The sequence below is a fragment of the Triticum aestivum genome, chromosome 1B, assembly GCF_018294505.1.
Source record: "Triticum aestivum cultivar Chinese Spring chromosome 1B, IWGSC CS RefSeq v2.1, whole genome shotgun sequence".
Lineage (NCBI taxonomy): Eukaryota > Viridiplantae > Streptophyta > Magnoliopsida > Poales > Poaceae > Triticum > Triticum aestivum.
The window spans coordinates 136,083,438-136,154,834 of NC_057795.1; the positions used below are offsets into that span (position 1 = coordinate 136,083,438).

The 71,397-nt window shown below is 47.7% G+C and overlaps 4 protein-coding genes and 1 pseudogene across 4 annotated transcripts; 4 read left to right on the forward strand and 1 right to left on the reverse strand.

Annotated features, from left to right (window-relative positions):
- The first annotated feature begins 19,374 nt into the window (after positions 1-19,374).
- On the forward strand, positions 19,375-21,225 carry LOC123112011 (pentatricopeptide repeat-containing protein At1g11900). Its single transcript, XM_044532911.1, has one exon. It carries the CDS (start codon positions 19,452-19,454, stop codon positions 20,532-20,534), a length of 1,083 nt encoding a protein of 360 aa, XP_044388846.1. The 5' UTR covers positions 19,375-19,451; the 3' UTR covers positions 20,535-21,225.
- Positions 21,226-21,578: 353 nt separating this feature from the next.
- On the forward strand, positions 21,579-24,264 carry LOC123112002 (putative pentatricopeptide repeat-containing protein At3g23330; annotated as a pseudogene).
- A 1,053-nt stretch (positions 24,265-25,317) lies between these two features.
- Positions 25,318-28,628, forward strand: LOC123077745 (uncharacterized). The gene is made up of 3 exons (XM_044500069.1): positions 25,318-25,656; positions 25,740-28,115; positions 28,273-28,628. The coding sequence occupies exons 1-2, from the start codon at positions 25,318-25,320 to the stop codon at positions 27,147-27,149; spliced, it is 1,749 nt and encodes a 582-aa protein (XP_044356004.1). The 3' UTR covers positions 27,150-28,115; positions 28,273-28,628.
- Positions 28,629-30,623: 1,995 nt separating this feature from the next.
- On the forward strand, positions 30,624-32,192 carry LOC123112018 (BTB/POZ and MATH domain-containing protein 1). Its single transcript, XM_044532920.1, has one exon. It carries the CDS (start codon positions 30,957-30,959, stop codon positions 32,001-32,003), a length of 1,047 nt encoding a protein of 348 aa, XP_044388855.1. The 5' UTR covers positions 30,624-30,956; the 3' UTR covers positions 32,004-32,192.
- Positions 32,193-36,963: 4,771 nt separating this feature from the next.
- On the reverse strand, positions 36,964-43,312 carry LOC123077752 (putative disease resistance protein At3g14460). The gene is made up of 10 exons (XM_044500072.1): positions 42,811-43,312; positions 40,420-42,302; positions 40,141-40,253; positions 39,712-39,825; positions 38,839-39,579; positions 38,603-38,753; positions 38,402-38,504; positions 37,719-38,284; positions 37,317-37,432; positions 36,964-37,165 (listed from the first exon to the last, which is right to left on the reverse strand). Exons 1-2 carry the CDS (start codon positions 43,310-43,312, stop codon positions 40,426-40,428), a joined length of 2,379 nt encoding a protein of 792 aa, XP_044356007.1. The 3' UTR covers positions 36,964-37,165; positions 37,317-37,432; positions 37,719-38,284; positions 38,402-38,504; positions 38,603-38,753; positions 38,839-39,579; positions 39,712-39,825; positions 40,141-40,253; positions 40,420-40,425.
- Positions 43,313-71,397: the final 28,085 nt, after the last annotated feature.

The window sequence follows — 71,397 nt, forward strand, 5'->3', positions numbered from 1 at the left end:
AGTCCGTGACTTTCCGGATGTCTTTCCAGAGGAACTGCCAGGTGTTCCACCTGACAGAGAGGTAGAGTTCGTCATAGATCTTATCCCAGGAACAGCTCCAATCTCCCGGAGACCTTACAAGATGGCACCCCTAGAACTAGCCGAGCTTAAGAAACAACTCGATGAGTCCTTGCAAAAGGGTTTCATCCGTCCTAGTTCTTCTCCTTGGGCTTGCCCCGTCCTCTTCGTCAAGAAGAAAGACGGTACGGACCGGATGGTTGTAGATTATCGTCCCGTTAATTTGGTCACGATAAAGAACAAATATCCGCTCCCCAGGATCAACGACCTGTATGATCAGCTCGCTGGATCCTCAGTCTTCTCCAAGATGGATTTAAGGTTAGGCTACCATCAAATCAAGATCAGGAATGGGGACATTCCCAAGACAGCTTTTGTCACTCGTTATGGCCAGTACGAGTACACGGTCATGTCCTTTGGTCTAACCAACGCTCCAGCTACATTCTCCCGCTTGATGAACTCGATCTTCATGGAGTACTTAGATAAGTTCGTCGTGGTCTACCTCAATGATATTCTTATTTACTCGAATAACGAGGAAGAGCATGCCGAACATCTTAGACTTGTTTTAGAAAAACTCAGAGAGCACCGCCTTTATGCCAAGTTCTCCAAGTGTGAATTTTGGTTGTCGGAAGTGACCTACTTAGGCCACGTAATCTCTGGTAAGGGCATTGCTGTCAATCCCGAGAGAGTTCAAGCCGTTCTCGATTGGACTCCACCTGAGACCGTGAAACAAGTTAGGAGCTTCCTTGGTCTAGCCAGCTATTGTCACCGCTTTGTTGAAAACTTCTCCAAAGTAGCCAAACCCCTCACGGAACTTCTCAAGAAAGATAAAAAGTTCGAGTGGTCCCCATAGTGCGAGTACAGTTTTCAGGAACTGAAAAGACGCCTGACTTCTGCTCCCATACTTGTGCCACCGGATTTCACTAAAGACTTTATTATCTACTGCGACGCCTCACGACAGGGACTAGGTTGCATTCTTATGCAGGATCGTCATGTGATTGCCTATGCATCTCGACAGTTGCATCCACATGAGGAGAATTACCCTACACATGATCTAGAACTTGCAGCCGTAGTCTATGCACTCAAGACCTGGCAACATTACCTCCTTGGTAAACGTTGCGAGATCTACACCGATCACCAGAGTCTCAAGTATATCTTCACCCAACCGGATCTGAACCTTAGGCAAAGACGTTGGTTGGAGTTAATCACAGATTATGATCTAGGGATTACCTACACCCCAGGCAAAGCCAATGTCATGGCTGATGCTCTAAGCCGTAAATCCTATTGCAACAATCTCATGTTGCAGCAAGGCCAACCACTTCTCCATGAGGAATTCTGTAAGCTTAACCTTCACATTGCTCCTCGCGGATTCCTTTCTACCTTGGTGGCGAAACCTACCCTTGAGGATCAGATCATCTCTGACCAGAAGTTTGATAGGGGGGTTATCCGCATTAAGAGAAACATTAAGAAGGGAGTTGGTGGATGTTTCTCTATGGATGATCGTGGTGTTGTTTTCTTTGAGAATCGCTTGGTGGTTCCCAAGAATCAACATCTGCGACAATTGATTCTTAAGGAGGCGCATGAATCTCCCCTCACCATTCATCCCGGTAGTACTAAGATGTATCAGGACCTACGCTAGAGGTTCTGGTGGACTAGGATGAAGAGAGAAATCGCTGAGTTCATTGCTAAATGTGACATTTGTCGTCGCGTTAAGGCAGAGCATCAAAGACCTGCTGGCACCCTTCAGCCTTTAGCTATTCCTGAATGGAAATGGGATAAAGTTGGTATGGACTTCATCACCGGCTTTCCCAGGACCAAGAGAGGGAATAACGCTATCTTCGTAGTCGTTGATCGTCTTTCCAAAGTGGCTCACTTCCTCCCTGTTCGAGAAAATATCACTGCTAGTCAGCTTGCTGACTTATATATTTCTCGAATAGTGTCACTTCATGGTGTTCCACTAGAGATCAATTCAGACCGTGGCAGTCTTTTCACTTCTCATTTCTGGGAGAGTTTCCAAACTGCCATGGGAACCCATCTTTCCTTCAGTACCGCTTTCCACCCTCAGTCGAGTGGTCAGGTGGAACGGGTCAATCAAATTCTTGAAGACATGCTCAGAGCTTGCGTTATCTCATTCGGTATGGATTGGGAGAAATGTCTTCCTTTCGCCGAGTTTGCTTATAACAATAGCTATCAATCCAGCCTCAAGAAAGCTCCTTTTGAGGTTCTCTATGGACGAAGATGTCGAACACCTTTGAACTGGTCAGAAACCGGGGAAAGACAATTCTTTGGACCGGATATGATCCAGGAGGCAGAAGAGCAAGTTCGCATCATTCGTGAGAATTTGAAAACAGCCCAGTCTCGTCAGAAAAGTCAGTACGATCGTCATCATAAGGGTATGACTTATGAAATTGGCGACCAAGCTTACCTTCGGGTTACTCCTTTGAAGGGTACCCATCGTTTCGGTATCAAGGGCAAGTTGGCTCCTCGTTACATTGGTCCTTTTCGTATTCTCGCTAAACGAGGAGAGGTTGCCTACCAGTTGGAACTACCCCCACATCTTTCTCGAGTTCATGATGTCTTCCACGTCTCTCAACTCAGGCGTTGCTTCTCGGATCCCATCCGCGGAGTGGACCACGAAACGCTTGATCTCCAAGATAACCTCACATACCGAGAGTACCCGGTTCGCATTCTTGATCAAGCAGAGCGTGTTACCCGACGTCAGAACGTCAAGTTTCTCAAAGTTCAGTGGTCTCATCATTCCGAGAGAGAAGCTACTTGGGAGCGCGAAGATCGTCTTCGACTGGAGTACCCCACTTTCTTTCCGTCGACCCCTGAATCTCGAGACGAGATTCTTTCAAGTGGGGGCGAGTTGTCACATCCCTAGTCTGGTATGACCTAGACTAGCTAGTCATTTGTGCATCATATTTAAATTTCATTTAAATTTGAAATGAGGATTGGTGGAACCCTCAGAATCATTTTTGGAAATGACCCAAATAAAAATTTCTCCAAAAGGGTCCAAGAAAATGCTCATGTTGCCCTCTGAAAATATTGGACAGAGATAAAAAAATCAAACCAATATTTTCAGGACCTCATAAGTATTTTATTTTGGACATTTGGAATTAATACAATAATTATTTGCTTGGATATATAAATGTTATATATATTTTATATGTCCAAAATTGTGCCATTTGTTGAGGAGCTCTGGAATAATACCATTAGCCCCTACAAAAATTGGCATAATAAAATAAAATGGTTTAGTATTTTTATTAAACCAAACAAATGTCAGAAAATTAGAAAAGAAAACAGAAAAGGGGAGAGAGACTTACCTGGGCCACTTACCCGATCGGCCCAGTAGCTCGACCCAGCTGACTGGCCGACGCCAGTCGTCCCCCTCCTCGCGCCAGAGGGACAGGGCGCGTGGTCGCCGCACACCGCGCGCATGCGCGCCACGGTAGCTGCCTGCGTGCCCTCCCCCTCGACGCCCTGGCCTCGCCAGAAGCGCCCAGCACCGCCCCGGATCTCTCCCTCGCTCTCTCGTTTCTCTCCCTCCCCTGCATCTCTCCCTCTCCCCGCGCCCGAAGCGCTGCCGTCGCCGCCGCACGCTGTGGCCATAGCCACCGCCTCCCCCTCGCCTCCCCGTCGTGCCCAGGAGCTCCGCCTCGTCGCCAGCTACCTCCTCGCCGAGCCACGCAAGCCGGGGTGCCCCGAGGAGCCGCCATCGCCGTCATCTTCGTCGTCGGCCGCCCGAGATCGTCGGCGCCCGTCCGTAGTCTCCGACTCTTCCCCGAGCAAGCCGACCAGCCCATCGACCTCCCCGTGAGCCTCTGCTTCGAACCCCTCTCCCCCTCCTCGCGATTACGCCGTCTAGGCCTCAATTCCGCCATGGCCGAAGCTCGCCTCCGCTCGAGCTTGTCGCCGGCGTTGCTCCGGCGACCCTTTGGCCACGCCAGTGCGCCTAGCACTCTCGCCGCACCTCGTAGTGCTCCGCTAGCGTTTTAGTTCGCGCATTTGCACGCTGCAGCCGCGCCCCCGAACACAGCCGAACTCCGGCGGCCGCAAACGTGGTCACCGACGTCGTTCTCGGCCACCCCAGCTCCGGCCGAGGGCACTACTCGACGTGCCGCATCGCCAGCTCTTCGAAGAGCCTAAACACGCCTCGAACGGAGCCCTGTGGATGATTCCCGCGGCGTTCCGCCGTCTCGGGCCTCGCCGGCGGCTAAACGCCGGCGAGTTGACCGGGTTTGACCCCCCAGGGTCGCTGACTAGTGGGGTCAGGCCCTGCTAATCCTAGTTAAAAAGAAATAAACTAAACCTAACTAGCCACTAACACTGACCAGTGGGCCCGACCCCCCCGCTAACCTTTTAATTAAACTAAATTAACCCCTGTTAACCCCCTGTCACTGACGTGTGGGTCCCACACATCAGGTTTGACCCGGACCAGCCCAGTTGACCGCTGACGTCGTGATGACGTCATGCTGACGCAATTATATATTTTCTGGAATTAAAATAATTCAGAAAATCCAGAAAATGATTTAAACTTCAAAAATTCATAACAATTCAACTGTAGCTCAGATTTAAATAATTTATATATGAAAAATTATCAGAAAAATGCAATCTTTCCATCTGTACTAGTTTCATGCATGAAAAACCAACTTATACATGCTGAATATGGGAACACACATTATGGCATATATAAGAGACTTAATTTAGAAATGCATTTGAACCTTTGGTTCAAATGGACTTCAAACCAATTGAACACTAGTTGCATTAGCTCAACAGCATCACATCTACATGCCATGTTCATGCATCATATTGTTGCATATAATTGTGTATTGATTGCCGGCACCATTCCTTCTCGATAGGTCCTACTCCGGAGACGTTCCAGAGTACCTGTCTGTGAAGCAGTGCCTCCCTTGTTGTTTTACCAGGCAAGCAAACCCCCTTGTTCATTTCGATAAAACCCTACTCTCTTGCTCCTGCTCTCACTTATTGCATTAGGACAACAACGATTCATCTGCTACTTTGTGCTGCGGTAGTTGAACCCATTCCTCTGCATGACCTGTCATTGCCACAGTAAATAGTTGAAACCCACTAGCATGTGTAGGAGTTGATTGAAGCCATTGTTGTGTTCCTACCATGCTATGCCTGCTATTGCTTAGAGTTGTGTCAGGTCTGGTTCATTGGGAATGAATTGGAGTGTTACGATATGTTCTGATGCTGAGAGTGAAGTGTGTGAACACGATTTGGTAAAGGTAGCGGTGAGAGGCCATGTAGGAGTACATGGTGGGTTGTCTCATTGGAACCGTCCCTAAGCACTGAGTTCTATGTATGTTGTCCAATGACTCGATACTACCACACATTGGAATGCTTAAGTGCCCCTCTCGACTTATTAACCGACCTGATCTCTGTCCAGGAGTCGCAACTAGTTTCTGGTGTTTGTAGGTTGTGCTATTTTTCTACCAAGTGGCACCCGGCAGGGTGGGCTTGGGACAGACTAGGCACACGTGGCCCAGTGTACCGAGTGGCACCCGGTTGGTGGGCTCGGGAACCCTGCTCACATCTTTTGGGGCCGTGAGCGACACCCCGGCCGGATCTCCTTGCGGATGGAACCCGAATAGGCGATAACCCTGGACTAGAGTCTTGTGTGGTTAGTCAGGTTGTGGCCGACACCCTCGCCAGGCTTCCGCTTGAAGGTTGCCGAGATACATGACGTGTACATGGCGGTAAGTGGCAAGAGCGTGTGTGAAGAAGTACACCCCTGCAGGGTTAACATGATCTATTCGAATAGCCGGGTCCGCGGTTATGGACTTCTTGGATGCTTACATGGTACATAGACAACTTGAAGTGGATACTCTAAAATGCTCAAGACATGTGTGAGTGCTATGGATGGCCTTCTCGTAGGGAGACGAGGATGAATCCATAGTAGTGTATTGTGTGGTGATTAGTGGACTCGTGTACGTTGTTTCACCTCAAGAGTTTCTGGTAGTCGTAGAACAGGATAGCCACAGAGTCAAAGCTGGCTTGCTGCAACTAAACCCCACATTACCCTCTTGATACAAATGCATGTACGATAGGATCTGATGTAAGTCTTGCTGAGTACCTTTGTACTCATGTTGCTTTATTTATGTTTTTGCAGCTGAGACTTCGGTCTTACTAGTGTTCTCGTGGACTTCGACTAGTAGCTAGTACCTGAGCTACGATCTTGATCGGACGTTGTAGATAGTCAGGCGTTCAGCCTTTTTCATTTATAGATGTCTGTACTCAGACATGTAATGCTTCCGCTTGTTGCTTGATTGCTCTGACTGTTGGGTTATGCGACCCCTGTTTGTAATAATGCAGTGATGGCTCTTCTGAGTCTTTATCTATTTGAGTTGTTGAGTTATGCTGTGATGCCATGTTGTACATCACATACTTGCATATTATGCGTACGTGTAATGTGTACTGCTATGTGTGGGATCTGACTATCTAGTTGTTTATCCCTAGTAGACTCTCTTACCGGGAAATGTCTCCTAGTGCTTCCACTGAGCCCTGGTAGCTTGCTACTGCTCCGGAACACTTAGGTTGGCCGGCATGTGTCCTTCTTCGATCTTGTGTCTGTCCCTTCGGGGAAATGTCACGCGATGAATACCGGAGTCCTACTAGCCCGCTACAGCCCGGTTCGCCGGAGTCCTGTTAGCCCAGTGCTACAGCCTGGATTCACTCGTTGATGACCGACACGTTCGATGCTGGGTCATGGATGCCTGTCCCTGTAAGTTAGTGCCACTTTGGGTTTACGACTAGCCATGTCAGCCCGGGCTCTTTATCATATGGATGCTAGCGACACCATCATATACGTGTGCCAAAATGCGCAAACGGTCCCGGGCAAAGGTAAGGCGACACCCGTGGGGATACCGTGCGTGAGGCTGCAAAGTGATATGAGGTATTACATGCTAGATCGATGTGGCATTGAGTCGGGGTCCTGACATCTGTGATCTGAGGTTTATCCTCATTGCTGCACAGAAGAATTATCTCCTTGATGCACCGCTAGGTGACAAACCTATTGCAGGAGCAGATGCAGACATTATGAACGTTTGGCTAGCTCAAATGATGACTACTTGATAGTTTAGTGCACCATGCTTAAATGGCTTAGAATCGGGACTTCAAAGATGTTTTGAACATCATGGACCATATGAGATGTTCCAGGAGTTGAAGTTAATATTTTCAACAAATACCCGAGTTGAGAGATATGAAGTCTCCAACAAGTTCTATAGCTAAAAGATGGAGGAGAATCGCTCAACTAGTGAGCATGCGCTCAGATTGTCTGGGTACTTCAATCGCTTGAATCAAGTGGGAGTTAATCTTCCAGATAAGATAGTGATTGTCAGAATTCTCTAGTCACCATCACTAAGTTACTAGAACTTCGTGATGAACTATAGTATGCAAGGGATGACGTAAACGATTCCCGAGCTCTTCGTGATGTTGAAATCGACGAAGGTAGAAATCAAGAAAGAGCATCAAGTGTTGATGATTGACAAAGATCACTAGTTTCAAGAAAAGGGCAAAGGGAAAGAAAGGGAAACTTCAAGTAGAATGGCAAACAAGTTGTCACTCCCATGAAGAAGACCAAAGCTGGACCAAAGCCTGAAACTGAGTGCTTACACTGCAAAACAAATGGTCACTGGAAGCGGAAATGCCCTGAATATTTGGTGGATAAGAAGGATGGCAAAGTGAACAAGGGTATATTTGATATACAGGTGATTGATGTATGCCTTACTAGTGTTTATAGTAGCCCCTGAGTATTTGATACTTGTTCGGTTGCTAATATTAGTAACTCGAAACAGGAGTTATAGAATAAACAGAGACTAGTTGAGGGTGAAGTGACGATGAGTGTTGGAAGTAGTTCCAAGATTGATATGATCATCATCGCACACTCCCTATACTTTCGGGATTAGTGTTAAACCAAAATAAATGTTATTTGGCGTTTGCGTTGAGCATGAATATGATTTGATCATGTTTATTGCGATACAGTTATTTATTTAAAGTTAGAGAATAAATTGTTATTATGTTTACATGAATAAGACCTTCGATGGTCATACACCCAATGAACATAGTTTGTTGGATCTCGATCGTAGTGATACACATATTCATAATATTGATGCCAAAAGATGAAAAGTTAATAATGATAGTGCAACTTATTTGTGGCACTGCCTTTTGGGTCATATCGGTGTAAAGCGCATGAAGAAACTCCATAAATATGGATTTTTGGAATCACTTGGTTATGAATCATTTGATGCTTGCGAACCATGCCTTTTGGGCAAGATGACTAAAACTCCATTCTCCGGAACAACGGAACGAGCTACTGACTTATTGGAAATAATACATACCGATGTATGCGATCCAATGAGTGTTGATGCTCGTGGCAAGTATCGCTATTTTCTGACCTTCACAAGATGATTTGAGCAGATATGGGTATATCTACTAGATGAAACATAAGTCTGAAATAGTTGAAAGGTTCAAAGAATTTCAGAGTGAAGTGGAAAATCATCGTAACAAGAAAAATAAAGTTTCTATGATCTAATCATGGAGACGAATATTTGAGTTACGAGTTTGGTCTTCATTTGAAACAATGTGAACTAGTTTCACAACTCACACCACCTGGAACACCATAATGTAATGGTGTGTCCAAACGTCGTAATCATACTTTATTTGATATGGTGCGATCAATGATGTCACTTACCAATTTACCAATATGATTTTGGGGTTATGAATTAGAGACAGCTGCATTCACTTTAAATAGGGCACCATCTAAATCCGTTGAGACGACACCGTATGAACTATGGTTTAGCAGTAAACCTAAGCTGTCGTTTCTTAAAGTTTGGAGTTGCGATGCTTATATGAAAAAGGTTTTCAACCTGATAAGCTCGAACCCAAATCGGAGAAGTGCGTCTTCATAGAATACCCAAAGGAAACTATTGGATAATCCTTCTATCACAGATCCGAAGGAAAAACATTCGTTGCTAAGAATGGATCCTTTCTAGAGAAGGAGTTTCTCTCGAAAGAAGTGAGTGGGAGGAAAGTAGAACTTGATGAGGTAACTGTACCTTCTCCCGAATTGGAAAATGGTTCATCACTGAAATCAGTTCCAGTGATTCCTACACCAATTAGTGAGGAAGCTAATGATGATGATCATGAAACTTCTGATCAAGTTACTACACAACCTCGTATGTCTTCCAGAGTACGGTCCACACCAGAGTGGTACGGTAATCCTGTTCTGAAAGTCATGTTACTAGACCATGATAAACCTACGAACTATGAGAAAGCGATGATGAGCCCAGATTCCGCAGAATGGCTGGAGGCCATGAAATCTGAGATAGGATCCATGTATGAGAACAGAGTGTGGACTTTGGTGGACTTGCCCGATGATCGGCAAACCATAGAAAAATAAATATATCTTCAAGAGGAAGACAGACGTTGATGGTAGTGTTACTATCTACAAAGCTCGACTTGTCGCAAAAAGGTTTTTGACAAGTTCAAGGTGTTGACTACAATGAGATTTTCTCAACTGTAGCGATGCTTAAGTCTGTCCGAATCATGTTAGCAATTGCCACAATTTATGAAATCTGGCAAATGGATGTCAAAACTACATTCCTTGATGGATTTATTAAAGAAGAGTTGTATATGATACAACCAGAAGGTTATATCAATCCTAAAGGTGCTAACAAAATGTGCAAGCTCCAGCGATCCATCTATGGACTGGTGCAAGCATCTCAGAGTTGGAATATACGCTTTGATAAGTTGATCAAAGCATATAGTTTTATACAGACTTGCGGTGAAGCCTGTATTTACAATAAAGTGAGTGGGAGCACTACCGCATTTCTGATAAGTATATGTGAATGACATATTGTTGATCGGAAATAATGTAGAATTATTCTGCAAAGCATAAAGGAGTGTTTGAAAGGAGTTTTTTTTAAAGAAAGACCTCGGCAAAGCTACTTACATATTGAGCATCAAGATCTATTGAGATAGATCAAGACGCTTGATAAGATTTTCAATGAGTACATACCTTGACAAGATTTTGAAGTAGTTCAAAATGGAACAGTCAAAGAAAGAGTTCTTGCCTGTGTTGCAAAGGTATGAAATTGAGTAAGACTCAAATCCCGACCACAACAGAAAATAGAAAGAGAATGAAAGTCATTCCCTATGCTTCAGTCATAGGTTCTATAAAAGTATGCCATGCTATGGACCAGACCTATTGTATACTCTGCCCTGGTTTGGCAAGGGAGTACAATAGTGATCTAGGAGTAGATCACTAGACATTGGTCAAAATTATCCTTAGTGGAATAAGGATATGTTTCTCAATTATGGAGGTGACAAATGGTTCATCGTAAAGGGTTACGTCGATACAAGTTTTGGCACTGATCCAGATGACTCTAAGTCTCAATCTGGATACATATTGAAAGTGGGAGCAATTAGCTAGAGTAGCTCCGTGCAGAACATTGTAGACATAGAATATTTGCAAAATACATACGGCTCTGAATGTGACAGACCCGTTGACTAAACTTCTCTCACGAGCAAAACATGATCACACCTTAGTACTCTTTGGGTGTTAATCACATAGCGATGTGAACTAGATTATTGACTCTAGTAAACCCTTTGGGTGTTGGTCACATGACGATGTGAACTATGGGTGTTAATCATATACAGATATGAATATTGATGTTAAATCACATGGTGATGTGAACTAGATTATTGACTCTAGTGCAAGTGGGAGACTGAAGGAAATATGCCCTAGAGGCAATAATAAAGTTATTATTTATTTCCTTATTTCATGATAAATGTTTATTATTCATGCTAGAATTGTATTAACCGGAAACATAATACATGTGTGAATACATAGACAAACATAGTGTCACTAGTATGCCTCTACTTGACTAGCTCGTTAATCAAAGATGGTTAAAGTTTCCTAACCATAGACATGAGTTGTCATTTGATTAACGGGATCACATCATTAGGAGAATGATGTGATTGACTTGACCCATTCCGTTAGCTTAGCACTTGATCGTTTAGTATGTTGCTATTGTTTTCTTCATGATTTATACATGTTCCTATGACTATGAGATTATGCAACTCCCGTTTACCAGAGGAACACTTTGTGTGCTACCAAACATCACAACGTAACTGGGTGATTATAAAGGAGCTCTATAGGTGTCTCCGAAGGTACATGTTGGGTTGGCGTATTTCGAGATTAGGATTTGTCACTCCGATTGTCGGGGAGGTATCTCTGGGCCCTCTCAGTAATGCACATCACTATAAGCCTTGCAAGCAATGTGACTAATGAGTTAGTTGCGGGATGATGCATTACGTAACGAGTAAAGAGACTTGCCGGTAACAAGATTGAACTAGGTATTGAGATACCGACGATCGAATCTCGGGCAAGTAACATACCGATGGCAAAGGGAACAACGTATGTTGTTATGCAGTTTGACCGATAAAGATCTTCGTAGAATATGTAGGAGCCAATATGAGCATCCAGGTTCCGCTATTGGTTATTGACCAGAAACGTGTCTCGGTCATGTCTACATAGTTCTCGAACCCGTAGGGTCCGCACGCTTAAGGTTTCGATGACAGTTATATTATGAGTTTATGAGTTTTGATGTACCGAAGGAGTTCGGAGTCCCGGATGAGATCGGGGACATGACGAGGAGTCTCTAAATGGTAGAGACGTAAAGATCGATATATTGGATGACTATATTCGGACTTCGGAAAGGTTCCGAGTGATTCGGGTATTTTCGGGGGTACTAGGGAGTTACAGGAATACGAAGAAGAAGCAATGGGCCTCATGGGCCAAATGGTGGAAGAGAGGAGGCAGGGCGCGCGGCCCCCCTAGCCCAAACCGAATTGGACTAGGGGGCCGGCCCCCCTTTCCTCTTTTTCCTCCATCTCCTTCCTTCTCCTTCTCCTTCCCTTCCTTCCCCTCTCCTAGTTGGACTAGGAAAGGAGGGAGTCCTACTCCAGGTGGGAGTAGGACTCCTCCCTGGCGCGCCCTCCCTTGGCCGGCCGCCCCCTCCCCCTTGCTCCTTTATATACGGGGGCAGGGGGCACCCCATGACACACAAGTTGATCTTCGTGATCGTTCCTTAGCCGTGTGTGGTGCCTCCCTCCACCATATTCCACCTCAGTCATATCGTTGCGGTGCTTAGGCGAAGCCCTGCATCGATAGAACATCATCATCATCACCACGCCATCGTGCTGACGGAACTCATCCCCGACACCCTACTGGATCGGAGTCCGGGGATCGTCATCGAGCTGAACGTGTGCTGAACTCGAAGGTGTCGTACGTTCGATGCTTGGATCGGTCGGATCGTGAAGACGTACGACTACGTCAACCGCGTTGTCATAACGCTTCCGCTTACAGTCTACGAGGGTACGTGGACAACACTCTCCCCTCTTGTTTCTATGCATCACCATGATCTTGCGTGTGCGTAGGAAATTTTTGAAATTACTACGTTCCCCGACAACTATTGGGGAACACAATAATTTCAAAATTTTCCTACGGTCACACGAGATCTATCTACGTGATGCATAGCAATGAGAGGGGAGAGTGTGTTCACGTACCCTCGTAGACTGAAAGCGAAAGCGTTTCAATAATGCGGTTGATGTAGTCGAACTTCTTCGCGATCCAACCGATCAAGTACCGAACGTATGACACCTCCGTGTTCAGCACACACCCAGCTCGATGACGTCCCTCGTGCTCTTGATCCAGTTGAGGGCAAGGGTGAGTTCCGTCAGCATGACGATGTGGTGACGGTGATGATGATGCTACCGGCGCAGGGCTTCGCCTAAGCACTACGATGGTATGATCGAGGTGTGTAACTGTGGAGGGGGCACCACACACGGTTGTGAGAGAAACTTGCATGTCCTAGGGTGCCCCCTTGCCCCATATGTAAAGGAGCAAGGGGAGGCCGGCCGGCCCTCCTAGGGCGCGCCCCACAAGGGGAGTCCTACTAGGACTACTAGTCCTAGTAGGATTCCACCAAGAGGGAGAGAGGGGGAAGGAAGGAGAAGGAGAGGGAGAAGGAAAGGGGGGCGCCGCCCTCCCTTCCCTAGTCCAATTCGGACCCAAGGGGGAGGGGGCGCGGCCTGCCCTGGCCTCCCCTCTCTCTCTCCACCAAGGCCCATGTGGCCCATTAGTTCCCCCGGGGGGTTCCGGTAACCCTCCGGCACTCCGGTTTTACCCTAAACGTTTCTGGAACACTTCTGGTGTCCAAATATAGCCGTACAATATATCAATATTTATGTCTCGAATATTTCGAGACTCCTCTTCATGTCAGTGATCTCATCCGGGACTCCGAACAAACTTTGGTCATCAAAAACACATAACTCATAATACATATCGTCATCGAACGTTAAGCATGTGGACCCTACGGGTTCGAGAACTATGTAGACATGACCGAGACACATCTCCGGTCAATAACCAATAGCGGAACCTGGATGCTCATATTAGCTCCTACATATTGTATGAAGATCTTTATCGGTCAAACCACATAACAACATATGTTGTTCCCTTTGTCATCGGTATGTTACTTGCCCAAGATTCGATCGTCGGTATCATCATACCTAGTTCAATATCGTTACCGGCAATTATCTTTACTCGTTTAGTAATGCTTCATCCTGCAACTAACTCATTAATCACATTGCTTGAAAGGCTTATAGTGATGAGCATTACTGAGAGGGCCCAAAGATACCTCTCCGATGCACGGAGTGACAAATCCTAATCTCGATCTATGCCAACCCAACAAACACCTTCGGAGACACATGTAGAGCATCATTATAATCACCCGGTTACGTTGTGACGTTTGATAGAACACAAGGTGTTCCTTCGGTATTCGGGAGTTGCATAATCTCATAGTCTGAGGAACATGTATAAGTCATGAAGAAAGCAGTAGCAATGAAACTCTAATGATCATAATGCTAAGCTAACGGATGGGTCTTGTCCATCACATCATTCTACTAATGACGTGATCCCGTTCATCAAATGACATCACATGTCTATGGTCAGGAAACATAACCATCTTTGATTAACAAGCTAGTCAAATAGAGGCATACTAGGGACACTATGTTTTGTCTATGTACTCACACAGGTACTAAGTTTCCGGTTAATAAAATTCTAGCATGAATAATAAACATTTATCATGATATAAGGAAATACAACAACTTTATGATTGCCTCTAGGGCATATTTCCTTCATATACCTTGTTCAATCTCGTTACCGGCAAGTCTCTTTACTCGTTCTGTAACACATGATCCCGTGGCTAACTCATTAGTCACATTGAGCTCATTATGATGATGCATTACCGAGTGGGCCCAGAGATACCTATCCGTCATATGGAGTGACAAAACCCAGTCTCGATTCGTGCCAACCCAACAGACACTTTTGGAGATACCTGTAGTGCACCTTTATAGCCACCCAGTTACGTTGTGATGTTTGATACACCCAAAGCATTCCTATGGTATCTGGGAGTTACACAATCTCATGGTCTAAGGAAATGATACTTGACATTAGAAAAGCTCTAGCAAACGAACTACGCGATCTTGTGTTATGCTTAGGATTGGGTCTTGTCCATCACATCATTCTCCTAATGATGTGATCCCGTTATCAACGACATCCAATGTCCATGGTCAGGAAACCACAAGCATCTATTCATCAACGAGCTAGTCAACTAGAGGCTCACTAGGGACATGTTGTAGTCTATGCATTCACACATGTATTACGGTTTTCGGTTAATCAATTATAGCATGAACAATAGACAATTATCATGAACAAGGAAATATAATAATAACTATTTTATTACTGCCTCTAGGGCATATTTCCAACACAAGTAGGATTTGGTCCTACTTGGGGCGCCTCTTGGCCTCTCCCCTCCCCCTCCCACCTATATATATGTGGGGGGGACGCCCCTAGCACACACCAGACAATTGCCTAGCCGTGTGCGGCGCCCCTCTCTACCGTTTACTCCCTCGGTCATATTTTCATAGTGCTTAGGCAAAGCCCTGCAGTGATTACTTCACCATCAGCGTCACCACGCCATCGTGCAGACAGAACTCATCTACCACCTAGGTGTCTTGCTGGATCAAGAAGGCGAGGGACATCATCATCGAGCTGAACGTGTGCAGAACTCAGGGGTGACGTACATTCGGTACTCAATCAGTGGATCGCGAAGAAAGTTCAAGTACATCAACCACGTTGTGAAACGCTTTCGCTTACGGTCTACGAGGGTACGTAGACACACTCTCCCCCTCGGTGCTATGCATCTCCATGGATAGATCATTGCATGTGCGCAGATTTTTTTTTTGTTTTCCAACAGAAAATCATTTGATTTGTGAAAACTTAATAATCTAATCTCTTCATTCATGACTCTTATTCTTTGCACCGACCAACCACAGACTAAACTTTTTTGTTGTCATTTTTCTCTCTTCACATGTACCGGGTGGAAAAAGGTAATGATAGGAACCCCCTTTGCCTCCCCGAGGACCTTGTGATGGCTAAGATTGATATTTTTTAAGTTTGCACTAAATTCTGTGTTTTTACCTAATATATATTAGCACTTTTGCATTGTGTATGGAGGCGCTCCTCCAGTGGTTTCGGTCGGCATTAACACAATTCGAGTCGACGGTGGAGGAGTCTCCTTTGAGCCATTTAGGACCTCCGTATTTTGGCCCCAAATGCCTCCTTTGAGCCATTCTCGGACCTCCCATGCTTCACCGTAACCCAACACCTTCTTCCCACCGCACGATCATGTCACCTCTTCTGGTGCACGACCTCAAGCTGTTCAATGACTTTCTCAGAGGTAAATTTTCCCAACCTTTTCATGTAGATTTAGTTTAGCGGCCCATAGACTTCTGGAGATGACATAGGATTCACATTACGTGTAGATGGATCCAAGGCGGAGCTAATATTGTTTGATGATTTGTCGTCGGGTTCGAGCTCCCAGTCAGTGAGTGAAAACATGGACACCGAAGAAGATGAGGTAATATTGATGGTTGCTGAATGAATAACATTAGCCAGAACAGAGAGGAAACGTCCAGGATCGCAGGTTGGTCGTGCGACATTTTGCCAGAGCAGAATCCAAGGTCACGACCATGTCATGTGCGGTTGTGTCGTGTCCTACCTTCTTACCATACGTGTTTCGACAATGCTTCTACATGAACAAATGATTATTCCGTCGAATTGCCCATGACATGGAAGCCGTGAACCTTTCTTCCAACGATGAAGAAATGTTACCCATTTCCTGAGTTTCCCCCCTTTTAGGAAGGTGATTGTGACACTTCATATGATTACATATGGTTGTCTTTCATATTCATGGGATGACAATCTTCGAATGCTCATCAGCCCTAACATTGAAAATAAATTTTCACAAATCTACTCTTATCCCCGTTAACATTGAGCATCAGCGTGCCAGCGGATTGGCTAGTGTTTTTGGTTGTTTTGTTGGATCCCTACCATTCACCTACCTTGGCCTCCCCATGGAGACGACGAGGCCCAGTGTTTTGGATCTTATGCCGATGGTGCACACCGTTGAGAGGAAAACTTCCACTACACTCTCTCTAATGTCGTCAGGAGCAAAACTAACCTTGGTAAATTCGATAGTGACATCGATGCTGATCTATGCCATGTGCACAATCAAGCTGCATCCGAAGGTGGTTGAACATTTGGATAAACTTCGCCGTTACTGTCTCTGGGCGAAGAATTCCGATGATGGGATCAAAAACACTTCCCTTGCTGCCTGGGAGCTCGTTTGCCGTCCGAAACGGTGTGGTGGCCTTGGTGTTATTGACATCAAGACACAGAATGTAGCCCTGCTTCTAAAACACCTGTTCAAGTTTTATAATCATGCCGATGTGCCCTGGGTGGAGCTGGTTTGGAACACGTACTATTCTAACAAAGTCCCTCACGCTGTTGACACTGTGGGATCTTTCTGGTGGAAAGATGTAATGCAGCTCAATGGGACTTTTCGTAGCATCACCAAGATCGTACCAGGGGATGGAGCTAGTGCATTGTTTTGGAAGGATGTCTGGCTGGGAGGCGACGGTGGTGAGACAATCATGGAGATGTACTCACGGGCCTTTTCCTACTGCCTAAATGAGGATGACTCTATTACTAAAGTCCTCACTGCCACTGACCCGGCCTCGATCTTCAGTCTGCCCCTCTCAATCCAGGCTAGGGAGGAAGTCAGACAAATTCAGCTTGCTCCGAGGCATGTGGGTGTGGACGTCGGCACCCGAGACACCTGGGACTGCACGCTCGGGCGTTACTCTTCGAAGAAGTTATATCAACATTGTTTCAAGGAGATCGTGGCTGATGAGGCCTTCGGCTGGCTCTGGAAAGCCAAGAGCCCCATTAAATTTAAAATGTTTGGGTGGTTGCTTCTAGTTGATCGTCTGAACACCAGAAATATGCTTAAACGCAGGCATTTCACGGTCGCGGGAAACAATTATGCCTGCTTGTTATGTCAAAACCCCCCGAAGAAACCGTTGAACACTTGTTCTTCTTATGTCCCTTTAGTCAATGGTGCTGGAGCAAAGTTGGGGTGTCCTGGCCAGTCGATGGCAATAGACTGAACCTGCTACGCGGGGGGAGAGAAGCCTGGAGACAGCCCCTCTTCATGGACATCTTCCTCATGGCAGCTTGGAGCCTATGGATGGAGCGAAACAATCAACACTTCAGAGGGGTGCAACACTCCTTCGGGGCTTGGCTTGCAAGATTCAAGTACCTCCTTGAGTTGCTGGTTCACAACTGCAAGCAGGAAATTCGCCCTTTCCTTTCCACCTACATTGTAAATTTGGGTCACTAGTGCTGTTGGGTACATAGTAGTTCGTGCGGCTGGGGGGCGCACTAATACCCCCCCCCCCCCGTTGTAACAACTATGTAACCGTCTTTTTGTGAGTAATACAAAAGTCTGTGGGAGCCTCTCCCACTGTCGTTCACCATCAAAAAAAATACAATCTTCGAATGGTCGAAGATACACTCATAAAGTGCATTGGAATGTTTGCTAAAACTATTTTGAGTGTTTATGGAGAGCAGTATCAGTGAGCATCCAATGCCTATGACACAATTAGGCTTCTAGCGATTCATAAAGCAAAAGGCCATTTTGTAATGCTAGGGAGTGTTGAATGTATGCACTAGAAGTGGTAGAACTACCCTGCAGCTTGCTATGACCAATTCACTGGACTAAGGTCCAATAATAATTTTGGAAGTTGTTATGTCCAAAGATTTGTGGATCTCAAATTGCTACTTTGGGTCCCGTGAATCTCACAATGGCATCAATGACCTGATGAGATCTTATCTGTTTGCAAGACTAGCTGGTGGTACTTCTCCACCTTGCAACTTCAGGGTGAATGGCTATCATTATGACCAAGGCTACTATCTAGCCGATGGCATTATCCATCGTGGTCCACATTTTTAAAGATATTTTCAATCCCGGGAGCAGGAAACATAAGCATTTTGTTAAGGTGCAAGAAGCTCAAAGGAGAGACATTGAGAGGGCACTGGAGTGTTGCAAGCAAGGTTTTTCGATTGTTTGATGGCCTCATTTCTAGAATAAGGATGTTTTGACAAATATCATGACATGTTGTGTGATCCTACACAATATGATTATACAGGATGAGAGAGATGTGCCAAGCCCCCATTGATTATGAAGATATTGGCATAATCACCTCACAGGCACACAAGATGCATTCAAGCATCTTTTTATGTGTACCAGAAGATTGAAGACTGGGCCTCCCATCATCAGCTGAAGGAGAATCTCCGTAAGCATCATTGGCAGCTAGCTGAAAGATACTAATGTTTAATTTCATTTTAATTTTACTTGAACAATTTATTTGATTGGATTATTTGTTGCATTTGGATTATTTATTAATTTGAATTATTTGTCATGTGCATATTAATGATTTTTTCAATAATTATGGCATTATTGAATTGTTTGATCTAAATGCTGACAAGTTTGTGTTTTCATTTTTCTTAGTCCATTACAAGAATGTATGATGTATTTTGGTTCTATTATAGATATGGTTCATGTGAATGTAGCAGAAGCCACTCTTGGTGCAAAAAGAATTGTTCTGTTATTGTTAAAAAAGGGTTTTGTGTTGGAAACCTCGATTTTTTTTGATTTTTGCTCCTTATAATGAATAAAAAACATGATTGTTTTTAGGAAAATGTAAAAAAAAAAGTACGGTCCTGGCCAGTGGCTCAGTGCTGCACTGGCAAGTGGTAGACAATGTTGGGCCGTGCGTAGCTCGGTCTCTTTGATACGGAGCAACCAAGCCAGCTTCCCCACAGGCCCATGGATGCAGTAGCTCGCCTCGTCCCCTCTTCGCCCTAACTCGCCGCGTCACCTGCTCCGTCCGCTCCCGCCGCCCCCATGCTCCCCCTAATACGCCGCCTCCCCGCCGCTCCTTCCCGCCTAGCCGTCCTCGCACTCCGCCGACCACACCGTCGAGCTGCGGCGACGACGACAACGACACCTGCGGTATCCTCCTCCCGTCTCGCGGGCTCGCCGCCTGCAGAGAGTCCAGCGGCGGATCAGGGGAGTGAGTTGGAGCCCTGCCCCGAACCCCTCGACCGGGACTGGGACTCGACGCTGTCCCGGGCGGACCTCACAGAGGTTGCCGGGATCCTCCGGCGGTTGCGCGACGAGCAGATCAATCTGGGCCTGGGCACCTTCAATCTGCTGCTGAAGCGAGCCTGCGAAGCAGACGACTTCCTTCTCTTCGCCAAGGTATTCAGACACTTGCTGCTCTCCAAAGCTGCTCCCGACTTGACTTCCTACATGTGTGTCGCCAGGGCCATTGGGGGTTTAGATGACTCTGAACTGTTACTCAAGTTTGTGAGAGAGGTATTGGAGATCACAAATGGCAGAGACCCCACGGTGGTGAATCGCATTGTTTTCGCCGCGGGTAGATACGGGCACCTCGATAAAAGTTTGATCGTGTTTGAGGAGCTGAAGAAAGATAAGAGATGCTTGGATGTTGTCACCTTCAACACTGTCTTGGACATGCTAGGAAAGGTTGGTCGGGTGGACGAAATGCTCCGGGAGGTGAAGCTGATGAAGGAACTTAGCATTTGTCCTGACATTGTGACTTATAATACGGTGATAAACTGCCTGCGTAGGCTTGGAAGATTGGGTCTGTGCAAAAGCTTTGCAAGAGAGATGTTTGAGAGAGGCATCAGTCCTGATTTGAGAACATATACCGCGCTAATTGATTGTTTTGGAAGGGCAGGGCATATTGCTGATGCCCTTGAAGCGTTTGAACAGATGAAGAAGTCGCACCAACCTTCGATTTATGTCTATCGGGCACTGATCAGTGACATGAAAAAGGCTGGGCGGTTTGAGCTAGCAGAAAAGCTCACCGAAGAGATGGATTCAAGTGCGTCTGATTTGTTAGGCCCTGAAGATTTCAGGCAGAGGTCCAAGGGAAGAAGGGTCAGGAACAGCAGCAGGTAAAAAACAGAAAAGTTATCTTCCAGGTCTGTATGATTCCTTCACATGCGATGCAACAGCTGCTGGTACCAAGTTCCAGACTTCCAATGGATACTGGTCCTGCTGGTTGACATCTTCAGAAGATGTATCCTAGGAAAGAAACAGAGAACTACAAAGTTCAGATGACAGCAGCTTGATGATTACAAAGACACCGCAGTGATCCTAGAGCTACAGTCCTGAATGGCATGTCATGACCGCAGGCCGTTGCTGATGCACTTCTCAAGAGATTCAGGAACCGGAGTCAGTAGCAACTGCGGCAATTCCTAGTTAAGAAATATGTGCCGCACCGCTCGATTGTCGCTTGGAAAGTGCCTGTTGCTGGAAAGATCGCTGTTTTGCTCTGAGCTTGTGGGCGTAAAGTTTCGGCATTTTCCGTCACTCTTCAGTGCACCGAAGAATAGTGAAGTCTTGGCATCTGGTTCATTTTGTAGGCTATGCTTGTAAATCATTAGGCATAATAGCAAACAAACTTACATTTTACACGAGTAAGTTGATTCTATCCAAAATTTCTGGGATAATATCATCTTAGCATTCGTGGGATGGTGCACACTCGTGTGTCTGGCAATATGCCCTGACCCCAGAACATGTTGGTGTGATGCAATGTCGTTCCATGTAATGCCCAGTTTGTTATAGATTCTGTCTTAGGGTTGCTGGATCGATGCTGTTTACTGTATGCTATCCTAGCGACTAGTAATTTTCGAGGAACTAATCAAGTGAATGCAGACGGAGGCCGTAATAAATCAAATAACAGTGCTTGTTAACGTGTGGATACGAGATAGTGCGGGGCAGAGAAGAAATCCGGACATTTTGATGGAAAAAGTTTCTGAAACTTACTGTCCTGGAACTTTGCATAGTTCACCGCTGCCTCCGGCGTCCATCATCACATCACTTGCAGAGTATCCATCTCAGGATGAATATCGAGCGCCGTACGTGGTGTGGAAGGTGACCGATACACGTAGGAGTAGTGTGGTCTGCCACGAACCGTTCGGCAATGGAGGAATCTGCTTGCTCCTACACTGCGTCGCCGGAGTGGAATGATTTTTCTCAGGCCTCCTACAGCCAGCCAGTGCGGGGGACTCGTGCCAAGGTCGACACGAAAAGGGAGCTTAACTTCACTCCACCCAGCGTAGCCAACGTCCCCACCGGAAGAAGCGGCCGTAAATTACAGATTTTCAGTTGCAAGCCCCAGCACATTCGTTCAAACTCGCGGCGGCTCCATGCGGCCACTCCCGGCGTTCACCATCTCCCGCCTCGCCGCCGTCCGCGCGGACCCCTGCGGCGTCCCACTCCCCGTCTTCAACTCCCTCCTCTCCAGCCTCGCCACCTCCGACCCCTCCCACGCGCACCTCCCGCTCCACCTCTTCCGCCGCCTGCTCCTCCTCCCCGCCCACCGCCCGGACGCCTTCACGCTCTCCTCCCTCGCCTCCTCCTTCCTCCCCCTCCACCCATCCCACGCCGCCGCCTCCCTCCACGCCTTCTCCCTCCGGCTCGGCCTCCTGCACGCCGACCCCGTCCTCACCAACTCCATCCTGCTCCTCTACCTCCGCTCGCCCCACCGCACCCCCACCACCGGCACGGCGCTCCGCCTGTTCGACGAAATGCCCGCCCGCACCGCCTCCACCTACAACACGCTCATCTCCCACGCCCCCGCGGGCACCGACGTACGGTCCTTGGGCGCGCCGCATGGTCGCGGACGGGCTCAGCCCCGACAGGTTCACCGTCTCGGCGCTCCTGTCCGCGTGCGCGTCCGAGCGCCAGGGCAGGGAGCTGCATTGCTTCGCCGTCAAGCGCGGGATGTGCGGCGACGGCGATTTCCATGTCAGCAGCGGGTTTGTCTCCATGTACTGCAGGGTCTCCCGGCCAGGCCTTGCGCGCCGGGTCTTCGACAGGATGTGTCAGAGGAATGTCGTCTCGTGGACCGCCATGGTGGGAGGGTATGCGGAGAATGGCATGTTTGAGGATGCGGTGAAGGCTTTCCGGGCGATGTGGGCGGTTGATGGTATTCTGCCGAATAGGGTCGCATTGATCAGTGTGCTGTCGGCTGTCGAGGGCCTCATGGGCTTAGCAGAGGGCAAGCAAGTGCATGGTTTCGCTGTCAGGATGGGGCTCTATGGGGAGTTGTCTCTCAACAATGCTTTGATTGATATGTATGCAAAGGCCGGAGCCTTGCGTTATGCAAGGCGTGTTTTCGATGATGCTACTTGGCGCAAAGATGTCATCTCATGGGGTTCAATGGTACTGGGTTATGGCCTTCATGGTATGGGTACAGAAGCAGTTGCCTTGTTTGATCATATGCATGCTTCTGGGGTTAAGCCAGACAGCATAGTTGGTCTGGGTGTGCTCTCTGCGTGCTGCAGGGCAGGATTGGTGTTGAAGGGACTTGAGATATACAACTCCCTTGTTAAGGATCACAAAGTCCATCCAACCGAGGAGATGTCTGCTTGCGTAGTTGATCTACTGGGGCGTTCCGGGTTGATCGACCATGCCTTGGACTTCATAAAGTCAATGAGTGTAGAGCCAGGTCCTAGTGTATGGGGAGCACTTCTGGATGCCTCTGTTATTCACAGTAACAAAGAAACTCAAGATTTAGCTTGCAGGTCTCTTCTTAGATTGGAAGAAGAGAGCCCATCAAATCTTGTCTCGGTATCTAACCTACATGCCTCTTCTGGTAGGTGGAATATTGTTGAACAAGTGAGGGCAAAGATTAAACAGGGAACGTTGAAGAAAACACCTGGTCGCAGTTGGGTAAATGCAGCAACATAGTGACCATCAGTATTCTTCTAGGAATGAATTGTTCATGGCCCATTCAGCGGTTCAAAGCTCTACCAGTGCACATAAACTGGTTATGCTCTGGAATCATTGGCACTGTACAGGACCACATCAACATAAATTGTATCATTGGCAGTTAAAAGACCAGAGCTGCTGTACTTACTCTATGCTCATACATGTATGTTCAGGCGGTGGTTATTAGAGCAAACGAAGTGCCTCTGCAACAACGGTGCGGTTGTCTGCAATGTTCACTCTTCCCATGTACTCTTACACCAGGTAAATATAACTTCTTATAGGTTCACTGTATGATCTAAAATTATTTGATTGCTTCAGAAATTGGTGCTTCCTTATTTTTCACCAGAATTTGGTGAATTTTTTATTATGTCATCACATGAAGTGATTGAGTTCATTTTTCTAGGATAGTAACTGAGTTGCTAGATGAATGATGTGTTGACAGCAGAATCAAGGATGATCCAAAAGAACATTCTAAGCATAAGAATTTCTAAGAACCTAAACTTCCCAAGAGCACTAGACCAAGAGCCACTGACCAGAAAAGATCCAGAAATTTTTGGAGAACATATAGCTTTAGAAAGGGAAGATTCAAGAATGCTCAAATGGTGTGTATAACCATCGACTGAAATGAGCTTGCATTAGTACTCACTTTCTATGCAGCTGGGGCCGAAGCGAAAATCCTCTTTGACTTGAGTTTGGAGGTCTTTGTTTGTCCACAGAACATGTAATTTCTCAGTTTCTCTTGCACATTTGTTCATTTCGACTATAAAATGGATGACAACACAAGACATTACTCTCTACGAACTCATCTTGGGACCGGCTATGCAATTGTAAGTTTTACCTTAAAACATCATAGCCGGAGTTTGAATTTTGAGGAGTAGATTTATAGTGGTGGAACTCTTAGTGGAGTCGAACTCACTGAGAACAGTCTGCCAATGACGAGTGTTTTGGTATCGCCAGGGCATAAACCTTTTCAGAATCCCTCATTTGACAGTGAAACAGTATAACTATTGACGTTCAGACTGGCTGCAGAGAATAAAAGGACAACTGTCGTGGTAATCTCATGTGAGATGCCAGGGGGTGGCTTATCATGGATGGGGCCAGAAGGACGTCGTCGGGTCCTGGAGGTGGGAGTGAGCATGGGCTCGATCGGACATGAGACGTACCCAGGTTCAAGGCTCTCCGGAGAGACGAAATTCTTACTCCTGCTCTGCGGGGTCTCCGCATGATGACTATGATCAAAGTGAGTACAAGGGTGCTCCTATGGCTGTGTTGCTAGAGGAGGAAGTAGGGCAAGGCTAGCTCTCTTCTCCCTAGCTATGGTGTGTGGGTAAACTGAGGTTGGAGCCCTTTGCATGGGTGAGGCATGGGGGATTTTATAGGCCAACCCCCAGGGATACAATGGTAATACGACCGGGTGTAGGACCCGGCCGTCAGCGTCTACGGTCGTTGGCTTCTCCGTCGGCTGCTGGGGCCCGCCTCTGGAGGGCCCTGCCAGCTGCCGAGGATCCGGCTGACAGGTGGGGCCCGCCGCCTGCGGGCCTCGTTGACGGCTCTTCATTGTAGCGCCGCCCGTGCTAACGGAGGCTCTGTCGGGGGCCGCATGGCTACAGTGCCGCGCCGGGCGGGTCAGCAGCCGCCTGGCGGCGCTTACTGTAGCCATGCTTGGCTGGGATTTGGGGGGGAGCATATGGCACTGTTGCCATGCGCAGCTTATCGCTTGGTCGGGCTCAGACTCCAAGGGAGGGGACGTGTCGCCTGCTAGAGGCCGGCCCATACCCAAGCCGCCTTCTAGGAGCGCGCCGTCTTCTGGAGGCCGGCCGCATGGCACCAGCCGGCTCTGGAAGCCGACCGCGAGACCAGTCGGCCTTAGGGGCTCAGCTTACCTCAATGTCTTGAAATCTCTTTGAGTGTGGATGAGGCTACCCGGGGTCTATCCCCCCGACAGTAGTTCTCGGCTCTACGGATGGCAACCAGAGTGCCTCAGCAGTTTCCCCTTCAAGGGATCCTTTGCCTTTGCTCCGTCCGGCTGGGAGAGACCGGGCGCCAGGAGCCGGTCACAGCTGTGGCCGCCTGTTGGAATTCAAATCGGTGTGGCGGGCGCTGGGGAGGCGCCGCCCGCCGCTTGAGCGCCACGCGGCGCCAGCAGGCCAGGCCGGCCTGCCAGCCCACGCGCGCGACGGGACGTCGCCACAGGACTGGGCCCACCACTACAGGTTCTCGGCACGCGCGCGGATCTGTTGCGGCCGAGGTGGGCGGTTGCCCTTCCGTGGCGGCTTTATTGCGCCTTTACGGCGTGAGAATCGTGAGGTATTGCGGGGATTGGGCGCAGTTAATCCCGCCCCTCCCCCACGTCGCCTCGGCTCTGCCGCACCCGCCTATAAGTAGGGGAGGAGGAGGGGCGGCAGAACGCACGTGCGCCTCCTCCATCTTCATCTTCCTCCTCTCCTCCTTTGTTGCTGCTGCTCCTTCGTCGCCGTTGCTGCTGCTGCTGCTCGCCACCGCAACGCCGCCGCGACACCATCTTCCCCGTGCTTCTCCGAGCCGCCACCAAGCCATGGAGAAGAGCGGTTGGGATGGCTCGAATGTGCACGAAGGGCACATCGAGTTCCTCCGCGCGACGCGGAGGCTTCCCCACGCCGACGTCTTGGAGGCGCGCCTTCCCGCCGAGCGGGAGATCTCGCCGGCACCGCGGCCCGGCGAGTTCTCGTCTTCCGCACCCACTTCCTCTGGGGTTTCGCGCTGCCCGTGAGTAACTTCCTCCGCTCCTTCCTCGTTTTCTATGATCTGCAGCCGTACCACCTCACCCCCAACACGGTGGTGCTGTTGTTCGCCTTCGTGACCTTTTGCGAGGGTTACCTTGGCGTCTTGCCCTTGCTTAAGCTGTGGGGCAGTTTTTTCTACCTCAAACTGGGCACATCGGCTAAGGAGGAGCCGGCTCAGTGCAGGGCTTGCGTTGCCGTGCGGCGCTCAGGAGGAGGGACCCGCTTCCCGGCCATCGCTCTGCTGGAGTCGGCGAAACTCTGGCAAAAATCCTATTTCTACGTCCGGAATCTCCACCCGACGAAGGACTACATTAACCTGCCGGCCGTCGAGATCAGGTCGCCTGCTGGGTTGCGGGACAACTGGAGCCAGCAGCCGCCCAAGTGCCTGCCGCATGCTATCACCAACGTCCTCGTCCGGCTCCAGGAGATGACGGACCGGGAGGGGCTCAAGCCGGCCGACTTGTTGGCCGCCTTTGTCCAGCGCCGGGTTTCGCCTCTCCAACTCCGACCGCATATGATCAGCGAGATGAGCGGTCGCCGGGATCCATGTCGGATGTCCACCAAGGAACTGCCGACTGTCGAGGTGGTCCGGCACATGAACTACTTCTCCGGCAGCAAGCTCGATGAGGAAGAATGGCACATCGACAAGGAGCCATACAGCCCTGCCAACCCGCCACTGTCGGTAAGTGTCTGGTCCGCCTTCTTCGCCCATGCCATACTTTACATCCGACTTGACCACCCGGCCTCATGGCAGCGCTTCCCGGGCCAAGGTGTGCCGGCTCCGGACCAGCAGTGGATGCCAGACCATGAAGAGAGCGGCGCGGGCGACCCTGAGCTGGGGGCGGCCGGCTTGGATGACGGGGGCGAGGACGACGCCACCGGAGGAGGCGGCGCGGGAGGAGGCGGCGACGTCTGGTCCTGCCGGGATGACGACGAGGACAACAAGGGCAGCGCGGCTTGGAGGAGTCGCGAGGACATGAGTCGGCCCTTCGACGCCGTCTGCCGCACCCGGCACGCACAAGCGCCGGCTTGAGGGGAAGTTCGGCAGCCGACCGACAAAGAAGACCAAGCAAGCGGCCAGGACCAAGCGATGCGAGGTCGTGAAGGTGGCCGCCATTTGGAGGGCCCCTAAGCCGTTGTCGTACGTGTCTGGGTGAGTGTGCTTGCTGCACCTGCTTCGTACCTTTCTTCTTTCTCTTGGGTTTTTTTCTCATTCTTGTTCCCCTGCTGAGCAGAGCAGCCATCGCCACCATGCGGGCTCCGTCTGCCTCACTGATCGGTTCAGCAGGCGGCTCCGAGGAGGCCTGACGCGTGGATCCGGTCGCCGCCCTTCAGGAGGCGACATCGAGGAACGCTCGGGAGGTGCGCGAGGAGCGGGAGGCCATGGAGAAGGCGTAGGCCGACGCCCAAGAGGCCGAGGCGGCGCAGGCGGAGGCCCAGGCCACGGGGAGGGCGCATGAGGAGGCAGCGAACAGGGCGCGGGCGGAGGCCAGCGCCAAGGCCACGACAGATCCGGCTGGTGGTGGGGTCCTGGAGACCACCAACCTCGAGCAGACGGAGGTGCAGGAGGGGGAGCACCGGGCGCCGCCTGGGACAGTCGGCGCCGGAGCAGGTGGTCGTTGACGCCACCATCCCAAAGGCGGAGGAGGTCCAGCACACGCCGGGTGCTGGAGGGCGAGGAGGCGGCGAGCCCAACTAGCCGGAGGCGCTGCAGACCGTCGCTGGGCAGCCGGCAAGCTAGGCCCTGGTGGTGCACGCTTCCTCGCACCTGCGCCCGACGCGGACGACTTCAGAGCCGATGCTGGTGGAAACCGCGGCCTCGAGCTCGCAGGGGGCCAACGCCGGGGCCATGAGTGCTCCTCCTCCAGGCTAGATGGCGGGGGCCGGATCGGCCGCCCTGAACCTGGCGGTGCAGGACATGCTGGACAAGTTCTTCGTCCACAACGTCACCCTCCATAGGGCGAGGGAGGAGCTGCTGGTGATGTGGACGTCCGTCCAGGTATGTTTGTCTTGCTTTGTTTTTCTCTTGTATCTTCCATGGGGCACGCAAGCGCACCCACTGGGTGTAGCCCCTGAGTTCCAGTCTGGCTGCTGAGCAGACTTGTTGGAACTTAAAGGCGCTCTTCTGATCGTTGAAACGCTACTCTTTGTTGCAGGACTGCCTCTCCGATGATGACTTCTCTGTCCACCTGCGCCCTGGCGGCGAGTTCCTGGTGCACTTGGCGAACCCTAGGGTTCGCGCCCGCGTGGCGGAGCGCCCTGTCCGTGCTCATCGCTTTCGGCTTCTCTCCCAGCCCTGGGGCCGCTCCGCGGGCACCGAGCTGCTCTCCCTTCGCCTCCGCGTCGACATTGAGATCTCCGGGACACACGTGTGTGGCATGAACTCGTGGCAAGTCTAAACATTTTTATGGCAAGTTTAGTAACGTGGTGATGGCAAGTTTAGTTGTCAAGCATGACAACCTTTTTTTGTATGAGAAGTTTTATTTTTATTTTCTGGTTTGCTTTTTCTTTTCGAATGGCAATTTTTGTTGTAAAAAAGTCTAAGCCAGTGTGTTTTGTGTCACATGTGAAACTTATCATTTGAATTGTTTTTCTGGGACATTAAACACTTTTTGCTAATTCTATAAATTTAAATGGATATGTCACTTCAATACTGGAGTATGTTTTTTCTATTCATGTGTTTTGAGAATCCTACGTATTTTTGGTAGAGAAAATGGAGGCTGCCATTGCCGCTAGCTCTGAGCCTCCAGGGCTCTAACCTTAACCCCAAATCTAAGAGCATCTCCAGCCGCGTCGCCAGAACGGTTTTTCTGGGCGATTTTTTTGCGCCGGCACCGAAAAACGGCCCAGTCGCGTCTCAGGAGTCCGTTTTTTGTCGGCTTGGGCCGAAATCAGCATCGGCGGACCCAGGCCAAACCTGACGCGCCGGGGGGCGCCTGGGGCCAGTGTTTTGGCGCGAAACAGTCGCGGGCCCGCCGAGTCAGCGAGACGGCCGCTTCGTCGACCTCATCGCCTCGGTTCCCGCGGGAATCAATGTGAAGGCTGTCGCGCTGCCGTGCCGGTCAACCTCCATTGACGCCTCACGGGCGACGCAGTAAAGACGCCGCCGACGCGCATCCCGCCCGCTCCCGCCACGCGTCCTCCCGCATGTCGCCACCCCGCCTCGTCTATAAAAGGCGGCCACTCCCCCGTCGGTGAGCGTCACAACTTCCCCCTCTCACTCTCGCAAAAGCCTTCTTCCCGCCGGCTAGCTCCCCACCACTCCTCTTCCCGCCGACGAGCAAAAGCATGGCCGAGAGATACCCAGGCGACGGCGCAGCGGCGAACGGCTTCGGCCGCCGACACCTCCAGGAGCCGGAGGCACGTCTTCTGTACGAGGTCGAGTACCCGGCGCCCCCTGACATGCGCGTGTCGGGGGCGTGGAGACTGAGCGCTGGCGGCGTACCGGTGCCGCCGGTCCCCGAAGGGGCGGCACGTGGGGCGGAGATCGCCCGCGTCCGCTCCTCGCTGACGGAGGAGCAGCGGAACGAGCCGAGGTACGCGCCCGACAGCGAAACACTGTGGACGCTGTACTTCGAGCACCGCCGCGAGGAGCAGATCGCCTCCGTCAACGGCATCATCCCCCGTGGCCGCCTCAACTCCGAAGGACGGCGCGAGTGCTGGGGCGTCCCCGGTCGCACACTCGACGCCGTCCTCGACCACATCGAGACCGGCAATGTGCCGCGACTGGAGTACCCGACGCGGCCCTCCTTCTCTCGCCGCCGCGGCAGTTCCTGGATGCCGCGGTGAATGGAGCCGGGGTCGTCCTCGTCGTCGGGCTCCGGCTTGCCGGCCCTCCATCCCGTCAAGCCCGAGCCGGAGGGGACACCGCTCGGGCGTCGCGCTCGCAGCGGCACCCTCGTCATCAACGAGCCCTCGCCCGCGACGACACCGACGAGGTGCTCCCTCCGCCTGGTCCGGCCGAAGCCCGAGCCGGGCTTGCTCCCCGTGAAGCCGGAGCACGCCGGCATGGTGGCCCCCGACGACGAGTCCGCCCTCAAATGGGCGAAGGAGGACTACGTCCGCGAGCTGGTGCGTCGCCAGCGTCGGGCATACCTGGGGACCCAGGCCCGTAGCCGCGCCGAGGCCTGTCGCCGCGCCGAGGAGGGCGGCGTTATCGTCATCGACAGCGACGACGAGGGCGAGGCCGGGCCGTCAAGCGCCCCACCACGTGTCGGCCACCCCGGTGAGGGCTGCAGCAGGGACGCCGCAGGTGAGGCGCGCGACGACGACGACAGCGGCGGCGACAACACCCGCTTCTACAGGCTTCTCGACATGTAGACGACGGCGGGGGCTGCGGCTAGGCTTTTTAGTTTGTTTTTAAGTTATTAGGCAGAGTTTCTGGCATGTTTTTAAGTTCTTGTACAAATTTCGACAAAGTATGACCGAGTTTTTGTAAAAATCGCCGAGTTTGTAAAAAATTGAAATGAACTTCGCCGAACCCGCGGCGACCTTGGGCCTGTGACTGGGAGCGAACCGAACCCGAAAGGCCAATCTGGCCCTGGTTCGCCTGCATCTCTTTTTCGACGCCCGGGGGGCCGAACGGCGGCTGGAGATGCTCTAACTCCTGTCGGCGACCTCCACATCCTTCGCCGCCGTGCCTCCCTCCCCGACCAAGCAGCGGCCAGCGCCTCCGTTCCCCAGCCACGCGCCCGCGAGACTCATCCTCCTCCCCAGCTTAGCCGCGCCCCCATCCCCTACTGGCCTGCTTGATCCCTTGAGATCACTTTTCCCCACCTGAAACCCTCGCCGCCGCCGCCATTAATTTCTCCGCGCAAGCTCCAATTTCAGGAGGCCCAGAATGAGGACGGCGTCGATGTGCACCGCATCTACTGTGCGGGGCACGCACACGTTCAAGATCGCCGGCTTCAGCCTTCACAGGGGCCTCGGCGTCGGCAACTTCATCCCGTCTGCCACCTTCGACATCGGCGGCTACCTCTGGCGCGTACTGTTCTACCCCGATGGGGAGATGGAGATGGAGAATGGGGATCACGCCTCCGTTTTCCTCGACCTTGTTAGCAAGGCCACCGAGGTGAGGGCGTTATTCGAGGTCAGGTTGGTCGACCAGACTAACAAGCTGCCACCTTCGGTGGTGCTCTCCCAGAAGACGCCGTATGTGTTCAACAACACTGAACATAGCAACTCTGTGGGCGACGACTTCTTGCAACCATTGGGGTACCTGCTTGACGACAGCCTTGTGCTTGAGTGCGATGTCACGGTTCTGACGGAATCCAAGGTGACCCTGACTGCGACCACCTTCGACATCCAAGTGCCTCCCTCAGACTTGGGGGAGCATTTCAGGGAATTGCTAGAGAAGGAGGAGGAAGCAGATGTCCTTTTTGATGTTGAAGGGGTGGTTTTTCCCGCGCACAAAATTGTGGTTGCAGGGCGCTCACCGGTCTTCAAAGCGCAGCTCTTTGGACCAATGAGCGACAGGACAAGGCGGCACATAACCATTGAAGATATGCAGCCCGCTGTTTTCAGGGCGTTGCTTCACTTCATCTACACAGATTCGTTGCCTTCGATGGAAAAACTTGATGGAGATGAGGGCAAAGAAATGATTAAGCACTTGCTTGTGGCTGCGGATAGGTATGCGATGGAAAGGATGAAGGTTATGTGTGAGAGCATCCTTTGCAAAAGTCTTGATGTTGAGAATGCCACTGCTACATTGGCTCTAGCTGACCAGCATCACTGCAGCAACCTCAGAGATGCTTGCCTTGAGTTTATCACTTCTCCGGATAGAATGGATGATGTCATGGCAAGCCAAGGGTATACTCACCTCAAAAGATCCTGCCCTTCTATTGTCATAGATGTCTTCGAGGGGGCAAAAAGGTCCCGCAAAATCTAGTATGTTCATCCTTCTTTAGCTTATGAATAGTTGAATAGTTTGTTTAGTTGACGCATAGCCTCGTAAGATGAAGTTGGGCTCTCACTTATTAGTTTCCAGTGATCTTTTGGAGAAGGGTGAGCTTTTGTAAAATTATCTCTGCATGTGATGTAAAATTATCTCTGCATGTGATGGAGGCTCCTCTTGCTATATCTTGTATGTGATGACGATTGACGATTCATCTTATTTATGAATTTGTGGCAGCTTGCTAGCGTTCTTGAAAATGCCCTGATCCTCTGGCTAAACAATTTGGTTACTGTTAAAACTTCCCTTTTATCTGCTTCCTTAATTTCTCAATGCTGTTTGTTTGCCATTCTCATTATTGGAAAGAGCTGGTATGGCCAGGTCCATGGCGAGCTATGAAGAAACATTAGCAAACAGCAACATTATGCTAGCAAGTTATTGAGCAGCATGATAAGTGCAGTATTTTGAGATTGCATTGTTCCAACTATGTTCAATTTTGGATTGGCACACCACATCTTTTACACTATGAGTTATTTTTGGAGGCAGAGGCATTTGGATCCTCTGTAGTCCGTAGAGAAAAAAAAACCATTTTTTTAAACCAACTATACAGTTTAGCTCTAAATACCAATTGATAAAGTATTGACTTCGTAACTACACATTAAAATTTTACTTGGTGATAAGCAAAGCTGAAATGATTAGTTTACTTTCCTTAATTGACCAAGGGATACTGCTATAATAGGGATTGGTAATCATGAATGTCATTGACCACTTTATTGTTACGAGTAAGATGAGCTTTGTGCAAAATACCAACATATGATGGTAAACAAAATTATTCATAGTGTTTTGTGAATCTGAATCCGGGCAGTCAGATCATGGAGACCTAGTGATTTATCTTATGGCATGATGTACAGATCTCTGATAAATTTGTTCCAACTCCAAAGGTTTGCAAGAACTGAAGCAGGCTGTACTGCTTTTAATTTTTTTTGATGTAGCAATGCTCCTCATTCTCCTTCGAAACCTTAACCTCAAAGTCAAGCATTAGATAAAGTGTGATACATAACTACATTATGTTATTAGTTATGTGGTCACTTGTCACATTGCATAAACTTCTCTATTCATCCTACAAGTGGGAATTGGCCTCTTACTTGGGTCAAGCAGGAAAATATTGGAAGATGATGTACTTCACTTTATACCATAGTCATCCTCATGAAGATTTTTCTTTTTATACTGCTGCAACTGTCTGTTCACTCTGAATACAATATTTACTGTTATGAAATTCATTCCATGTGCATTTTCTCTCATAACACTTGGTAATTAGCCAGTTCTACATCAGTCAAAGTGCATCCATTGCCAGTACTACATTTGCAAATAACAATATTATGATAATCGGTAGTAAAACAAAGATAACATACTAGACACATCTCCTTTTATCCATTTTGATGACAAGTATTTCCGGACGGAGGGAGTAGCAGCTAGCATTAAGTTTTGAGTTTAAGTTCCTTTATGCCAGGATAAGATTTTTTCTTTTTCAACATAGTATGGCTTCTTGTTTTTTCTTCCCAATTTATACTTGGCGGTCTGATATCACAAGCGTTTCCCCAGAGAAAGCTTTTGTTTCTGATTGTTCAGTTTTGACAGAATCTGAGCTTCTGGAGCATCCAAAGTGTAGCCTAGACAGTGTAAGTAATAATGCTTATAGCTAACTATCACTTGCGCATACCTGTATTCGTAATGGTAGGATCTTGTTATATTTTGGCAGATCTGCTGGAGAACTAGGTTTTGCAGAATGTTTAATTGACCCCAAGGAGTTAACAATCAGCAATCATCAAAGTTATTTCCGTCGAATGACAACCTCACAAAATCTATTCACGCATGATCCTGTTTGCAGCCTTTTTTTGCTTGTGAGTTGTCATAAGGTGTGTAAGAAAAGTCAGATCAGATTAATGTTGAAAGGGTAATATTATATTTCAACCGATAAAACTGGCAATACAAGATGGTAATGATATTAAATGAAAACAAACGCCCAAGTAATCGGTATGTCCTGATAATTTGCTTTATTCATTTTGCTTCGCAATTTTTATAGATGATCTTCTCATAGATTCTCCAAGTATATCACTTTGATTCCTCAATGTGACACCCTTTAAATCTTGTACGATGTACACTTGTTAGACGATGCTCTTCAGCACGGTCGAAGGTGTATTTTACTGGTATTTTGACTTACATTGGTGCTTTGGTGCATGTATTATGTGTCTTCTAGAACACGGCTGACTCATGACTCTTTTTTTAACGGCAATGATGCCCAGCAGGTTTTTCCACTTGAAGTATCTTCATATTTTACCTCTTTGGATGAACAGGTACCAAAGCAGGTCATCGCTGCCACGAGCCTCTACCCGAGCAACCGTGCCTTCGTACCCTGCTGTATTTTCCCTTGCAGTCTATTCCTGTACGTTGTTTCTTGGATGTGCCTGGCTCTTTTGTGTAACGGAAAGGGTTCAGATTTGCTCTTTTGATTTAATGGTTTCGTTACCAGTAACATTGAGATATTGACTTGCATTACACGGGAGAAGAAACTCTGCAAGGCAGGAGAAGCATCCACGAAACAAACCGGAGAAAAGAAATTATGGCTGTACATGGAGTAGTGTGACATGATTAATCTGTTCAGTCTGCCGTTTTATTCTTGATAAAATGTCTCAAAAGGGGTATTCTGCACTCAGCTCAACCAAAGTAAATAACTCAAGAGCTCTACGACCAGTTTACTTGAGAGAATTTCTACTTCATAGTGAACATTGGCCTAGATATTGATTGACCCTATGCAGGCGTGACCTGATTCTTGGAGATCGGGCGCATCCAAGGCGCAGCACTGACATGATAACCTCAAGAATGTTGCAACCACTGTTTTTTTTTAAGAAAAAGAGAGCGATCGATTTCACAACTTCAGTGAAGAAACTGTCAACATAAACCAGTGACAAAAACAGACTTTGAGCAAGTGCTTGAAGAGTTACCAGTGCCAACCGGGTTTTCATTCTTTTGAGAGGATGCTTACTTTATTATTCATCATCATCAATCAAGTTACAATCATGTTGAGTACATCTTGAAAGGAAAGAAAGCATATATAGCACCTGACCATAAGCAATCAGCGCTTTCACAGCTCGTCTGCGTAGCTCATCTCCACTGTGCAACGAAACAACAACAACAGCAACAACAACAACAAAGCCTTTAGTCCCAAACAAGTTGGGGTAGGCTCACTGTGCAACGAAACAAGTCTAAAAAAAAAATCTAGAAACTGCGAGCTGAGCACCTGGAGTTTATGAAGGGTTGGGAGGGCTTGGTGGCCAGGTTCAACTTGAAACCACAAGAAGCTTGCAGGCGTAACACCACCATCCATTTGAGAACCAAAAGCATCACGAATTGCCACCACCCGGATGAACTGACCAAAGCCCATTTGATCCAGCAGTGGCTCGAGGAAGGGTATCTGAAAGCCCATGTCACTGGATGCAGGTTCTTCAAAAGGATGAGAGATCACACAGTGAATACAATAGGACTTTGATCCTATCGGGATGTCATTATGCTCTTTCACTACCACCCCTGTCCAGTCCTCCACCAGAGCGGCCAGCATCGTCGCTACCCCTCCCATGCACTTCGCCGCCACCCATATCGCACACCACTGCCACCTCCCGACCTCCCAATATGCCGCTATGACATGATGAACCTCTTGGGGATTTGGTGGAGGGAGGACAGTGACTATCCTCTTCGTCCCGCACTCCTCCCACTTAAATAAATGTGACCAGATGAAGAGTATTTCAAATATAACTTTTGTTCCTTTTTGTTTCCTTTTATCTTTTTTTGTCCCCGTCTTTATGTCTGCTGCGAGAGTGCCGCATAATAGGATTTCCGGAGTAACTGCGAACACTGAAGACGTCAGGCAAACCAGATGAGCAGCATTTTCCTTTTGCAAAGAAAATGCCCACCATTTCCTGTACCTTCCATGTTACATCTGCCGACATAAGAAGAGAAATTGTAAGTACTTCTCACCATTTCTCTAGGGTAAATTCTTGTTGCAGTATGCTGCCAAAATAAAAACAATATTATATCAGACTAGAGTACATCACCCACCATATGAGTGTGAAAGGGATTGGCCTGATTGCATATTCATCGCAGCAATTCCTGGTCAATGACTTAACTAGTCTAAGCTGAATATAGGTTTTGCTCACTGCAGTCGAGGACAAATAGAAATCAGGTCATTAAGAATGTCAAAAAGGATTTGCAAGATAAACTAACATCTCAGTGTAATCACGGGTGTGCACCTTGCAGTTCAAGAGTAATCCTAGAATAAATGAAACTCCATCCACCAGACAATCCAAGGAGATTGATCTACAAAATAAGGTAGTGTGAATCACTAATAAATTTTCAGTCATGCATCTGAATGGGTTTTTCCAATTTGTAACTAGCACATACCTTTCTTAACTCCAACTCCAATTTAACATGCCGCAAAGCGCACACTTCACTGATCCAACACAAATGGGAGCTAGACCTTGAGACTTGCTCCTGTATTCCCTCCCTGTCTAAATTTGTGACACGACTATCTCATGCAACCAATCCTAGTTCATCAATACTCTCTAGATTTTCTTGAAAGAACATACAAAAATTATGCAACCACCTTTTGTATAGATACCACACAAAACCCACATAATGGACGAAGATTTTTCCTTAATCATTTTTTCTTTTTGCCTCCTTTATTTTGATGGGAGCTACTAGTGCCATCTTGATTTCCAAATTTGTATCACACCTACTGGGAGAACAATCCTACGCTATTAATATTTCTACTTTTTTCTGAAATAACCTAAAACAACTGCACAACCACCTTTGATACACCACATGTTCGAATGGTGAATGAATGAAGGTTTTCCTCTTCTTTTTTACTTCACATTCCCTCCCTTTTCTTTCTTTTTTTCTCACATCTTTTGTTCTTTTTTCACATTTTTTTTCTTTTCTTTCTTTCTTTTTTTCACATTTTCCCTTTCTCTTTCTTTCTTTTTCCCCACATTTTTTGTTCTTTTTTCCCTTTTTCTTTCTTTCCTTCTTTTCACATTTTTTCCTTTTTTCTGTGAGAAGAATGGAGAGAGTTCTCCCAGGCTATGATAGTGTACAACTCCAGATCCCTGCAAAGTAGATTGAAACATAACAAGCACAATTCAGATTATGTGGTAAAAGTTCCTCCAAACTAAACCAAAATGAATTGACGTGTGGGTTCAGGGGAAGCAAGGAAAATAGCATGTATTAATTTTACAAAGGGTAAAAGTGTGTTCTTACATATACATACTGTATTTATGTACAAGGAGGAGATACCACCAAGGCCATGGCGCCCGCGCAGTGGGTGAATGCTGAGAGTTCTTCAAGTATTGAAGAGTTTACAAGTTGGGAGAGGCCTGCATGATACATCAACACACACATTATTAAGATTATGTGGTAAGAGGAAAAAACGACTACCCACCGCCAGTGTGGCATCAGGAAAAAAGCAACTGAAACTGGTGGAGTTGGAGATGGATACAAACAAGGAAGTATTTGCTAAATTTTAACAGTAAGAACAACTCAAAACACACAAGGACATTGTGCAGGTAACCAAAACAACTAGACTGAGAACAGCAAACTACCAATTAAATTCCTAAACAGTATTGTGAATATGGGAGTAGGGAAGCTTATGTATATACTGACCAGTCTAGTAAAGGATAGGAGATACAAGTTGCGATGGCAGCAACTTCTTCAAGCATGGCATATCCAAAAAGAGAGAATATGCCCCAATCAAACTAGGGCTGCCATTATGCTCCTCCAAAGCCCCTGTGTGTCCTCCATGAGAAGTAGCCAGCATCATCGCTATTTGTCACATGCCCTCCGTCGTCACATTGCTCATCACTATCGCCTCCCGACCTCACTCCACCATGGCATGGTGATTCCATCTGGGGTCGGTGGAGTAGGGAGGGGGCAGTTGCCAATCCGCTTCAACTTCTGCATTTCTCTGCCCAGTGTGCAAACTGTGGGTCGATGGAGAGTTTTCTTCTATAATTTTCTTCCTTACTTCCTTTTTCTTTTTCTTTTTCCTTTTCTTCCTTTTTTATTTTTTCCTTTTTCTTTTTCTTTTTTCCTTTTTGTGTGTGCTGCAAGAACACAGAAGAATTAGACTTCCAGAGTAACTGTGACATTGAAGCCAGATGGACATCATTTTCCTTTGTGAAGAAAACACCAATCATATTGCCACTTTGCCAGTACCTTCCATGTTACATCTGCTGACAAATATACCAAGTAAAATTTAAGTATTCCACACCATTTGGCTAGGTAGATACATTGCAGCCTGATATTGAAGTGAACAAAATATTACCAGACTACAACACACAACATACCGTGTGAAAGTGAATGGGATTGGCCTAATTGGATATTCATCGCAACAGTTCCTCATTGATGAGTCAACTACTCTACGGTGAAGAAGAGTTTGGTTCACTGCAGCTGAGAAACAACAGAAAGCAAGTTATTAAGGATACCACAACGAGAAGGATATCCCTGATAAATCAATATCTAAGTATAATCACGGGTGTGAACCTTACAGATCAAGAATAATTCTGGCATCAGAACAGAAGTGCTTGGAACAATGACCCTGCATCCACGTAGTACATTTTCGTGTGGCTGTTGCAGTGGCAAAAGTCTGCTTGAACCAAACAAAGCTTGGGCCAACACTTCTCTTCCTAGGAGAATGATCTACAAAATAAGGTAGTTTCAATTATTTCATATATTTTTCATTCATGCATCTTACTGGAGCTTTGAAAATTGTAACTGCACATACCTGTATTAACCCCACTATACCACAGTGCAGGGTGCAGGGTTCACACTTCAATAATCCATCACAAAGCAGAGCTATACCTTCAGACGTGCTCCTGTATTTCTCCTAGTCTAAATTTTTAATCCAGCACAAGGGGGAGGTATACCTTCAGACCTGCCCCTGTACTCCTCCCTCTCTAAATTAGTGACACAACTATCAGGAAACTAATCCTAGTCAGTTAATATTTCTCTCTTGTCCTAAAAAAAGAATCATACAACCACCTTTCATAAAGATGTCACACAAAACTCACATAATGGATTTATATTCTTTCCCTTATTTATTTTTTGTTTTCCTATATTCTTTTGCTGGGAGATACGTCTGCCATGTTGATTTCCAAATATGTAACACAACTATCAGGGAAACACACCTACACAATTATTTCTAACCTTTTACTGAAAGAACATAAAACAACAGCACAAACACCTTTCATAAAGTCACAAGACTACAACATGTGCAAACAGCGAACGAATGGAGAGCTTTACTCTCTCTTTTTTGAATTTTTTTCTTTCTTTCTTTCCTTTTCCCATTTTTCCTTTTTCTCTTTTTTTTTTCCTTTTGTCTTTTCTTTTTTCTTTTTCATTTTTCATTTTTCTTTTCTTTTTAATTTTTTTCCTCTTTTCCCTTTCCTTTTTTTTTTTCTGTTTTTGTGACAAGAAGAAGAAGGTTCTCCAAGTCCATAAGAATGTACAAGTCCAAGACAGATCCCTGCGAAGTAGATTTAAAAGACAGCATACATTGTTCAGATTATGGGGTAAACTAAACCAAAATAACTCGTTGGGTATGGGTTAATATGGATTAATTTCCAAGGGCTAAACTGCGCTTTTTACATATACATACCATATTTATGTAGGAGATACCACCCTAGGCCATGGCGTCCAAACTGTGCGTGTATGCAAAAACTTCTTCAAGGATAGAAGAACCTTTGCAACTCCTGAATTCCATGCCAGAGGCCTGCATGGTAGATCGAAACACATATTTATTTTCAGATTATGCCGTAAGTGAAACTGATAAAATGGAAATTTGTGACGTGTGTGGGATCAGATAAAAGCAATGGAAACTGGTGGAAGTTGGGCATGGATACAAGCAAGGAGTACTGTTTAATTTCGACAGTAAGTAGAAAACTTCAAAATGCGACAATGCATGAAGGCAAAACTTCCAAGGTAAACAAAAACAACAAGACGAAGCACAACAAACTAGTGGTTAAATGTGCGAACAGGTGCATGAAGTGATGTATGGGAGTAGTGGGACGGTTATTCATATACTAACCAGTTTAGTAATGGATGCGTTCTATATTCTGGGACCTTCTGTTCTTGGGCAGAGAGAGAACTGGATCTACAAACAAGGCTAGGCTAGAAGAATATACAAGCCCAAGAAGACCTCTGCATGTACAAAAGATTAAAACAAGTGGGTTATTCAGACAGATTGCTAGACAAAAATAACTAGAGTGAAGTAAACAAAAGGAGAATGACTCTTGTGCTTACGGGGTTAATTAGTAAAAGCACTGGAAATTTGTGGGACAAGTAGAGAGAAGGAATTGTTTGTTACCTTGGATTAGTCATCGTAGTCTTTGATTATTGGAATGGTTCCTTTTAACTTGCGGCACTGCCTTTTAAGCTCCTCGCTGATGCCATAAGGAACCTCTAATTTTCGTAGTGAACTTGGCAGGCCGTTCTTGGGCAGAGATTTGATGGCAGGACAGTTACTGATCTCTAATTCTTGCAGAGAAGTTGGCAGTCCGTCCTTGGGCAGCAATTGGATGGCTGGACACGACCAGATCCGTAATATGTTGAGGCTGGCAAGTTTGGTTAGCCCCGCAGGGAGGCGCTGCAGCTTCGTGCAGTGAGAAAACACAAGTTTCTGGAGGGAACCGTGGAGGTAAAGGGCCTCCTCTTGCTCCTCTGCGAAGCGCTCCATCTCTTTGTTATCCCAAAAGATTAATTGGGTGAGGGAGGAAGAGAGGAGTCTGCAGATGGGCACGGTAAGGACTCCCGTCAAGTCATCCGTCAAGAGAAATTCTAGTTTGGATGAAGAGGAAGGAATCTCTTGGTCATGTGGCCGTGAGGGCTCAGAACCAGTGAAGAATTTTGGGGTTCCAGAGATGCGTAATTGTGTGAGGCGCCCCTGGGTGACGAGAGGCCATAAGCCGTCGCCTCTTAGATCCCCACAGTTATGCACGGTTAAATCGGTGAGAGAGAAGAGATTTGAGAGGGGAACCAGCGTCTCCATGCCCTCCACGCCCCACAGCGCGAGTTGTTGCAGGGAGGTCGGGAAGGGGAAACAAGATGAGGCGGAGGACGAATAGGACGAGAGGAACCTGGGGCAATCAAGTATGCCGAACAATTGGAGGGAGCAAAGACTCTGGAGCCCTCCTCCGTGTGTGCTGTCCTTGCCAAGTGAATCGGAGAGTAACCGCGGCCCTCTGCAACCAGAGATGCGCAACTCCTGTAGTTGCCGAGGCAGGAGCAGCAGACCTCCTCCTCCTGCTGCTGCATCTTCTACCTCTTCTCCTTTTGTCTGATGCTGTTCAGCTTGTGCATGCTCAGTTTCAATTTCATTACCTGAAGATGATGGTGTCGTCATCTCCGTCTGAAGAAGCACCGCCACGCCAAGCTCTGTTATCTTGTCACACCTTCTCACTTCCAACTCGGTCAGCTTCGGGAAATGAGATAACACTTGTGTCAGTTTCTTCCCATCAGCACCACAGTGCTCGATCTCTATGCGTTCAACTGGAAGCAGGCATTCAGTATTATAGCTTTCACCTTCAAACAGCAGCAACGAGTTGTTCATGCCGGTTATCCCGAGGGACTTCAGAGATTTTAGCTTTTGGAGGTGAATCAGTGGCAGGGGAGGGCAGTTCCTCACCTTCAGCTCTTTAAGGTCAGCTAGATTATGGAAAGCCAACCCGTTCCAGAACACGCCATGCTGACCATCTTTTCCCTCAATTTCCAAACTTAATTCGGATTTGTAGTTCTTCGAGTAAACAAGCCTCCCAAATACTGATCCTGCTTTTCTTATCTCAGCAGAGCACGGAGCTTGAGTCCAAGGGATTGGAGGCAATGACGCCAATTTGAGGCAGCGTATAACCTTGAGCTCCCGTAGTTTAGGAAACCAGGACATATTCTCATCGTGCTTTGCTCGATGGCTAGTAGGGTGTGAAAATGGCAATTCCACGAGTTCAGGGCAATCTATAATGATGACCACCTCTAGAACAGAGAACAAATGACAAGGTTCATTTCCAGCCCATTTTTGTAGTTTTGGTATGTTAATTATTTCTAGTCTTTTCAAAATATGGAAACTTTGGCTTGAGACATGACCGTGCCAGTCTTCACCAGGAGCATCAACGAACCCCAACTTCCCTAGAGGGGGAAGTGTGCTCCAAGATACGTCACATAGGGAAAGAGATTCTAAATTTTCAACCGAGAGGTACCCAAGGATTTGGATCCCAAGTGCACATTTTTTCTCGCTGGCCACCGAAATTCTCGGTTACCGTGGTAACCGCGAAATCCCAGAAAAAATTCGGACGAAATTTGAATTTGAATTTTGAATTCAATTTTTTTAATATTGTATAGATTAGTTCCGGACTCAGTTTTGTCACCAGCAGCAGCCTGGCGCAGCCGCAGCCACAGCAACAATTATTTTCACAGCTTCTTTCTTTTTATCATAAAAATTGTTTAAAAAGACGAGCAGCAATGGGACTCGAGCTCAAGACCTCAGAAAAGCTAGTAAGGACATGCTTACCACTAAGCCATAGCTCGCTGTCTCTTTTGACCGAGTTCCTAAAGTATCTAACCTAAGTACCAGAGTTTAAATTCAAAAAATTCGAAAAAAATTCAAAAGAATTCGCTCGGTATGTAGGTTTCTCGTGGGGTGGCGAGAAACGCGGTAACCGGGCGGTATCCGAATATTCCGCCCGGTACCCAAAACCATGGAGGTACCTGCCCAACCATGATGGGCAATTAGCACCTCCATGTCCTCTAATGCATAGGTCTCGCAGATTACTGTGTGGTACGAGACTTTCGATGACATTCTCTTCTTGTTCTGCATTCTTGTTAGGTCTATCAATAAACCAATCCAGTATTAACTTGTGCAAGTGGTTTCTGTGTACCAGTTTTAGTTCATTTGCCTCATCTTTTTTCTGCACCTTTTCGAGATTATAAATGCCAAGTGATCCTCCAAGCTCTGTCAGTTCTCCTAGTTGACTTAGTTCAAAACCCTTGGTTTCTTTTCCCACTTCAAATCTCCTCAGTTCCTCTAGGAATTTAAGTTTCCCAACCTCACATATGCTAGAGTGAAGTTCAAGTCTATGTTTCGGCACGAAAAAATGACGCAAGTTTACGAGATTGCTCATTTGACTTGTTGAACCAAAGCTGCCGCCCCAACTTTCTATATCAATTACCTCTAAGTGATATGATCTAAACAATGCACTAGGTAAGCACATGTCCTTATTACGAACTGATTTGATCCTTAGGTAGCGGAGATGGACAAGTTCTGAAAAGTCCAGCAACACATCATCCACAGAATATGATGCACCAGACAGAAAAATAGTGCGTAAGGCTCTAGCTTCCCTAAATAAACCCCTAAAAGTTTTGGCAAAGTTTCCATGGCATTCACCAAACAACACCAAAGTGTGTAAGTTCTGAACTTTCAATCTTTTACGTATTGCACTCAAATAACTGTTGTATTCTTTAAAAGTGGTTATATCTTTGACATCGGTATTATCTACAATGATGGACAAGTGACGCACGGATGCAGGAATTTGTATGGTTCGCACGTTAGAACTATATATGCTAAGGCATTCATATGATGAAACCGTCACCGCCAAGTTATGCAGTAGGTCATGGATAACATAACGAGGACCATTTTCTTTTTCATTCTTTCTTAAAAATCCATGATTTACCAAGTCGTTTAAATAGCATAGTGCAACATCTTCAGTTCTTTTGGCCTGATCAAGTGATCCTAAAATGCCTAATCCTATCCAAAAGTGAACCAACTCTTTGCTACCAAATTCATAATCTTCTGGAAACAACCCACAATAGGAAAAACATTGTTGTAAATGAAAAGGGAGATAATCATAACTAAGCTTTAGAGCTGGCATAATGTCATCGTCATTGGTCTGTAATTCCCATTCTCTACTTTCTGCAACTCTTGTCCAGTGGTCCAAAGTAAGCTGGTTTCTTAGTAATCTACCTACTGTTTTTGCTGCAAGAGGGAAACCCTTCAATTTTTTTACTATTTTATTCCCAACATCATGCAATTCCAGGTGATCTTTCCATGGCTGTTGTTCACCAAATACACATACTTCGAAGAAAGACATAGTATGCTCATGAGTTAGACGTTCCACGTCAATTGAAGAATTAATTGTGGTGACCATACTTGCTACCTTTGGAATCTGTGTAGTTACTATAACCACATTACCCTTTTATCCCCCCGTTTGACTTAACGGAGCTAATAGTTTTTTCCACTCATCTCCATGGTATGTCCACACATCATCTAAAACAAGTAAAAGCCGCTTAGATTCTAATCTTTGTGCAATTACCTCTTGATTCGTAGAATTATCTTTTTCATCATTCACTTTAGGTATCTTTTTCATGATCTCTTCTGCCAACCTATCTGCATTAAAATCGAGAGATACACATATCCAAACTGAAACTTGGAAAGAACCCTCCAATTCTCTAAATATGTGTTGCGTGAGTGTTGTCTTACCAATACCTCCTGGACCAACAAGTGGAACTACGGTGAGTTTATTGGTACAATATTTACCATGTGTGATGCCATCAATGATGTTGTTTTTTAGCTCATCCCTTCCATACAACTTAGGCTCTATAATATTTGGTGTGGTTTTGGGTCGGTTCGTAATGTCTTGGGCACGGGTGGAGCCAAGTAGTTCTAGATTGAGAATGGTGGAGACCATAGCACTCAGAGGTTTCAACTGCTCTATTATTTCCAGTATTTTCGTAGACATTACGACCCGATCAAACTCCAGTTTTGGTGTTTGCCTGACATGATTTCCTTGTTGCACCTTTGACGGCCAGGCGCTACAGAGGAATCGACGTCCTCTCCTTGTCATATGGGAGGATGTCACTATGACGGTGTCAGCGTCATCATCGTGGACAGACGGAAAAGAGTTGCACGAAAAGTGTTTACCGATAGTTTGTGTAGCGGTACGAGCACAAGAGACGACTTTAGGCATGCATCCGCCTTCAACCTCCTGGACTCCCTGGGTGGTGGGTGGGGATGGTGAGGAGCTGATCTCACGCCCACCACACGAGGCAACGACAGAGATGTTGGAAATATGCCCTAGAGGCAATAATAAAAGTGTTATTATTATATTTCTTTGTTCATGATAATAGTCTTTTATTCATGCTATAACTGTATTATTCGGAAATCATGATACACGTGTGAATACATAGACCACAATATGTCCCTAGTGAGCCTCTAGTTGACTAGCTCGTTGTGATCAACAGATAGTCATGGTTTCCTGGCTATGGACATTGGATGTCGTTGATAACGGGATCACATCATTAGGAGAATGATGTGATGGACAAGACCCAATCCTAAGCATAGCACAAAGATCGTGTAGTTCGTTTGCTAGAGCTTTTCCAATGTCAAGTATCTCTTCCTTCGACCATGAGATCGTGTAACTCCCGGATACCGTAGGAGTGCTTTGGGTGTATCAAACGTCACAACGTAACTGGGAGATTATAAAGGTGCACTACAGGTATCTCCGAAAGTGTCTGTTGGATTGACACGGATAGAGACTGGGATTTGTCACTCCGTATGACGAAGAGGTATCTCTGGGCCCACTCGGTAATGCATCATCATAATGAGCTCAAAGTGACCAAGTGGTTGATCACGGGATCATGCATTACGGTACGAGTAAAGTGACTTGCCGGTAACGAGACTGAACAAGGTATTGGGATACCGACGATCGAGTCTCGGGCAAGTAACGTACCGATTGACAAAGGGAATTGTATATGGGGTTTGATCGAATCCTCGACATCGTGCTTCATCCGATGACATCATCGAGGAGCATGTGGGAGCCAACATGGGTATCCAGATCCCGCTGTTGGTTATTGACCGGAGAGTCTCGGTCATGTCTGCATGTCTCCCGAACCCGTAGGGTCTACACACTTAAGGTTCGGTGACGCTAGGGTTATTAGGAAGACTTGTATGTGATTACCGAAAGTTGTTCGGAGTCCCGGATGAGATCCCGGACGTCACGAGGAGTTCCGGAATGGTCCGGAGGTGAAGTTTTATATATGGGAAGTTGTCATACGGACACCGGAAGAATTCGGGGTCCTATCGGTATTGTACCGGGGCCACCGGAGGGGTTCCGGGGGGGTCCACCGGGAGGGGCCACCCCTCTCGGAGGGCCACATGGGCCGCAAGGGGCAGGGAGCCAGCCCCTGGAGGGCTGGGCGCGCCCCCCACCTTGGGCCCATGCGCCAGGGTTTGGGGGGAAACCCTAAGGGGGGCGCCCCCCTTGCTTGGGGGGCAAGCCTCCCCTCCCTGGCCGCCACCCCCCCTCTAGATCCCATCTAGAGGGGTCGGCCCCCCTTGCCCCTTCCCCTATAAATAGAGGGGTGAGGGGAGGGCTGCTAGACACAACTCAAGGCGCAGCCCCTCCCCTCCCCAACACCTCTCCTCCTCCGTACGTGCTTGGTGAAGCCCTGTCGGAGTACTGCTGCACCAACTACACCACGCCGTCGTGCTGCTGTTGGAGCTGCCTTCCTCAACCTCTCCTTCCTCCTTGCTGGATCAAGACGGAGGAGACGTCGTCCGCCCCGTACGTGTGTTGAACGCGGAGGTGCTGTCCGTTCAGCACTTGGTCATCGGTGATCCGAATCACGGCGAGTACGACTCCATCATCACCATCCCCTTGAACGCTTCCACACCCGATCTACAAGTGGTATGTAGATGCAAACTCACTCCCTTGGCTCGTCGCTTAGATGAACTCATAGATGGATCTTGGTGAAACCGTAGGAAAATTTTTAATTTTCTGCAACGTTCCCCAACAATGGCATCATGAGCTAGGTCTATGTGTAGTTCTCTTTGCACGAGTAGAACACAATTTTGTTGTGGGCATAGATCTTTTCAACCTGCTTGCCGCTACTAGTCTTATCTTGCTTCAGCGGTATTGTGGGATGAAGCGGCCCGGACCAACCTTACACGTACGCTTACGTGAGACCGGTTCCACCGACTGACATGCACTAGTTGCATAAGGTGGCTGGCGGGTGTCTGTCTCTCCCACTTTAGTTGGAGCGGATTCGATGAAAAGGGTCCTTATGAAGGGTAAATAGAAGTTGAAAAAATCACGTTGTGGTTATTCATAGGTAAGAAAGCGTTCTTGCTAGAACCCAATTGCAACCACGTAAAAGATGCAACAACAATTAGAGGACGTCTAACTTGTTTTTGCAGCGATTGTTCATGTGATGTGATATGGCCAGAAGTTGTGATGAATGATGAATGACATATTGTGATGTATGAGATCATGTTCTTGTAATAGGAATCACGACTTGCATGTCGATGAGTATGACAACCGGCAGGAGCCATAGGAGTTGTCTTTATTTTTGTATGACCTGCGTGTCATTGAAGAACGCCATGTAACTTACTTTACTTTATTGCTAAACGCGTTAGCCATAGAAGTAGAAGTAGTCGTTGGCGTGACAACTTCATGAAGACACGATGATGGAGATCATGGTGTCATGCCGGTGACAAGATGATCATGGAGCCCCGAAGATGGAGATCAATGGAGCTATATGATATTGGCCATATCATGTCACTACTATATAATTGCATGTGATGTTTATTATGTTTATGCATCTTGTTTACTTAGAACGACGGTAGTAAATAAGATGATCACTTACACCAATTTCAAGAAGTGTTCTCCCCTAACTGTGCACCGTTGCTAAAGTTCGTCGCTTCGAAGCACCACGTGATGATCGGGTGTGATAGATCCTTACGTTCACATACAACGGGTGTAAGACAGATTTACACATGCAATACACTTAGGGTTAACTTGACGAGCCTAGCATGTACAGACATGGCCTCGGAACACGGAGACCGAAAGGTCGAACACGAGTCGTATGGAAGATACGATCAACATGAGAATGTTCACCGACAATGACTAGTCCGTCTCACGTGATGATCGGACACGGCCTAGTCGACTCGGATCATGTATCACTTAGATGACTAGAGGGATGTCAAATCTGAGTGGGAGTTCATTATAATAATTTGATTAGATGAACTTAATTATCATGAACTTAGTCTAAAAACCTTTGCAAATATGTCTTGTAGATCAAATGGCCAACGCTCATGTCAACATGAACTTCAATGCGTTCCTAGAGAAAACCAAGATGAAAGATGATGGTAGCAACTATATGGACTGGATCCGGAACCTGAGGATCATCCTCATTGCAGCCAAGAAAGCATATGTCCTAGATGAACCACTAGGTGAAGCACCCATCCCACAGAACCAAGACGTTATGAACGTTTGGCAAACACGTTCTGATGATTACTCCCTCGTTCAGTGCGGCATGCTTTACAGCTTAGAACCGGGGCTCCAAAAGCGTTTTGAGCATCATGGAGCATATGAGATGTTCGAAGAGCTGAAACTTGTTTTCCAAGCTCATGCCCGGGTCGAGAGATATGATGTCTCCGACAAGTTCTATAGTTGTAAGATGGAGGAAAACAGTTCTGTCAGTGAGCACATACTCAAGATGTCTGGGTTGCACAACCGTATGACCCAGCTGAATATTAACCTCCCTGATGAGGCGGTCATTGACAGAATCCTTCAGTCGCTCCCACCAAGCTACAAGAGCTTTGTGATGAACTACAATATGCAGGGGATGGAAAAGACCATTCCTGAAGTATTTTCTATGCTGAAGTCAGCAGAGGCTGAAATCAAGAAAGAACATCAAGTGTTGATGGTCAATAAGACCACTAAGTTCAAGAAGGGCAAGGGCAAGAAGAACTTCAAGAAGGACGGCAAGGAGGTTGCCGCGCCCGGTAAGCCTGTTACCGGCAAGAAGTCAAAGAATGGACCCAAGCCTGAGACTGAGTGCTTTTATTGCAAGGGGAAGGGTCACTGGAAGCGGAACTGCCCCAAATACTTAGCGGATAAGAAGGCCGGCAACACCAAAGGTATATTTGATATACATGTAATTGATGTGTACCTTACCAGTACTAGTAGTAACTCCTGGGTATTTGATACCGGTGCCGTTGCTCATATTTGTAACTCACAGCAGGAGCTGCGGAATAAGCGGAGACTGGCGAAGGACGAGGTGACGATGCGCGTCGGGAATGGTTCCAGAGTCGATGTGATCGCCGTCGGCACGCTACCTCTACATTTACCTACGGGATTAGTTTTGAACCTTAATAATTGTTATTTCATGCCAAGTTTGAGCATGAACATTGTATCTGGATCTCGTTTGATACGAGATGGCTACTCATTTAAATCCGAGAATAATGGTTGTTCTATTTATATGAGAGATATGTTTTATGGTCATGCTCCGATGGTCAATGGTTTATTCTTAATGAATCTCGAGTGTAGTGTTACACATATTCATAGCGTGAATACCAAAAGATGTAAAGTTGATAACGATAGTCCCACATACTTGTGGCACTGCCGCCTTGGTCACATTAGTGTCAAGCGCATGAAGAAGCTCCATGCTGATGGACTTTTGGAGTCTCTCGATTATGAATCATTTGACACATGCGAACCATGCCTCATGGGCAAGATGACCAAGACTCCGTTCTCTGGAACAATGGAGCGAGCAACCAACTTGTTGAAAATCATACATACCGATGTGTGCGGTCCAATGAGCGTTGAGGCTCGCGGAGGATATCGTTATGTTCTCACTCTCACAGATGACTTGAGTAGATATGGGTATGTCTACTTAATGAAACACAAGTCTGAGACCTTTGAAAAGTTCAAGGAATTTCAGAATGATGTAGAGAATCAACGTGACCGAAAGATAAAATTCCTACGATCAGATCGAGGAGGAGAATACTTAAGTCACGAATTTGGTACACACTTAAGGAAATGTGGAATCGTTTCACAACTAACGCCGCCTGGAACACCTCAGCGTAAGGGTGTGTCCGAACGTCGTAATCGCACTCTATTGGATATGGTGCGGTCTATGATGTCTCTTACCGATTTACCGCTATCATTTTGGGGATACGCTCTAGAGACAGCTACATTCACTTTAAATAGGGCACCGTCTAAATCCGTTGAGACGACACCGTATGAATTATGGTTTGGGAAGAAACCTAAGCTGTCGTTTCTAAAAGTTTGGGGATGCGATGCTTATGTCAAGAAATTTCAACTTGAAAAGCTCGAACCCAAGTCGGAAAAATGCGTCTTCATAGGATACCCTAAGGAAACCGTTGGGTATACCTTCTACTTAAGATCCGATGGCAAGATCTTTGTTGCCAAGAACGGATCCTTTCTGGAAAAAGAGTTTCTCTCGAAAGAAGTAAGTGGGAGGAAAGTAGAACTCGATGCAGTACTACCTCTTGAACGGGATAGTAGTGCAGCTCAGGAAAATGTTCCTGTGATGCCTACACTAACTGAAGAGGAAAATAATGATGATGATCAAGGTACTTCAGATCAAGTTGCTACTGAACTTCGTAGGTCCACAAGGACACGTTCCGCACCAGAGTGGTACGGCAACCCCGTCCTGGAAATCATGTTGTTAGACAACGGTGAACCTTCAAACTATGAAGAAGCGATGGCGGGCCCAGATTCCAACAAATGGCTTGAAGCCATGAAATCCGAGATAGAATCCATGTATGAAAACAAAGTATGGACTTTGACAGACTTGCCCGATGATCGGCGAGCGATAGAAAACAAATGGATCTTTAAGAAGAAGACGGACGTGGATGGCAATGTTACCATCTATAAAGCTCGACTTGTCGCTAAGGGTTATCGACAAGTTCAAGGGATTGACTACGACGAGACATTCTCTCCCGTAGCGAAGCTGAAGTCCGTCCGAATCATGTTAGCAATTGCCGCATACTATGATTATGAGATATGGCAAATGGACGTCAAAACAGCATTCCTTAACGGGCATCTTAAGGAAGAACTGTATATGATGCAGCCGGAAGGTTTTGTCGATCCTAAGAACGCTAACAAAGTATGCAAGCTCCAGCGATCCATTTATGGGCTGGTGCAAGCATATCGGAGTTGGAATATTCGCTTTGATGAGATGATCAAAGCGTTTGGGTTTATGCAGACTTATGGAGAAGTCTGCGTTTACAAGAAAGTGAGTGGGAGCTCTGTAGCATTTCTCATATTATATGTAGATGACATACTATTGATGGGAAATGACATAGAACTTTTGGACAGAATTAAGGCCTACTTGAATAAGTGTTTTTCAATGAAGGACCTTGGAGAAGCTGCTTATATATTAGGCATCAAGATCTATAGGGATAGATCAAGACGCCTCATAGGTCTTTCACAAAGCACATACCTTGATAAGATTTTGAAGAAGTTCAAAATGGATCAGTCCAAGAAGGGGTTCTTGCCTGTATTGCAAGGTGTGAGATTGAGCTCGGCTCAATGCCCGACCACGGCAAAAGATAAAAAAGAGATGAGTGTCATCCCCTATGCTTCAGCCATAGGATCTATTATGTATGCCATGCTGTGTACCAGACCTGATGTAAACCTTGCCGTAAGTTTGGTAGGTAGGTACCAAAGTAATCCCGGCAAGGAACACTGGACAGCGGTCAAGAATATCCTGAAGTACCTGAAAAGGACAAAGGACATGTTTCTCATTTATGGAGGTGACGAAGAGCTCGTCGTAAAGGGTTACGTCGACGCTAGCTTCGACACAGATCTGGATGACTCTAAGTCACAAACCGCATATGTGTATATGTTGAATGGTGGAGCAGTAAGCTGGTGCAGCTGCAAGCAGAGCGTCGTGGCGGGATCTACATGTGAAGCGGAGTACATGGCAGCCTCGGAGGCAGCGCATGAAGCTATTTGGGTGAAGGAGTTCATCACCGACCTAGGAGTCATACCCAATGCGTCGGGGCCGATCAAACTTTTCTGTGACAATACTGGAGCTATTGCCCTTGCGAAGGAGCCCAGATTTCACAAGAAGACCAGGCACATCAAACGTCGTTTCAACTCCATCCGTGAAAATGTTCAAGATGGAGACATAGAAATTTGCAAAGTACATATGGATCTGAATGTCGCAGATCCGTTGACTAAACCTCTCTCGCGAGCAAAACATGATCAGCACCAGAACTCTATGGGTGTTCGATTCATCACAATGTAACTAGATTATTGACTCTAGTGCAAGTGGGAGACTGTTGGAAATATGCCCTAGAGGCAATAATAAAAGTGTTATTATTATATTTCTTTGTTCATGATAATAGTCTTTTATTCATGCTATAACTGTATTATCCGGAAATCATGATACATGTGTGAATACATAGACCACAATATGTCCCTAGTGAGCCTCTAGTTGACTAGCTCGTTGTGATCAACAGATAGTCATGGTTTCCTGGCTATGGACATTGGATGTCGTTGATAACGGGATCACATCATTAGGAGAATGGTGTGATGGACAAGACCCAATCCTAAGCATAGCACACAGATCATGTAGTTCGTTTGCTAGAGCTTTTCCAATGCCAAGTATCTCTTCCTTCGACCATGAGATCGTGTAACTCCCGGATACCGTAGGAGTGTTTTGGGTGTATCAAACGTCACAACGTAACTGGGTGATTATAAAGGTGCACTACAGGTATCTCCGAAAGTGTCTGTTGGGTTGACACGGATCGAGACTGGGATTTGTCACTCCGTATGACGGAGAGGTATCTCTGGGCCCACTCGGTAATGCATCATCATAATGAGCTCAAAGTGACCAAGTGGTTGATCACGGGATCATGCATTATGGTACGAGTAAAGTGACTTGCCGGTAATGAGACTGAACAAGGTATTGGGATACCGACGATCGAGTCTCGGGCAAGTAACGTACAGATTGACAAAGGGAATTGTATACGGGGTTTGATCGAATCCTCGACATCGTGGTTCATCCGATGACATCATCGAGGAGCATGTGGGAGCCAACATGGGTATCCAGATCCCGCTGTTGGTTATTGACCGGAGAGTCTCGGTCATGTCTGCATGTCTCCCGAACCCGTAGGGTCTACACACTTAAGGTTCGGTGACGCTAGGGTTATTAGGAAGACTTGTATGTGATTACAGAAAGTTGTTCGGAGTCCCGGATGAGATCCTGGACGTCACGTGGAGTTCCGGAATGGTCCAGAGGTGAAGTTTTATATATGGGAAGTTGTCATACGAACACCGGAAGAATTCGGGGTCCTATCGGTATTGTACCGGGGCCACCGAAGGGGCTCCGGGGGGGTCCATCGGGAGGGGCCACCCCTCCCGGAGGGCCACATGGGCCGCAAGGGGCAGGGAGCCAGCCCCTGGAGGGCTGGGCGCGCCCCCCACCTTGGGCCCATGCGCCTAGGGTTTGGAGGGAAACCCTAAGGGGGGCGCCCCCCTTGCTTGGGGGGCAAGCCTCCCCTCCCTAGCCGCCGCCCCCTCCTCTAGATCCCATCTAGAGGGGTCGGCCCCCCTTGCCCCTTCCCCTATAAATAGAGGGGTGAGGGGAGGGCTGCTAGACACAACTCAAGGCGCAGCCCCTCCCCTCCCCAACACCTCTCCTCCTCCGTACGTGCTTGGTGAAGCCCTGTCGGAGTACTGCTGCACCAACTACACCACGCCGTTGTGCTGCTGTTGGAGCTGCCTTCCTCAACCTCTCCTTCCTCCTTGCTGGATCAAGACGGAGGAGACGTCGTCCGTCCTGTACGTGTGTTGAACGCGGAGGTGTTGTCCGTTCAGCACTTGGTCATCGGTGATCCGAATCACGGCGAGTACGACTCCATCATCACCATCCCCTTGAACGCTTCCGCACCCGATCTACAAGTGGTATGTAGATGCAAACTCACTCCCTTGGCTCGTTGCTTAGATGAACTCATAGATAGATCTTGGTGAAACCGTAGGAAAAATTTTAATTTTCTGCAACGTTCCCCAACAAGAGAGGCATCCTCGTTTGCCACCATCTTCCTGATCGTCGGGATCAGCACGGGTAGAGGATGATGAGCACTTTAGTTTATCAGCCACAGCCTTGGCAGTGTGGCGGGCATTGATGACGAGACTGTCAACGCAGCTCTAGGCATCCAAATCGGCAGCATGGCAGGTGCCCTCGAGCGCGTCCTGGATGCAGAAGTAGTCCAGCTCATCTAGCACGTCGTCGGCACCATATGCCAGCTCCCGCAGCTTATGCAGAAGCTCCTTGAGCGCAGGGCTCCGGATGTCCCTACCCTGTGCATTGTCGAGCATCCCTTGTCCGTAGAGGAGCTGCATCTTGAGGGCGTCGATGTTAGCTCCCAGCCCAGCGCTAGCCACCCATGACTCAAGCAGGCCGTCTGTGACGGGTGCCAACGCCTTGCCAACCACCCACAGCGCCGCGTTGACGGCGAAGTCCATGGTGATGCAGATGCAGTTAATAAGTCACCTGCAGCAAGTACAGTGATGTCAATTGTTTGTTGCAAGAGGAGGATTAGCCTGAAGGAGCATAAACTTGAGGAAAGATGTGCATGCTGAATTACTGATACGAACCTCCTGCCACCAAGGCGACGAGCTTCGACGGAGGAATGCAGAGTGGTCGTTTTCTCTTCTTTTGCGGAGCTTACTTTTTTGCTAGCAGATGCAGAGCTGGTGGATGTGAAGAGACATGACTATATTGGAATAGAGAGGCATGAAATGTGTGTAGGCGCAGGTTTATGTTTGATTAACACTCAATGAGTTTTATGTTTGATCATGTTGCTTGTGAGAGAGGTTTTAGTCAACGGGTCTGAACCTTTCAGATCCGTGTGTGCTTTACAAATCTCTATGTCATCTCCTAGATGCAGCTACCACGCTCTATTTGGAGCTATTCCAAATAACTGTTCTACTTGGAGCTATTCTAAATTGTTGCTCCATTATATGTATCCGGTCTCTCTACTCAGAGCTATCCGGATAGGTGTTTAACTTGTATCGACGTAACCCTTTACGACGAACTCTTTTACCACCTCCATAACCGAGAAAAATTCCTTAGTCCGCTAGTTACTAAGGATAACTTTGACCGCTGTCCTATGATCCATTTTTGGATCACTCTTGTACCCCTTGACTGACTCATGGCAAGGCACACTTTAGGTGCGGTACACAGCATAGCATACTGTAGAGCCTATGTCTTAAGCATAGGGGACGACCTTCGTCCTTTCTCTCTTTTCTGCCGAGGTCGAGATTTAAGTCTTAACTTCGTACCTTACAACTCAGGCAAGAACTTCTTCTTTGACTGATCCATCTTGAACACCTTCAAGATCATGTCAAGGTATGTGCTCATTTGAAAGTATTATTAAGCATTTTGATCTATCCTTATAGATCTTGATGCTCAATGTTCAAGTAGCTTAATCTAGGTTTTCTATTGAAAAACACCTTCAAAATAACCCTATATGCTTTCCAGAAATTCTACGTCATTTCTGATCAACAATATGTCAACAACATATACTCATCAGAAATTCTATAGTGCTCCCACTCACTTCTTTGGAAATACAAGTTTCTCATAAACTTTGTACAAACCCAAAATCTTTGATCATCATCAAAGCATACATTCCAACTCCGAGATGCTCACTCCAGTCCTTAGAAGGATTGCTGGAGCTTTGCATACTTATTAGCATCTTTCGGGATTGACAAAACCTTCCGGTTGTATCACATACAACCTTTCCTCATTAAAATCGTCGAGGAAACAATGTTTTGACATCCTATCTGCAAGATTTCATAAATAATGCAGTAATCGCTAATATAATTCCAACAGACTCTTAGCATCGCTACGAGTGAGAAAATCTCATCGTAGTCAACTCCTTGAACTTGTCGGAAAACATCTTAACGACAAGTCGAGCTTTCTTAATGGTGACATTTACCATCATTGTCCGTCTTCCTTTTGAAATCCATCTGTACTCATTAGCCTTACGACCATCGAGCTGTTCTGCCAAAGTCTACACTTTGTTTTCATACATGGATCCTCTCTCGGATTTTATGGCCTCAAGCCATTTATTGGAATCCAGGCCCACCATCGCTTCTCCATAGCTCGTAGGCTCATTGTTGTCTAGCAACATGACTTCCAAGACAGGATTACGTACCACTCTGTAGTAGTGTGCATCCTTGTCATCCTACGAGGTTTGGGAGTGACTTGATCTGAAGTTTCATGATCACTATCATAAGCTTCCACCTCAATTGGTGTAGGTGCCACGGGAACAACTTCCTGTGCCCTGCTACACACTGGTTGAAGTGATGGTTCAATAACCTCATCAAGTCTCCACCATCCTCCCACTCAACTCTTTCGAGAGAAACTTTTCCTCGAGAAAGGACCCGATTCAAGAAACAATTCACATTGCTTTTGGATCTGAATTAGGAGGTATACCCAACTGTTTTGGGTGTCCTATGAAGATGCATTTTATCCGCTTTGGGTTCAAGCTTATCAATCCTGAAACTTTTCCACATAAGCGTCGCAGCCCCAAACCTTTAAGAAACGAGAACTTAGGTTTCTCCAAACCATAATTCATACGGTGTCATCTCATCGGAATTACGTGGTGCCCTATTTAAAGTGAATGTGGTTGTCTCTAATGCCTAACCCATGAACGGTAGTGGTAATTCGATAAGAGACATCATGGTACGCACCATATCCAATAGGGTGCAACTATGATGTTCGGACACACCATCACACTATGGTGTTCCAGGCGGTATTAATTGCGAAACAATTTTCACAATGTCTTAATTGTGTGCCAAAACTCGTAACTCAGATATTCATCTCTATGATCATATCATAGTCCTCTTGTCACAATGATCTTCTACTTCACTCTGAAATTACTTGAACCATTCAATAATTCAGACTTGTGTTTCATCAAGTAAATATTCTCAACATCTACTCGAATCATCTGTGAAGTAAGAACATAATGATATTCACTGCATGCCTCAGCACTCATTGGACTGCACACATCAAAATGTGTTACTTCCAACAAGTTGCTATCTTGTTCCATCTTACTGAAAAACGAGGCTTTTCAGTCATCTTGCCCATGTGGTATGATTTGCATATCTCAAGTGATTCAAAATCAAGTGAGTCCAAACGATCCATTTGCATGGAGTTTCTTCATGCATATACACCAATAGACATGGTTCGCATGTCTCAAACTTTTCAAAACGAGTGAGTCCAAAGATCCATCAACATGGAGCTTCTTCATGCGTTTTATACCATTATGACTTACATGGCAGTGCCACAAGTAAGTGGTACTATCATTACTATCTTATATCTTTTGGCATGAAAATGTGTATCACTACGATCGAGATTCAATAAACCATTCAGGTTTAATACTAATCTTGATGGTAGAGGGAGCGTGCGATGTTTGATCACATCAAACTTGGAAACACTTTCAACATATATCGTTAGCTCACCTTTAGCTAGTCTCCGTTTATTCTGTAGCTCTTTATTTCGAGTTACTAACATTTAGCAACCGAACCGGTATCTTAATACCCTGGTGCTACTAGGAGTACTAGTAAAGTACACATTAACATAATGTATATCCAATATACTTCTATCGACCTTGCCAACCTTCTCATCTACCAAGTATCTAGGGTAATTCCGCTCTAGTGACTATTCCCCTTATCACAGAAGCACTTAGTCTCGGGTTTGGGTTCAACCTTGGGTTTCTTCACTAGAGCAGTAGCCGATTTGCCGTTTCATGAAGTATCCCTTCTTGCCCTTGCCCTTCTTGAAACTAGTGGTTTCACCAACCATCAACAATTGATGCTCCTTCTTGATTTCTACTTTCGCGGTGTCAAACATCACGAATATCTCAAGGATCATCATATCTATCCCCGATTTGTTATAGTTCATCACAAAGCTCTAGCAGCTTGGTGGTATTGACTTTGGAGAAACATCACTATCTCATCTGGAAGATCAACTCCCACTTGATTCAAGTGATTGTTGCACTCAGACAATCTGAGCACAAGCTCAACGATTGAGCTTTTCTCCCTTAGTTTGCAGGTTAAGAAAATCGTCGGAGGTCTTATACCTCTTGACGTGGGCACGAGCCTGAAATCCCAATTTCAGCCCTCGAAACATCTCATATGTTCCGCGATGTTTCGAAAAACGTCTTTGGTGCCTCTACTTAAACCATTTATCTGAACTATCACGTAGTTATCAAAACGTGTATGTCCGATGTTCGCAACATCCACAGACGACGTTTGGGGTTCAGCACATTGAGTGGTGCATAAGCTTTCTACTGTCCGCATAATCACTACTGTCAACTTTCAACTATATTTTCTCTAGGAACATAACTAAAATAGTAGAACTATAGCGTGAACTACGACATAATTTGCAAAAGGTCTTTTGACTATGCTCAGGATAATTAAGTTCATCTTATGAACTCCCACTCAGACAGACATCCCTCTGGTCATCTAAGTGATTACATGATCCGAGTCAACTAGGCCGTGTCCGATCATCACGTGAGACGGACTAGTCATCATCGGTGAACATCTTCATGTTGATCGTATCTACTATACGACTCATGCTCGACCTTTCGGTCTCCATGTTCCGAGGCCATGTCTGTACATGCTAGGCTCGTCAAGTTAACCCTAAGTGTTTTCGCTGTGTAAAACTGTCTTACACCCGTTGTATGTGAACGTAAGAATCCATCACACCCGATCATCACGTGGTGCTTAGAAGCGACGAACTGTAGCAACGGTGCACAGTTAGGGGAGAACACTTCTTGAAATTGTTGTAAGGGATCATCTTATTTACTACCGTCGTTCTAAGCAAACAAGATGCATAAACATGATAAACATCACATGCAATCAAATAGAGTAGTGACATGATATGGCCAATATCATATAGCTCCTTTGATCTTCATCTTCGGGGCTCCATGATCATCTTGTCACCAGCATGACACCATGATCTCCATCATCATGATCTCCATCATCGTGTCTTCATGAAGTTGTCACGCCAACGACTACTTCTACTTCTATGACTAACGCGTTTAGCAATAAAGTAAAGTAGTTTACATGGCGTTCTTCAATGACACGCAGGTCATACAATAAATAAAGACAACTCCTATGGCTCCTGCCGGTTGTCATACTCATCGACATGCAAGTCGTGAATCCTATTACAAGAACATGATCAATCTCATACATCACATATATCATTCATCACATCCTTTTGGCCATATCACATCACATAGCATACCCTGCAAAAACAAGTTAGATGTCCTCTAATTGTTGTTTGCATGTTTTACGTGGCTGCTATGGGTTTCTAGCAAGAACGTTTCTTACCTACGCAAAACCACAACGTGATATGCCAATTGCTATTTACCCTTCATAAGGACCCTTTTCATCGAATCCGTTCCGACTAAAGTGGGAGAGACTGGCACCCGCTAGCCACCTTATGCACCAAGTGCATGTCAATCGGTGGAACCTGTCTCACGTAAGAGTACGTGTAAGGTCGGTCCGGGCCGCTTCATCCCACAATACCGTCGAAACAAGATTGGACTAGTAACGGTAAGCATATTGAACAACATCAACGCCCACAACTACTTTGTGTTCTACTCATGCAAAGAATCTACGCAATAGACCTAGCTCATGATGCCACTGTTGGGGAACGTAGCAGAAATTCAAAATTTTCCTACGTGTCACCAAGATCTATCTATGGAGAAACTAGCAACGAGGGGAAGGAGAGTGCATCTACATACCCTTGTAGATCGCTAAGCGGAAGCGTTCAAGTGAACAGGGTTGATGGAGTCGTACTCGTCGTGATTCAAATCACCGATGATCCTAGTGCCGAACGGACGGCACCTCCGCGTTCAACACACGTACAGCCCGGTGACGTCTCCCACGCCTTGATCCAGCAAGGATAGAGGGAGAGGTTGAGGAAGACTCCATCCAACAGCAGCACAACGGCGTGGTGGTGGTGGAGGAGCGTGGCAATCCAGCAGGGCTTCGCCAAGCACCATGGGAGAGGAGGAGTAGGGAGAGAGGTAGGGCTGTGCCAGAACTTCGTCTTGCAGCTCCCATGCGTCTCCCCACTATATATAGGGGTGGAGGGGCTGGTTTCTTGCCCTCCAAGTCCATTGGGGCGTCGGCCAAGGTGGGAGGAAAGAAATCCCATCATTTCCTTCCCCACCGATTGTTATCCCCCCTTTTTAGGGATCTTGATCTTATCCCTTCGGGATATGATCTTATTCCTTCTAAGGGGGGATCTTGGTGCGCCTTGACCAGGGGTGTGGGGCCTTGCCCCCACTACCCACGTTCATGTGGGTCCCCCATGCAGGTGGGCCCCACTCCGGAACCTTCTAGAACCTTCCCGGTACAATACCGAAAAATCCCGAACATTTTCCGGTGGCCAAAATAGGACTTCCCATATATAAATCTTTACCTCCGGACCATTTCGGAACTCCTCGTGATGTCCGGGATCTCATCCGGGACTCCGAACAACATTTGGTAACCACATACAAACTTCCTTTATAACCCTAGCGTCATCGAACCTTAAGTGTGTAGACCCTACGGGTTCGGGAGACATGTAGACATGACCGAGACGTTCTCTGGTCAATAACCAACAGCGGGATCTGGATACCCATGATGGCTCCCACATGCTCCCCGATGATCTCATCGGATGAACCACGATGTCAAGGACTTAATCAATCCCGTATTCAATTCCCTTTGTCTATCGGTATGTTACTTGCCCGAGACTCGATCGTCGGTATCCAATACCTTGTTCAATCTCGTTACCGGCAAGTCATTTTACTCGTTACATAACACATCATCCCGTGATCAACTCCTTGGTCACATTGCGCATATGATGATGTCCTACCGAGTGGGCCCAGAGATACCTCTCCGTTTACACGGAGTGACAAATCCCAGTCTCGATCCGCATAAAACAATAGATACTTTCGGAGATACCTGTAGTGCACCTTTATAGTCACCCAGTTACGTTGTGACGTTTGATACACCCAAAGCACTCCTACGGTATCTAGGAGTTACACGCTCTCATGGTCAAAGGAAGAGATACTTGACATTGGCAAAGCTCTAGCAAACGAACTACACGATCTTTGTGCCATGCTCAGGATTGGGTCTTGTCCATCACATCATTCTCCTAATGATGTGATCCCGTTATCAACAACATCCAATGTCCATAGCCAGGAAACCATGACTATCTGTTGATCACAACGAGCTAGTCAACTAGAGGCTCACTAGGGACATATTGTGGTCTATGTATTCACACGTGTATTACGATTTCCGGATAATACAGTTATAGCATGAATAAAAGACAATTATCATGAACAAGGAAATATAATAATAACACTTTTATTATTGCCTCTAGGGCATATTTCCAACAGTCTCCCACTTGCACTAGAGTCAATAATCTAGTTCACATCGCCATGTGATTAACACTCACAGGTCACATCGCCATGTGACTAATACCCAAGAGTTTACTAGAGTCAGTAGTCTAGTTCACATCACTATGTGATTAACACTCAATGAGTTTTATGTTTGATCATGTTGCTTGTGAGAGAGGTTTTAGTCAACGGGTCTGAACCTTTCAGATCCGTGTGTGCTTTACAAATCTCTATGTCATCTCCTAGATGCAGCTACCACGCTCTATTTGGAGCTATTCCAAATAACTGTTCTAGTTGGAGCTATTCTAAATTGTTGCTCCATTATATGTATCCGGTCTCTCTACTCAGAGCTATCCGGATAGGTGTTTAGCTTGTATCGACGTAACCCTTTACGACGAACTCTTTTACCACCTCCATAACCGAGAAAAATTCCTTAGTCCGCTAGTTACTAAGGATAACTTTGACCGCTGTCCTATGATCCATTTTTGGATCACTCTTGTACCCCTTGACTGACTCATGGCAAGGCACACTTCAGGTGCGGTACACAGCATAGCATACTGTAGAGCCTATGTCTTAAGCATAGGGGACGACCTTCGTCCTTTCTCTCTTTTCTGCCGAGGTCGAGATTTAAGTCTTAACTTTGTACCTTACAACTCAGGCAAGAACTTCTTCTTTGACTGATCCATCTTGAACACCTTCAAGATCATGTCAAGGTATGTGCTCATTTGAAAGCATTATTAAGCATTTTGATCTATCCTTATAGATCTTGATGCTCAATGTTCAAGTAGCTTAATCCAGGTTTTCTATTGAAAAACACCTTCAAAATAACCCTATATGCTTTCCAGAAATTCTACGTCATTTCTGATCAACAATATGTCAACAACATATACTCATCAGAAATTCTATAGTGCTCCCACTCACTTCTTTGGAAATACAAGTTTCTCATAAACTTTGTACAAACCCAAAATCTTTGATCATCATCAAAGCATACATTCCAACTCCGAGATGCTCACTCCAGTCCTTAGAAGGATTGCTGGAGCTTTGCATACTTATTAGCATCTTTCGGGATTGACAAAACCTTCCGGTTGTATCACATACAACCTTTCCTCATTAAAATCGTCGAGGAAACAATGTTTTGACATCCTATCTGCAAGATTTCATAAATAATGCAGTAATCGCTAATATAATTCCAACAGACTCTTAGCATCGCTACGAGTGAGAAAATCTCATCGTAGTCAACTCCTTGAACTTGTCGGAAAACATCTTAACGACAGGTCGAGCTTTCTTAATGGTGACATTTACCATCATTGTCCGTCTTCCTTTTGAAATCCATCTGTACTCATTAGCCTTACGACCATCGAGCTGTTCTGCCAAAGTCTACACTTTGTTTTCATACATGGATCCTCTCTCGGATTTTATGGCCTCAAGCCATTTATCGGAATCCGGGCCCACCATCGCTTCTCCATAGCCGGTCACCCCGCGATTCTATGTCCGGAACGCCCGGTGACGGAGATCATGATGTACGTGAAGGAAATATGCCCTAGAGGCAATAATAAAGTTATTATTTATTTCCTTATTTCATGATAAATGTTTATTATTAATGCTAGAATTGTATTAACCGGAAACATAATACATGTGTGAATACATAGACAAACATAGTGTCACTAGTATGCCTCTACTTGACTAGCTCGTTAATCAAAGATGGTTAAGTTTCCTAACCATATACATGAGTTGTCATTTGATTAACGGGATCGCATCATTAGGAGAATGATGTGATTGACTTGACTCATTCCGTTAGCTTAACACTTGATCGTTTAGTTGCTATTGCTTTCTTCATGACTTATACATGTTCCTATGACTATGAGATTATGCAACTCCCATTTACCGGAGGAACACTTTTTGTGCTACCAAACGTCACAACGTAACTGTGTGATTATAAAAAGGTGCTCTACAGGTGTCTCCGAAGGTACTTGTTGAGTTGGCATATTTCAAGATTAGGATTTGTCACTCCAATTGTCGGAGAGGTATCTCTGGGCCCTCTCGGTAATGCACATCACTATAAGCCTTGCAAGCAATGTGACTAATGAGTTATTTGCGGGATGATGCATTACATAACGAGTAAAGAGACTTGCCGGTAACAAGACTGAACTAGGTATTGAGATACCGATGATCGAATCTCGGGCAAGTAACATACCGATGATAAAGGGAACAACGTATGTTGTTATGCGGTTTGACCAGTAAAGATCTTCGTAGAATATGTGGGAGCCAATTTGAGCATCCAGGTTCCGCTATAGGTTATTGACCGGAGATGTGTCTCGGTCACGTCTACATAGTTCTCGAACCCGTAAGGTCCGCACGGTTAACGTTCGGTGACGATTTATATTATGAGTTATGTGTTTTGATGTACCAAAGGTACTTCGGAGTCCCGGATGAGATCAGAGACATGACGAGAAGTCTCAAAATGGTTGAGACGTAAAAATCGATATATTGGACGACTATATTCGGACATCGGAAAGGTTCCGAGTGATTCGGGTATTTATCGGAGTACAGTTACGGGAATTCGCCGGGGAGTATATGGGCCTTATTGGGCTTTAGGGGAAAGAGAGAGGGGAGGCTGCACGCCCCCCACGGCCTAGTCCGAATTGGACTAGGGGGAGGGGCTGCGCCCCCTCCTTCCTTCTCTTCTCTTTTCCCTTTCCTTGACTCCTACTCCTACTACTTGGAAGGGGGGGGGGAATCCTACTCACGGTGGGAGTAGAACTCCTCCAGGGCGCGCCATAGGAGGGCCGGCCCTCCCCCCTCCTCCACTCCTTTATATACAGGGACAGGGGGCACCTCTAGACACACAAGTTGATCTGTTGATCTCTCCCAGCCGTGTGCAGTGCCCCCCTCCACCATATTCCACCTCGGTCATGTCGTAGCGGTACTTAGGAGAAGCCCTACATCGGTAGCAACATCATCACCGTCATCACGCCGTCGTGCTGGCGGAACTCTCCCGTGAAGCTCTGCTGGATCGGAGTTCGCGAGACGTCATCGAGCTGAACATGTGCTGAACTCGGAGGTGCCGTACGTTCGGTACTTGGATCGGTCGGATCGTGAGGACGTACGACTACATCAACCGTGTTGTGCTAACGCTTCCTCTTACGGTCTACGAGGGTACGTGGACGACACTCTCCCCTCTGGTTGCTATGCATCACCATGATCTTGCGTGTGCGTAGGATTTCTTTTTTGAAATTACTACGTTTTCCAACAATGGCATCTGAGCCAGGTTTATGCGTAGATGTTATATGCACGAGTAGAACACAAGTGAGTTGTGGACGATACAAGTCATACTACTTACTAGCATGTCATACTTTGGTTCGCCGGTATTGTTGGATGAAGTGGCCCGGACCGACATTACACATGCGCTTACGCGAGACTGGTTCTACCGACGTGCTTTGCACACAGGTGGCTGGCGGGTGTCAGTTTCTCCAACTTTAGTTGAACCGAGTGTGACTGCGCCCGGTCCTTGAGAAGGTTAAAACATCAGTAACTTGACGAACTATAGTTGTGGTTTTGATGCGTAGGTAAGAACGGTTCTTGCTGAGCCCGTAGCAGCCACGTAAAACTTGCAACAACAAATTAGAGGACGTCTAACTTGTTTTTGCAGGGCATGTTGTGATGTGATATGGTCAAGACATGATGCTAAATTTTATTGTATGAGATGATCATGTTTTGTAACAGAGTTATCGGCAACTGGCAGGAGCCATATGGTTGTCGCTTTATTGTATGCAATGCAATCGCCATGTAATTGCTTTACTTTATCACTAAATGGTAGCAATAGTCGTAGAAGCAATAGTTGGCAAGACGACAACGATGCTATGATGGAGATCAAGGTGTCGCGCCGGTAACGATGGTGATCATGCGGTGCTTCGGAGATGGAGATCACAAGCACAAGATGACGATGGCCATATCATATCACTTATATTGATTGCATGTGATGTTTATCCTTTATGCATCTTATTTTGCTTTGATTGACGGTAGCATTATAAGATGATCTCTCACTAAATTTCAAGGTAAAAGTGTTCTCCCTGAGTATGCACCGTTGCCAAAGTTCGTCGTGCCGAGACACCACGTGATGATCGGGTGTGATAAGCTCTATGTTCATCTACAACGGGTGCAACCCAGCTTTGCACACGCAGAATACTCGGGTTAAACTTGACGAGCCTAGCATATGCAGATATGGCCTCGGGACACTGGAGACCAAAAGGTCGAGCGTGAATCATATAGTAGATATGATCAACATAGTGATGTTCACCATTAAAAACTACTCCATCTCACGTGATGATCGGACATGGTTTAGTTGATTTGGATCACGTGATCACTTAGATGTTTAGAGGGATATCTATCTAAGTGGGAGTTCTTAAGTAATATGATTAATTGAACTTTAATTTATCATGAACTTAGTCCTGATAGTTTTTTGCAAATAATGTTGTAGATCAATAGCTCGCGTTGTTGCTTCCCTATGTTTTATATGTGTTCCTAGAGAAAACTAAGTTGAAAGATGATAGTAGCAATGATACGGACTGGGTCCGTGATCTGAGGTTTATCCTCATTGCTGCATAGAAGAATTATGTCCTTGATGCACCGCTAGGTGACAGACCTATTGCAAGAGCAGATGCAGACGTTATGAATGTTTGGCTAGCTCAATATGATGACTACTTGATAGTTTAGTGCACCATGCTTAACGGCTTAGAATCGGGACTTCAAAGACGTTTTGAACGTCATGGACCATATGAGATGTTCCAGGAGTTGAAGTTAATATTTCAAGCAAATACCCGAGTTGAGAGATATGAAGTCTCTAACAAGTTCTATAGCTAAAAGATGGAGGAGAATAGCTCAAGCAGTGAGCATGTGCTCAGATTGTCTGGGTACTACAATCGCTTGAATCAAGTGGGAGTTAATTTCTAGATAAGATAGTGATTGACAGAGTTCTCTAGTCACCATCACCAAGTTACTGGAACTTCGTGATGAACTATAGTATGCAAGGGATGACGAAAACGATTCCCGAGCTCTTTGTGATGCTGAAATCAACGAAGGTAGAAATCAAGAAAGAGCATCAAGTGTTGATGATTGACAAGACCACTAGTTTCAAGAAAAGGGCAAAGGGAAAGAAAGGGAACTTCAAGTAGAATGGCAAGCAAGTTGTCACTCCCGCAAAGAAGCCCAAAGCTGGACCAAAGCCTGAAACTGAGTGCTTCTACTACAAAGGAAATGGTCACTGGAAGTGGAAATGCCCTGAATATTTGGTAGATAAGAAGGATGGCAAAGTGAACAAGGGTAATTTGATATACAGGTTATTGATGTGTACCTTACTAGTGTTTATAGTAACTGGGGGAGTCCTGGATTAGGGGGTCCTCGGACAGCCGGATTATATACTTTAGCCGGACTGTTGGACTGTGAAGATACAAGATTGAAGACTTCGTCCCGTGTCCGGGTGGGACTCTCCTTTGCATGGAAGGAAAGCTTGGCAATTTGGATATGTAGATCTCCTTCTCTGTGACCGACTCTGTGTAACCCTAGCCCCCTCCGGTGTCTATATAAACCAGAGGGTTTAGTCTGTAGGACAACAACAATCATAATCATAGGCTAGCTTCTAGGGTTTAACCTCTACGATCTCGTGGTAGATCAACTCTTGTAATACTCATATCATCAAGATCAATCAAGCAGGAAGTAGGGTATTACCTCCATCGTGAGGGCTCGAACCTGGGTAAACATTGTGTCCCCCGCCTCCTGTTACCATTATCCTTAGACGCATAGTTCGGGACCCCCTACCCGAGATCCGCCGGTTTTGACACCGACATTGGTGCTTTCATTGAGAGTTCCATTGTGTCGTCACAATAAGGCTTGATGGCTCCTTCAATCATCTGCAATGATCCGATCCAGGGTGAGGTTTTCCTTCCCGGACAAATCTTCATATTCGGCGGTTTCGTACTGCGGGCCAACTCACTTGGCCATCTGGAGCAGATCGACAGCTACGCCCCTGGCCATCAGGTCAGGTTTGGAAGCTCGAACTATACTGCCGACATTCGCGGAGACTTGATCTTCGACGGATTCGAGCCCATGCCAAGTGCGCCGGACTGTCACGACGAGCATGACCTAGATCTGCCATCGGACGGTGTTCGGGAGATCACACCTGTGGCTGCCCCGGCCTTCAATCCAGAGCAGATCGTGCCATCCGAGGACGGGTGGATGGACCCCTCCAAGGAGGCCGCACCCTCAGCGGCGATAGAGCCGAACACTGACCTCACCTCCTATGAGGCCAGTGTCATCAGACCCTTGGACTTGTCTCCGGCTACAGGCTCCGAACCTCGTGCATCCATGCCTATCGAATCTGATTGGGCACCAATCATGGAGTTTACTTCCGCGGATATCTTTTAGCACTAGTGTCGGGGGTTGGGTGTGACATATGCCAATGGATGGCTTATCATGGTGGGAGCGAGTAGAACGTCGCCGGTGCCTGGAAGCGGGATAGGGCGTAGACACGAACGCCGACGTACTTTACCCAGGTTCGGGGCTCTCCTTGGAGATAACACCCCTAGTCCTGCTCTGCGGGGTCTCCACATGATCACTAAGGCACAAGTGATACAATGGTGCTCCTTGAGCTGTGTGCTAGAGGCAGAAGGAGGCAAGGCTAGCTCTCTTCCTACTCTAGGGGGGTGGCTAGTTCTAATGGAGTGGGAACCGTCTGCATGGGTGACCTGGGGGGTTTATATAGGCCTACCCCCCAGGGGTACAATGGTAATTCGTCCAGGTGCTGGGCCCGGCTGTCAGTGTCTCCAGCCTCCGGCTTCTCCGCCGACCGTTGGGGCCCGCCGCTTGGTGGGCCCCACCGACTGGTTGGTGGCTGCTTACTGTAGCCGTGTCGTTAGTGACGGGGGCTTGGTCATCTTAGCGTGGCTACAGTCCCACCGCCTGGCGGGAGGCCACTGTAGCCTCACTTGGTCTTATCAGCTTAATGGTGTGCTCGCCTCGGGACAAGGGACGGCCGCCTGCTGGAGGCCGGCCCCTCCCGAATCCGTCCGGTCGAGCTTCCGCCGTATTCCTTGGGGTCACTGCCCGATAGGGCCCGCCTCCGGTAGGCCGTAACGACAGGCCGTCATGGGGAACAGGGCTCCGCCTGCCCGGAGCGACGTCAGGGTAGATATGGCACAGTGCTCCGTCGTGCGGAGATCTCCGTCTGTATGTAGCACTGTAGCCACGCCCATCTCAAGCGTTGGAGGCGACGTGCTTCACTGTAGCCATGCTTTGACTTGTACTCTCGATGGGGGCTCGGCCGCACACTAGTCGTGAGGTGGCCGCCCTCTCTGGAGGGAGGCCGCCAGGAGCCGGTCACTCGGAGCGCCGTTGACTTGGGTCGGCCGCCCTTTGGCAGCCGGCCACTGAGCCAGCCGGCCCCAGAGGGCGGAGCTTCAGCTTGGGGTCCAGCTAGGTGGAGCTGGCCCAAAGTCTTGATAAATCCAGGGACTCGGGTGAGCCTACCCGTGGCCCATTACTCCGACAGTAGTCCCCGAAGCTGGTGAGGCACCGCGGTCGAGGGGCTGCGAAGCCTCAGCGGCTTCCTCCCTCACCGGGCTCCGGGAAGGTGCCGGTCCGCCGTGCGGCCAGCCGACTGCTGAGGCCGACTTCTTCGAGGCGGAGCTTGCATGATTGGTTTTTGAGCTTCAAGGCGGGAGATAGGTGGCGTGCCTGCTAAGCTTCCCAGGCCGCCGCCCGCCACAGACGCGCCACGCGGCGCATGTCAGCCTGGTCAGCCTGCCACCCCACGTTTTAGACGGGACGTGACACTGGGCCGGGCCCTCCACTACCATGCCTCGGCAACCGGGCGGATCTACTGCACCGAAGGAGACGGTTGCCATTCCCCACGATCATTTACGGTGTGGTCAATGCGCGCGGGAAACGGGGGCCGTGGGGACGTGGGCGCAGTTAATCCCACGACCCACGTCCCGCCCCCTCGGCTTCGTAGCCCGAGGGCTATAAGTAGGGAGGGGGGAGAGGTGCGGCAAAGCTCTCGCGCCCCTCCCACTCTTCTTCTTCTTCTCGCTGATCCACCGCTGCCGCTGCTGTTGCTCTGTGCTGCCGTAGCACTGCCGCCGTTGCCCTCGGTTGTCGCACTTCTCCTCTCCACGCCGCCGGCCGGAAGCCATGGCACGCGAGAGAGGCGGCGATTGGGGCGGGTCGACCGTGATCGAAGATCACATTTCCTTCCTCCGCGACACACGCCGGATGCCCAGCGCGGCCTTCGTCAAGGCGCGGGTGCCACCGGAGACAGAGATCTCGCCGGCGCCGCAGGAAGGCGAGCGGGTCGTCTTCCGCTCGCACTTCCTCCGTGGCTTCGGCCTTCTGGTGAGCGGCTTTTTCCGCTCCTTCCTCGACTTCTACCACCTTCAGCCTCATCACCTCATGCCCAACGCCATGACTCTACTCTCCACCTTCGTCATGGCGTGCGAGGGCTACCTCGGCATCCTCCCCACAATTGAGCTGTGGGGAGCGTTCTTTTATGGGAAGCTTGGCACCTCCGCCAGGAAGACGGCGGCCGAGTGCGGGGGCTTTGTTGCCGTGCGCCGACCAGCGAAGCGGAACGCCTTCCCCGTCATCAAGCTGGTGCAGTCGGTGAAGATGTGGCAGTAGTCCTACTTCTACATCAAGAACGTGGACCCGGCTGCCGACTTCCTCAACCTGCTGGCCTACGAGGTCGCCCCCCCACCGGGGCTCGGCCCACCTGGGGGTACAAGCCGAAACCGGTGACGGCCGACGCGGCGGCCGCCATTGGCCGACTCCGGGTGCTCCAGGAGTCGGAGGGCCTCGTGGCCTCCGACCTCCTCGTCGCCTTCATCGAGCGCCGGGTCCTCCCGCTCCAGAGCCGCCCTCATCCGATCTTCTGGATGGGCGGACACCGCGATCTGTGCCGGCTGTGCACGAAAGGGATGCCGCCTGCTGAAGTTGCGCGGATGGTAAACGAGATCTCCGACCTCAAAGTGTCAGAGACGGAGTGGCGGTATGGGAAGCGGCCGTACTCTCGCCACAATCCGCCGCCTGCTGTAAGTTTCTTCATCTTGTCTTTTGAACTGTTTCCTTTAGCTTCGTTTCTCTTCATGACGCAACTCTTTTCTTGGTTGCAGATTTACATGTCTGAGGCTACGGCCACCCTCCTGGGGCCGGGTGATGACCTCCAGCCGGACAGGGCGAAGAGTGACTTGGACGACCCCGACTTGGGGGCGGCCGCCCTGGCCGACGACGCGACAGGCGGCGGTGGCAGGGCGGAGGGCGGTGGTGGAGCAGGCGGCTCCAAGGCAGGCGGCGGCATGGGGGCCTAGCCTGACGACGACGAAGACGAACCGCGCCCTGCCCGGAGCTCCGCCACCACTGGCGCCGGCCCCTCTTCTGGACTGCCCGCTCATGGCGGCAAGCGCAAGCGGAAACAGGGCGCAGTCCTGTTCGGCAGCGTCCCGAAGAAGCCCAAGAACCCGGCCGCGGCGACCAGGCGGAAAGAAGCCGCGGCCAAGGTGGCCCAATATCAGAGGCAACCGAAGGTGCCTGTTATGGTGTCGGCGCGAGTATCCCTCCCTCACTTCTTGTCTTCTCGTCAATCTAGCGTGAGAACCTTCCAACTTGTCTTCTCGTTTCAGGGCTCTGCTAACCCTCGAGAAGTCGAGCGCCGCCTCGGTCCTCAGGTCGGCAGCGGCCTCCTCGACCAGTCGGCGGATCGACCCGGCCGCCGACCTCCGGGAGGCGACAGAGCGGAATGGGCGGGAGGCGCGCGAGTAAGAGGCCGACCGCCTGGCCAGGGAGTAGGCGGCCTTGTCCACCGCGTCTGCTGAGAGGGCGCTGGCGCAGGCGGAAGCCCAGGCCGCGGAGAAGGAGCGGCTTTTGGAGGCCGTACGCCGCCAAGAGCCGCTGCTTGTGGCGCCCCTGAACACCACGCCGCCTCTGCCTGAATTTGAGGCGACGGTCGGGGGAGCCGGTGGCGACTACCCGATCCGGGAGTGGGAGGGCGGTGACGTAGCCATGCCGGACGTCTTCGTGCCGCCGCCCCCGCCC

What these genes read in the sequence shown, in the direction of transcription:
- LOC123112011 (XM_044532911.1), top strand. Translation starts at nt 19,452, where the DNA reads ATGCTCCCCCTAATACGCCGCCTCCCCGCCGCTCCTTCCCGCCTAGCC.
- LOC123077745 (XM_044500069.1), top strand. Translation starts at nt 25,318, where the DNA reads ATGGCAACCAGAGTGCCTCAGCAGTTTCCCCTTCAAGGGATCCTTTGC. An exon ending in GCCTTTACGGCGTGAGAATC is followed by an intron (nt 25,657 to 25,739) that starts GTGAGGTATTGC and finishes GCCTATAAGTAG; the next exon opens with GGGAGGAGGAGGGGCGGCAG.
- LOC123112018 (XM_044532920.1), top strand. Translation starts at nt 30,957, where the DNA reads ATGAGGACGGCGTCGATGTGCACCGCATCTACTGTGCGGGGCACGCAC.
- LOC123077752 (XM_044500072.1), bottom strand. Translation starts at nt 43,312, where the DNA reads ATGTGCTTACCTAGTGCATTGTTTAGATCATATCACTTAGAGGTAATT. An exon ending in TTGCCCATCATGGTTGGGCA is followed by an intron (nt 42,303 to 42,810) that starts GGTACCTCCATG and finishes TCCAAATCCTTG; the next exon opens with GGTACCTCTCGGTTGAAAAT.